Raw genomic sequence first — 72089 nt, 5'->3', positions numbered from 1 at the left:
ATATTTTATAATAACTATAAATATTGATACTAATATTGAATCAATGGCTTAGTGAGTAAGGAACCTGCATGCAATGCAGGAGACGCAGGTTTGATCCATGGCTCAGGAAGATCCCCTGGAGAAGGGAATGGCAGCCCACTCCAGTATTCTTGCCTGGAGCATCCCATGGACACGGCTATAGTCCAAAGGGTCGCAAAGAGTCAGACACAACTGAGCGACCAAGCACACACACATGTTGTAAATCTGAAACTTACATATTGTAAATCAACTCCAATAAAAAATAAAGAAAAGGAAAGATTCCCTGACTCTTTTCAATGCACCTTTTCAATGCCTCTCTTGCCCAAGGAAGGGCACTTGCAAAGCAGAGGGTAGGTAGTGAGGCCAGGCCTGACCTGCTGGGGCCCAGGGAGAGCAGATGACAAATGCCTCTTTGGCCTGTGCAGTGTATGGAGGCACCAGAGCTGACTAGCAAGCAACGCTTTGTAAGAATTTTCCCGTCTAGGGTTATTTTCGTGATTAGCTACACCTAAAGGCTATAACCTTGGTTGACTATCCATTTGGAGTCATTTCTCCCTAATAGAACTAAAGAGCCTCTTGATGAAAGTGAAAGAGGAGAGTGAAAAAATTGGCTTAAAACTCAACATTCAGAAAACTAAGATCACGGCATCTGGTCTCACCACTTCATGGCTAATTGATGGGGAAACAATGGAAACAGTGACAGACTTTATTTTGGGGGGCTCCAAAATCACTGCAGATTATGACTGCAGCCATGAAATTAAAAGATGTTTACTCTCTGGTGGCTCAGAGGTTAAAGCGTCTGCCTGCAATACAGGAGACTTGGGTTTGATCCCTGGGTCGGGAAGATCCCCTGGAGAAAGAAATGGCAACCCACTCCAGTATTCTTGCCTGGAGAATCCCATGGACGGAGGAGCCTGGTGGGCTACAGTCCACGGGGTCGTAAAGAGTTGGACACGACTGAAGGACTTCACTTTCACTTTACTCCTTTGAAGAAAAGCTATGACCAACCTAGACAGCATATTAAAAAGCAGACATTACTTTGCCAACAAAGGTCCACCTAGTCAAAGCTATGGTTTTTCCAGCAGTCATGTATGGATGTGAGAGTTGGAGTATAAAGAAAGCTGAACACTGAAGAATTGATGCTTTTGAACTGTGGTGTTGGAGAAGACTCTTGAGAGTCTCTTGGACTGCAAGGAGACACAACCAGTCCATTCTGAAGGAAATCAGGCCTGAATATTCATTGGAAGGACTGATGCTGAAGCTGAAACTCCAATACTTTGGCCACCTGATGCAAAGAACTGACTCAATGGAAAAGACCCTGATGCTGGGAAAGATTGAAGGTGAGAGGGAAAGGAAACGACAGAGGATGAGACGGTTGAATGGCATCACCGACTCGAAGGACATGAGTTTAAGTAAGCTCCTGAAGTTGGTGATGGACAGGAAAGCCTGGCGTCTTGCAGTCCATGGGGTTGCAAGACAGGGCTGAGCGACTGAACTGAACTCCCTAATAGGTCTTCAATGGAGTTCTCCCCCCAAAGCAAACATTCCGCTTTGGGAAGCAAAGCACTGATACTCCTTGGACTGTGAGCAGGACGCCTCTTCCCAAGGCCTGGTGTGAGGTAGCAGAGGAAAGAGACTTCTCTCCCCAGCTCACTTTGTGGTGGGAAGTTCTGTGGTTTTCACAAGGACAAGTGAGGGGCGGGGTGGAGAAAGCAAGGATGTTGTGGCTCTTGTGATTGGCCATCCACGGAAGTGGTGTGTCAACAAGCAGCCAATTCCACGCAAGCTTGGGAGTGCAGGCCCCGCCCCCTGACCTCACGTGGCCCTGCATGAGGTTGCTGCTTGCTTGCTCCTGGACCCAGGAGCACTGGGCGTTCTGCCCAGCTCAGCACTTCATTATACTATGGAGGCAGGAAGGAACTGGCCAGTAAGTACTTAGCTCCTGGTTGGGCCACGGCCAGACTAAACAGAGCTGAGATATGTGACTGAAGGTTGGTGCTGGCTTCACTGCACCCCCGGGCAGTGGAACTACAGAGCACCCCCAAATAATGGATACCAGAGTCACTTCATTTCCTTCCCCCTCCAAGCATCTGCTTTGGCTGCCAGAACCCAGATGTGCCACGAGGCATCCATGAATTCATCCTACCAGAATGCACTCAGCTTTCTCTGCTTGGTCCACTGTTAACCTCTCTCTTGTGGGAGAATAGGACTGGGGGCAGGGTGAGTGTGGGCAAATCATTCCCCTTCTCGGGGCCTCAGTTTCCTCATCTGTAAAACGTGTGGGCTGAACCCTTTCACTGAGGTCTCCATAGCCACTATTCTCAGCCAGGTCACCATCATAACCTCCTGATTTGTCTCTCTGCTTCCACTCCAGTCCCCCTTTTCATCCATTACTAACACAGCAGCCAGGGGACCCTCTTTAAAAATGCAAATTAAATCGTAACTCTTCCCAGGTTAAAAGCCTCCCATCCCACTTTAAATAAAATCTGAAGTCTTTACCACGACCCACAAAAAGCCCCATGTGATCTGGTCTAGTCTCTTCACCTGACCCCCACCCCCTGCCTCCTCACTCCCTCTGTTTCAGTCCCAGCATTCCAGCACGTTCCACAAGCATGTCAAGCTTGTAACTGCCTCAGGTCCTCACATGGCTGTACCCTCTCCCTGAGATGCCCTTCCCCAGCCTTTTGCCTATTTACCTTCTGGTTATGCTTATGGTCTTGATTCAAGGTCAGCTCCCTGGGAAAATCCTCCTTGTGCAGACAGCATGCTACTGCTAAGTCGCTTCAGTCATGTCTGACTCTGTGCGACCCCATAGACGGCAGCCCACCAGGCTCCCCCGTCCCTGCTTGCCCCTCCCAAATGTACGCTTTTACTGGACACTGTTTTTTGCCTTCATAGCTCTCTCACAACTCTAAGTCTTTCTACAATTATTTGACATCTGTCTTCCCCACAAAACTGTAAGCTCTGTGAGGGCAGGAGTCTTGTCTGTCCTGTTCCTCTTTTTATCTTTAGTACCTTCCCTGACTGGTAGCTCAGACAATAAAGAATCTGCCTACAATGCAGGAGACCCAGGTTCAATCCCTGGTTTGGAAAGAGCCCGTGGAGGAGGGCACGGCAACTGACTCCAGTATTCTTGCCTGGGAAATCCCATGGACAGAGGAGCCTGGTGGGCTACAGTCCATGGCATCACAAAGACTTGGGCATGACTGAGCGAATAAGAATGCACCTTGTGCAGTGCCTGGCACATTTGCTTCAGTGAACGAATGAGTAAATGAATGAAGCTCCTTGCTGGCCTGGGCAGCCCACAATGTCAGCCCCATAGCTCCTTAATCTGGTCACTGTGTTCCCATCCTCTCTGGGGCTCGAAAACAGCAGTGTTGATCTATTGACCTCCCTGGCAGGCAAACATGGTGTCCGAAAGGCAAATGTGAAGGATTTTGGTTTATGTCATTCAGTCCTCTTGCTCCTTTCTTTAGTGATTCATTCCCCCCTAGTATCCATCCAGCACCTACAGCATGCCTGACCTTTCCTCAAGGCTGCTGGTCTAAATGTATTGGGCTCCGAAAGAGCTCACGTGTAAACAACCAGCTCTCACACGCTGCAGCCTGTGCTGAGTGCCGGGAGGACAGAGGAAAGAGCAATTGAGAATTGATTGTCCTGTGGAAATTTAGTGGGGGAAGGTGGGGGGGCAGAAGATTGTGCAAGAGGGTGATCAAATTAGTGGTGGGGCAGGAGTGCTTTTCCTGATGGAAAGAAGGATGTCCATGTCGGAGGCAGCATTTTGGGGTTGACTCTGTCCATCGGGTGGCCACCAGGGACTGCCTGCTGGGGTAGCAGGGCCACCAGTGCCCCGAGTACAGTTACACATTGCTGGCTCTCACAACCATCCAGGGAATTTCTGAAATATGTGGAACCCACTCCTTCCTCCTACTCAGCCCTGTAGATTCTGATCGAGTGGGGTCAAGTGTGGAGTCTGGCTATCTGCCTGTTTAATAAACACCCTCCCCCATCCCCCGCCACATCATCTTGAGGCAGGGGATCTAAAGAGAGCACTTAGAGGGACACTGGCCCATTGCTCTGGCAGGCGACTCATGCCTGAGTGGGAACTTAAGTGGAAGCTTAGGATGACGGTACTTCCTGAGCACTTGGGATGCACTGCTGATGGATGTGGGAGGGGTTAGGGTTAAGTAACAGAGTCTGGGTGAGGGTGGCGGTTAAGGATGTAAGAGTCCTGAGCCCATGACAAGAGTCCTCAGGGCCTATGGGGCCTTCTGTTCCCACGTGTCCCCCACCCTCAGACCAAGGATCCCTTGTGTGCTCGGGTGGTTTCAGGACCAGAAGGGAAAGAGTAAGATGCGGGTTTCTTAGAGGTGAACCGGGAACAGTGGAATCTCCAGGCTGCTCCGTCTCCAAATGGGCAGTGAGTACACCAGGGTCCAAAGGTCTAGCCTATGGGTGAAATAGAGCGACAGAGCAGGAGATGACACGAATGCACTTCATTCATTCATCCAATCATTTCTTCATTCCACAGACCTGTGCTGAGGGCCAAGCACTGTACTAAGTGCTGTGAGGTTTGATGGTGCCACCACCTGGCCACCCATCAAAGTCAGGAACCAGAGTGTTGTCCTAGACCCTTCCATCTCTCTTCCTTATCCCCTCCAGGCAATCTGTTTACCAAGTCTCATTGATTCCACCTCCTAAATGTCTAGTGATTTCAGCCCTCCTCCCCCAACCCCTCCAGCACTGCCTGAGCACTGCAGCTCGCTCTTTCGCAGACCTTTGCAGAAGTTTCTTCACTGCTCTTGCCAAGCCCAGGCTTGCCTCACTCTGATCCATTTCCCACACTGTGACCAGACTGATGGTCTTATTCTGAAACAGCTTTATTGAGATATATGTTATATACCATACAATTCAGGGCTTACCAGGTGGCACTACTGGCAAAGGAATCACCTGCCAAAGCAGAAGACATGAGAGATGTGGGTTCGATCCCCGGATCGGGAAGATCCCCTGGAGGAGGACATGTCAACCCACTCCAGTATTCTTGTCTGGAGAATCCCATGGACAGAAGAACCTGGCTAGCTACAGTTCATGGGGTCAAAAAGAGTCAGACATGACTGAAGTGACTTACCACTCAACACACAACACCATACAATTCACCTGTTTTAAACATATAATTCAGTGATCTTTGCATATTCAGAGTTGTGTAATCATCACCACAAGCCAATTTTAGAACATTTCCGTCACCCTGAAAAGGTCCCTCGTGCCCATTAGCAGTCACTTCCTTTTCTCACCCCTAGCCTCAGACAAGCACTCATCTACTTTCTGTCTCCATGCATTTGCCTTTTCTGGGTATTTCAATATAAATGGAATCATGCAATATGTGGTCTTTTGTGTTGGACTTTTTGATTGCTTCTCTTAATATACACATGCTCAGTTAAAACCCTTGGATGAAATGATAATTAGCTGGTGGATGGGACGGGTTAACTAACCTTACTGTGATAATCATTTCACAATATAAATGTATATCAAATCATCAGATACACCTTAAGTTTACACCATGTTTTATGTCAATTACATCTCAATAAAGTTGGGGAAAAAAATCTTGAGCAGCTGTTCATCATTCACCCATCAGACACCTCATGTTACTGTTCCAGGTTATTTATACCTTACCCTATGGTTCCCTAACATATAGGAATGCAGTTTTTGGCCAATCCAATACACTCTTTCCTGCCTCCACACCTTTGTGCCTGCAATTTCCCTGCCTGGAATGTACTTTGTTGTTCAGTCACTAACTTGTCTCTGACTCTTTGTGACCCTAAGGACTGCAGGATGCCAGGCTTCTCTGTCCTTCACTGTCTTCCAGAATTTGCTCAAACTCATGTCCACTGACTGAGTGCTGGATGAGTCCAACCATCTCATCCTCTGTCATCCCGTGCTCCTCCTGCCTTCAATCTTTCCCAGCATCACAGTCCTTTCTAATGAGTCAGCTCTTGGCATCAAGTGGCCAAAGTATTGAAGCTTCAGTTTCAGCATCAGTCCTTCCAATGAATATTCAGGATTGATTCTGTTAAGGACTGACTGGTTTGATCTCCTTGCTATCCAAGGGACTCTCAAGAGTCTTCAACACCACCATTCAAAAGCATCAACTCTTCTTCACTCAGCCATTTTTACAGTCCAACTCACATCCGTACATGACTCCAGGAAAAACCATAGCTTTGACTATATGGGCTTTTGTCTGCAAAGTGATGTCTCTGCTTTTTAATCCACTGGCTAGGTTTGTCATAGCTTTTCTTTCAAGGAGCAAGCATCTTTTAATTCATGGTGGCAGTCACCATCCACAGTGATTTTGGAGCCCCCCCCCCAAAAAAAAAAATCTGCCACCATTTCCACTTTTTCCCTATCTATTTGCCAAGAAGTGTTGGGACTAGATGCCATGATCTTAGTTTTCTGAATGTTGAGTTTTAAGCCAGTGTTTTCACTCTCCTCTTTCACCCTCATCCAGAGGCCCTTTCCATTCCCCTAAAGAGGCATAATCTCTGGTAAAACGTCTCCAACATTCCATATCCCAAATTCTGCTTATCACTTCCTCTGTAAGCACTTTACACTTTGTATATGCTTTATTCATTGCACAACTCATGTTGCTCTGTAAGTAACCATACTGATCATACCTCTCTAGACACACCATGAGTTCCTTGAGCAGTAGCACGATGCCCCCTGTATGCCATCTCTGTATCCTCAGCAATAGAGATGCAGACATAGAGAATGGATTTATGCACATAGCTGGGAAAGGAGATGGTGAAACTAATTGAGAGAGTAGCATTGACATATATACACTGCCATGTGTCAAACAGATAGCTAGTGGGAAGTTGCTCCATAGCACGGGAGTATGGCCTGGTGCTCTGTGAAGACCTAGAGGGGTGGGATGGGGGGTTGGGGTGGGAAAGAGGCTCAAGAAGGAGGGGAGATAGATTAGATTAGATTAGATTAGATAATTATGGATGATTCACATTGTTGCATGGCAGAAACCAATACAACATTTTAAAGCAAGAATCCTCCAATTTAAAAGAAACAGTTGTCAAACCAAAGAGAACTGCATGAGATTGAGTCCACAGACCACCCTTGAGGAGCTCACCGTCTTGTGAGAGAGCAAATAAACCACTGATTCACCAGTGTACATTGATTGAGGCCCCATTCTGTGATGGTGGGAGGAAGGAAAGAATAAAAAGCACTAATGGTGAAAAAAAAAACAAACAAACAAACAAAAAACCACCTGCCAGTGCAGGAGACATAAGACGCTTGGGTTTGATCCCTGGGTGGGGAAGATCCCCTGGAGGAGGGCATGGCACCTCACTCCAGTATTCTTGCCTGGAGAATCCCATGAACAGAGGAGCCTGGCGGGCTGCAGTCCGTGGGGTTGCAAAGGGTCAGAGAGGACTGAAGCGACTGAGCACCCACACATGATGGCAGCCATGATGAGGATGCGGACAAGATGCACTCTCCACTGATCAGTGCATTGCAATGAAACCACGACATAACCAAGTGTTTAGCTGCAACAGTGCGATGTCCTAAGGGCATTCCAGAAGACAGGGCAGTGACCGATGTTAAGACTCTTGAACAGAGCATAATGGAGGAAGAACTCAAGTGTGGAGAGGGGTCTGGACAGGAGCAGGGAATGTAAAAAGCAGTCTTCCATGGCAGCAAGAGAATGACCCAAGCAACATCTTGGGATGGAGGGTAGGATGGTTTGGAAGAGGGAGAGCCCAGGGGTGAAGCAATCAGTTTGGATGCTGACTCCTTGGCAACTTCATCCAAGAGAGTGTGATGCCAAGGGCCTGAAATAGGGCTCTATCAGTAGGAATGGCAACACAGCTGAAGTAAGGTTTCCAGATTTAGCAAATGAAAATTCAGGACACAATACAAGGGACACACTAACTAAAAAATAATATGTTGTGTGTATTTGAAACTCACATTTAACTGAGCACCCCTGCATTTCACCTGACATGCCTACACTGGTGGAGAGCAAGATGGGGCCAAACTTGGAGAAAGTTGAATGCCACACCAAAATGTTCACCCTGTGCCCTGGTGGGTAATGAAGAGCCACTGGAGGGTTTTAACCACAGTTGAATAGATACCTTTTACGATGGTTCAGGTAGTGGCAAGGGTAATGGGCTCAGGCATGGTGGTGGTGGCTGGAGGCCTTAACAGTAATTCAGAAGACAGACGCTCAAGGGTCTGAGTCCTGGCAGAAATGGTGGGCACAGGAAGGGGTGGAGAACCCAGCTCAAATCAGATGATGGTCCATTAATGCTAAATTCACATGGCAGGAGTAAGGCATGGGGGCTGTGACTCAACACCTAGGGCCATCGTGGGAGCTGCCTCCAAGTTGGGGCACCCGTGAGTGATTTCACCTGCTACTTCCTGCCACCCAAGGTGGGGAATCCAGCGTCAGTGGTGACACTTAGGAGGAGGAGACTCAGCAGCTGCCAGAACAGAAGCCCCTCCCAGTCTCCCCACTCTCTTCCATTCTGCACTCTTCCCTTTCCCCTCGGGCTCCAGTGCCAGTCCAGAACACACAGTGTTCTCCCAAACAGATGCATGAATTCTGGGCTGGGTGATTCACTCTCCCTGGCCAGAAGGCCCTGCCTGCTGGGATAAGGACCAGGCCACCCCAAAGGGCCCCCTGGTGCAAACCCTTACAGAAAAGTACACACCGAGGAAAACAACAGGTGTCTAAACAGTGCTGGCTTTCTCTGAGGGACAATTTTTAGCATGGCTGGTGAAAGAGATGCCCCATCTTAGCCCTGCTGGCTAGGAACATCTAGAACACTCTCCCAGCTCAAACCTAGGGCTCCCTGGGGCTGCAAGAGCCAAGAAGGCCAAGCCTCCTGCATGTTGATTTGTTTCCCACCAGCCAAGACATCTGCACCACCCTCTGGTCCCGCCTGGTCCCATGATCCTTGGGGCTGCACGTGTATCTACACACGGCTGGGGTAGACACCTATTGCTGACAGAAGGAAAGGGCTCATCACAGGCTGCAAAGCTGGGCACAGAGAATGGGATGAGATTTTTTTCCCCACAAGCCCCACTGTCTTTCTTCAGGATCTCTGGGAGGCAGTGGTCCCTCAGGGCCTGGGCTGGAGTTGCCAGCACCTTTCTTGGTAATTCTGAGGCCATTATACCAGTGGTGAGGAGGCTATTGGTCCAAGGGTAATGGCTCTAAACTCAGATGGAGCTGAGGTCTAGGCTTCACTTTCCTTTTACTACTTATGGGCCTTGGACAAGTTATTTAACCTCTCTGAGCCAGAATTGCTACTAGCCATGGGTAAAACGGAGCCAATTAGGGTAGTTGGGGGACTTTCCAAGTGGCACTAGTGGTAAAGAACACACGTGCCAATGCAAGAGACATAAGAAACGCGAGTTCGATCCCTGGGTTGGGAAGATCCCCTGGAGGAGGGCATGGCAACCCACTCCAGTATTCTTACTTGGAGAATCCCATAGACAAGAGGAGCTTGGCAGGCTACAGTCCATAGAGTTGCAACGAGTTGGACATGACTGAAGTGACTTAGCATGCACATAGTTGGGAGGATTAAATGAGATTATATACGTAAAGCATTTAGCCCTGTACCTGGCACTTAGGAAGCATTCAATAAATGCTAAAGGGTATAACTGCCCACCTTTATGTTCATCTCCCCTTACCAGATTTTTCCCCAGGGTCACAGCTCAGAACCATCCCCTTCAGGCCACCACTGCGTGGTCACAGAGCCCTGCTTAAGAACCCTTGTCTCAGGGACTCAGTCCTTGCTCCACAGACAGTGGTCCTTCCAGGGCCTCTCATCCTAATTCACAGCACCTTGCCTCAATGGCTCAGCCTTTTGCCTTTTATCTCGTGTGCCATTGTTGGAGAAGAAGCCAGAGACAGAGGGCAAAGGGCAAGGGCAGAGAGCCAGCAGGCTACGCCAGGTAGGGCCAAGGAGATGCTGACAGTCTGTCCAATCAGCACTTTTTCGGTGTGGGGAGGCAGACCGCCAAGGGAGTAAGTTTTGTAAGAATGTCCAACCTTGCTCTTGCCCTAAGCAGGCATGCTGGGAGGTAGCAGCAGGTGTATGTGGCGGAGGGAGGATGGGGTGGGGGGAATGGCCCCTTCCCACCCCCCCCCAAGCTCTGATCTCTTGGGTGGAAGGAACAAGGAGCTCAAAGAACTCAAAGATCACCTCCTACCTAGCCATCCCCGTGGCCGCTCAACTACCCTCCTCCAGTGCAGGCACCCATGTGCCCAGATTCATACCACACACTGAAAAACGAAGGAGAAAAGCTAGTCTTGAAAACAGAGGGAGTCTTGGAGGGCCAGGCAGTGACCCACCACTGGAGGCATCTGTTTGCTCTCCCAACTGTACACCAGATCTCAAAGGCACCTCCTTGTTCCTGCACCTCCCAGGAGTTATCAAGAGCAAGTGTGAAAATGTCCCCGCTGCTAAATCAATTAGGATCGCCTTGGCAATCTAGCCTTTAACAACAGCTTTTACTGCACCTTCTAGATAGAAGCCAATTAGATCTTCTCCAATCTCTAGGAAAAAGAGACAAGCACTTGAGAAAAAGAAGACACAAATAGCTGCATTCAAGGCAACTACACAGAGAAAATAAGTAGTCAGTGGGGGAGAAAATATAGATGTTATCCTTAAAACATCTGGGAAATGGTGTCAGTCCTATAAAAGCAAGGCTGGTTGAGGGGGTGGGGGGCTTTCCATTGGCCTTGCCCAGATGTCTTCCTCCCACTCAGAACGAATTGTTCTGTCTTTCTGTGGTTATAACCTCTTTTCACTTGGAATGACTTGCCCGTGTCTGGACCTTGCTCAGGGCTGCCGCTCTAAGATGCTCTCACGCAATCACAATTGTGAGTTACCCAAGTCAACCTCAGCGGACGCTCTCCTCCCCCGCCCTCTCTCCTGCCCCACTGCTGCCCTAGTCCCACAGGAAGAGTCGCTGTGGTTGGTTCTTAAGCGGCATCCAAGGCATCCCTTGCCTCCCGCTCACCCTCCCCGGTGGGCACATGGCTTCCCATGCGGAGGCGGCCGGCGGGGAAGCTAGAGGGCGTGTGCGTGGGCCGGGCGGCGTGGGCCGCCCGACGAGGGCTGGGTGGGGAGGGGAGGCCCGGCGGCCGCGGAGCCCTACCTGGGTTCCTGGCGAGTCCCGGCTTACTTACCAGAGACACCTAGGAGGATCTGGGGCTCTTTCGATTTCCCAAAAGCCTCTGACAAACGTCCTCACCCAAAGCTGCCTGGGAAAACCAAACGACCTACGCGAACTCCCAGGCACTTGGGAGGAGTTGGGTAGGAGATGTTTGGGTTTAGAATCCCCAGAACCAGCGTGGGATGAGGGCGGTGGGCAGGGCCAGGGTGGCCAGTCACGGCCTTCTTTCAGGGGGCTTGGAGCGGAGCAGGGATTCAGATGTCTTGGGGAGCGCCAAGGAAGCAAAGGGGAAAGCAGCCACCGGCCAGGACAAGGGTTCTCAAAGTTGGCTGCCAAGAAGAATCAACTGAGGAGCTTAAAAAAAAATCCCGGTGCCCGGGCTTCACCCCAGACCAAAGTGATCTGAGTCCATGGGGGTGGGACCCGGATGTGAGTAGTTCTTAAAAACTCCCTAAGTGGTTCCAGTGCGCACCCGAGGTTGAGAGCCCGCGGTGTCTAGAGCCTCAGTGAGCTGGTCTCCAGCCTCACAGCCCTGGCCACGCCCGGGAGCTTGTTTGAACTTCGGGCTTCTCCAGCCCCACCTCTGGCCCTACTGAATCAGTTTCTGCATTTTTAAAGTAACCGCTTTATTAAGATATAATTCATGGCTGGTGCACTGAGACTACCCAGAGGGATGGTATGGGGAGGGAGGAGGGAGGGGGGTTCAGGATGGGGAACACGTGTATACCTGTGGCAGGTACACGTTGATGTATGGCAAAACCAATACAATATTGTAAAGCAATTAACCTCCAATTAAAATAAATAAATATATATATATATAAAAGATATAATTCACACACCACAAAATTCACGCTCTGAAAGAGGACAACTCAATCATTTTTACTATAAGTTTCACAAATTTGTGCTACTACCACCTCTTGTCTGATTTACTTTTCATCACCCCCCAAAGTAATCTGGTACCCATTAGTAATCACCCCGCCTCCCCCAATTCCCTCCTCCATGCAGCCATTGGTCGGTTGGTTCAGTCGCTCAGTCCTGTCCCACTCTTTGCGACCCCATGAATTGCAGCCTCCCTGTCCATCACCAACTCCTGGAGTTCACTCAGACTCATGTCCATCGGGTCAGTGATGCCATCCAGCCATCTCATCCTCGGTCGTCCCCTTCTCCTCCTGCCCCCAATCCCACCCAGCATCAGAGTCTTTTCCAATGAGTCAACTCTTCACATGAGGTGGCCAAAGTACTGGAGTTTCAGCTTTAGCATCATTCCTTCCAAAGAAATCCCAGGGCTGATCTCTTTCAGAATGGACTGGTTGGATCTCCTTGCAGTCCAAGGGACTCTCAAGAGTCTTCTCCAACACCACAGTTCAAAAGCATCAATTCTTCGGCGCTCAGCCTTCACAGTCCAACTCTCACATCCATACATGACCACAGGAAAAACCATAGCCTTGACTAGACGGACCTTAGTCGGCAAAGTAATGTGTTTGCTTTTGAATATACTATCTAGGTTGGTTATAAATTTTCTTCCAAGGAGCAAGCGTCTTTTAATTTCATGGCTGCAGTCACCATCTGCAGTGATTTTGGAGCCCAAAAAAATAAAGTCTGACACTGTTTCCACTGTTTCCCCATCTATTTCCCATGAAGTGATGGGACCCGATGCCATGATCTTTGTTTTCTGAATGTTGAGCTTTAAGCCAACTTTTTCACTGTCCTCTTTCACTTTCATCAAGAGGCTTTTTAGTTCCTCTTCACTTTCTGCCATAAGGATGGTGTCATCTGCATATCTGAGGTTATTGATATTTCTCTTGGCAATCTTGATTCCAGCTTTTGTTTCTTCCAGTCCAGCGTTTCTCATGATGTACTCTGCATATAAATTAAATAAGCATGGGCAGCCCCTATTATACTTTCTGTGGATTTGCCTCTTCTGGATATTAGCATGTGCATTTTAACAGAATACTCGTCTGCCAGTGCAGGAGATGTAAGAGACATGGGTTCGATCCCTGGGTGGGGAAGATCCCCTGGACGAGGGCATGACAACCCACCCCAATAATCTTGCCTAGAGAATCCCACGGACAGAGCAGCCTGGCAGGCTACAGTGCACAGGATCGCAGAGTCCGATGTGACTGAAGCAATTTAGCACCTACATCAGGTGATTACTCCGAGAATTACAGTTTGAGAAACACTGGTGTGAGGAGAGACCTTGCAGAAGCAGCACTTGCTGGCTCCCTTCCCATAATCACTGTCATGCAAACATGTGGGTCCAGGATTGCTAGATTTTCTGCTTTCTCAAGAGAGGCCAGAAATATGTACTTTCATGTGAGATCTTTCACATTTTAAAAGGTTGGCAAGTAATTCAGATTTTTGGAAAACACTGTTTGAGCCAAAGAAAACATGCCTGAGGGCTGGATTCAGCCTGTCAGTTTGCAACTTCTGATGATCACCAGGTTCTGACCCACTCCTACCAAAGTGCTTCCTACTCTGGTTGTCGCCCATTTCTCCTTGCTCCATGGATATGGGAGAACAACTACTTCACAACCTCCTCATAAAATCCTCTGTATCTTATTCTTCCCTCTCCAAACTGACAGCTATGCATTTATTGAGGACCTACTATGTGTTTTGTGCTTTATGTCTCTGGAATCACTTAAATCTTCACAAAAATTGTTATGGCAGATATGATGATTCCACTTTTAAAGACAAGGAAACTGGAGCTCAGGAAGTTAAGTACCTTTCCTGATGTTGCAAAGTAGCTCAGTGTCCAGCTCCTGAATGTTGGTGCCTGGGTTCTTTCCACCTTCTCGTGCTACCTTTCCTTTGCCAATTTTTGCTCAGAGGTCCCATTTCTCATCTTTTTTCTTCTTTTGAACCTTCTCCATTTCCCCCAGATTCTGGACATAGCTCTCATACAGAGCATGGTCACAGTGAGCCTAGGACTTAGGTTTGCTGGGGAGAGAGTCTCAATTCCAACCACTGAAACTTGTTTCCCCTAAGTATACTCATCCTTGCTTAATAGGCATTCTGATCTTTGGTTTGGAAAATGCAGCCGATGTAAGTGAGCCATGCTCTCTTCTGAGGCTGATTCATATCCAACTTGTGGTCAACTCCCTCCTTCACTTGGTGTTTTCGTGTTTATTTGTGTTGAGCCAAATTATGTTGTCAGGTTTTGTCACTAATGAGCCCCTTGCACTTGTCCCCACTGAATTTCATCTGGTTTCAAAGGACCTTCTTTCTCCAACTCATCTGACCAGAAGTCCTTCCGTCATTTTCTGTGGGTTTGGCCTCTTCCCAACCTGCTTTCATTTTCAAATTGCTTCAAGAAACTGTCTCCACCCTCCCCAAAGGTCTCATCTGGCTCTGTGCTTTCACTGCTCTGGGAACCCTGGTGAGGCCTCCTGGGCTTGGAGCAGACAGGTGGAGGGGAGGGCAGAATCTGTTCCCTGAAATGGGTTGGGGTGGAGGAGGGTCTGGTTGGGACTGGGAATGCTCCCTCTTGGTGGTCTTAGGCTGGAAGCTCTCCTAGGTCAGCTCCAGACCTAATTTGGCCCAGGAGGGTGCCAGGGGTCCACAGACCTCTCTCGGATGAGAGGGACTCAGGGTCCTGGGAGATCCTTTGGCAGGAGGTCCCTTAACTCAGTCCTGGCCCTCTTGGGACATCCCACTGTCCAAATGCTGTGGCATCCCAAGCTAGTTGCTAGGCACAGGGCTCTCAAACAATGTCGTGTGACAGTTTCCCAGCCCGCCCCAGGGGCCTCCCCAAGCCACAGGGTGTGGTTTGCAGTCTGGGTACATTCTGTACCCTCAACTCAGGGGACGGGTTTGTGGTTCTTGGTGCTGTGCAGCAGAGCCCCGCCCATGCCTTTCCTCTACAGCCACAAAAACAAGCTTAGACATCAGGAGGGGGGAATCGAAACAGTGGCTGTTACTGTACAGCTGGCCCTAGGAGACATGAGAAGGACACATCCCCTTCCCGTTCTCCTTCTCTGAAGGTGTCTGGGGCTTGGAAGGTCAGTATTACCACCAGCTCTCTGCTGCTGGCTCTTGGCTTCCCTCCTGAGACCCATCCAATAACAACCTAGGGGGATGCAAGGCAGGGCTCTCTGGGGACTAGCTCTCACTGTCTTCCCCAGAGACCATGAACCATAGCTTTCCTCTCTGTGCAGGCACAGAGAGGCACTGTTGTGAGCACTTGACAGATCTCATTTAATCTTTACAACACCTGAAGAGCAGTCCCTGTACTAGTATCAGTCACATCTTACAGACAAGGAAAGTGAGGCACACAGGAGTTAAACAGTGTGCCCAAGGTCATACACTACCAAGTGGCATAATCAGGATTTGAACCCTAGTCTGAATCCCTGATCTTGCCACTTGGATTAGACTGCCTCCTTTCCCCCCAGCATTCCTGAGGACTAGACAGGTAGCATATGTGTATGCTAAGTTGCTTCAGCTGTGTCCAACTCTGTGGGATCTTATGGACTGTAGCCCGCCAGGCTCCTCTGTCCATGGGATTCTCCAGGCAAGAATATTGGAGTGAGTTGCCATGCCCTCCTCTAGGGAACCTTCCCGACCAAGGGATCGAACCTGTGTCTCTTGTCTCCTGTATTGACAGGCAGGTTCTTTACCACTAGCACCACCTGGGAAGCCTGGACATGTAGCACCTCCCAGCAATCTTTTCACTGGAGAATAAACCGACTCAGGCCTTGGAGGGGAGGACTTACTCCCTGGAGAAGCTGGGAGAAACAGGCATGACCTTTGCCCAGTTATAGGGATTCCCCAGGACTCCCGGAGAGTCAGGCCACACCCAACACTGCTGGCTTGGCCCGCAGTGTCTTCTCTGCAGAGGGGTGTGTGTGTGTGTGTGTGTGTGTGTGTGTGTGTGTAGAGGGTGTATGTATCTGGGTGTGTGTATCTGGGTGTGTGTGTCTGTGTACAGGCACAGACTGTGCGTGGGGTGGGGTGGAGTAAGGCACTCCCAGAGCTCTCTGGCACCCTCTTGAGGCAATGCCACTCACTGCCGCTCTTCTCTGTGTGTGACCTGCTTCTGACGTCTCAGGCTCTGTCCTGGGACCTCAAAACCCATTTCTTGTTGGCTGCAAGCTCAGCGTACCAGGCCGCTGCTGGGCCTGTTTTGTTTTTATTTTATTTATTTTTTAACCATTTTAAGTGTACAATTCAGTGGCGTTAAGTATATTCGCATATTGTACAACCATCACCTCTATTCATCTCTAGATTTTTTCATCATCCCTAACTGAAACTCTGTACCCATTAAACAATAAATAACTCCTGAGTCCTCCCTCTCCACAGCCCCTAGCAACCACTATGCTACTTTCTATCTCTATGAATTTGACTATTCTAGGTACCTCATGTAAGTGGAATCATATAGTATTTGTCCTTTGGTGACTGGCTTAGCATAATGTCTCCTGTTTGACCACTTCCAATTTACCTTGATTAGTGGACCCAACATTCCAGGTTCCTATGCAATATTGTTCTTTACAGCACCTGACTTTACTTCCATCAGCATCTACAACTGGGCATTGTTTTCCCTTTGGCTCTGTCTCTTCATTCATTCTGGAGTTATTTCTCCACTCTTCTCCAGTAGCATATTGGGCACCTACCTACCTGGGGAGTTCCTCTTTCAGTGTCATATCATTTCCCTTTCCATACTGTTCATGGGGTTCTCAAGGCAAGAATGCTAAAGTGGTTTCCCATTCCCTTCAACGGCGAATTTAATTCAGATCATCTTTGTATCTACTACTGTGGGCAAGAATCCCTTAGAAGAAATGGAGTAGCCCTCATAGTCAACAAAAGAGTCCAACATGCAGTACTTGGATGTAATCTTAAAAACAATAGAATGATCTCTGTTCTTTCCCAAGGCAAACCATTCAATATCACAGTAGTCCAAGTCTATGCCCAAACCAGTAATGCTGAAGAAGCTGAATGGTTCCATGAAGACCTACAAGACCTGCTAGAACTAACAACCCAAAGAGATGTTCATCATAGGGGACTGGAATGCAAAAGTAGGAAGTCAAGAGATACCTGGAGTAACAGGCAAAGTTGGCCTTAGAGTACAAAATGAAGCAGGGTAAAGGTTAACAGAGTTTTGCCAAGAGAACGCACTGGTCATAGCAAACACCCTCTTCCAACAACTCAAGAGAAGACTCTACGCATGGACATCACCAGATGGTCAATACTGAAATCAGATTTATTATATTCTTTGAAGTCAAAGATGGAGAAGCTCTATACAGTCAGCAAATACAAGACCAGGAGCTGACTGTGGTTCAGATCATGAGCTCCTTATTGCCAAATTCAGACTTAAATTGAAGAAAGAAGGGAAAACCACTAGACCATTCAGATATGACCTAAATCAAATCCCTTATGATTATACAATGGAAGTAACAAATAGATTCAAGGGATTAGATCTGATAGGCAAAGTGCCTGATGAACTATGGACAGAGGTTCATGATATTGTACAAGAGGCAGGGATCAAGACGATCCCCAAGGAAAAGAAATGAAAAAAGGCAAAATGATTGTCTAAGGAGGCCTTACAATAGCTGAGAAAAGAAGAGAAGCTAAAGGAAAAGGAGAAAAGGAAAGATACACTCATTTGAATGCAATGTATAACTGAATCACCTTGCTGTGTACATGAAACATTGTAAGTCAACTATACTTCAATAAAATATATATATTAAGAAAAAAAGAATAGCAAGGAGAGATAAGAAAGCCTTCTTCAGCAATCAGTGCAAAGAAACAGAGGAAAACAACAGAATGGGAAAGATTAGAAGTCTCTTCAAGAAAACTAGAGATACCAAGGGAACATTTCAGGCAAACATGGGCTCAATAAAGGACAGAAATGGTATGGTCCTAACAGAAGCAGAAGATATTAAGAGGTGGCAAGAATCACGGAAGAGCTATACAAAAATTTCTTCATGACCGAGATAACCACAATGGTGTGATCACTCACCTAGAGCCAGACATCCTGGAATGTGAACTCAAGTGGGCCTTAGAAAGCCCACTACGAACAAAGCTAGTGAAGGTGATAGAATTCCAGTTGAGCTGTTTCAAATCCTAAAAGATGATGTTGTGAAAGTGCTGCACTCAATATGCCATCAAATTTGGAAAACAGCAGTGGCCACAGGACTAAAAAAGATCAGTTTCCAATCCCAAAGAAAGGCAATGCCAAAAATATTCAAAGTACTGCACAATTGCACTCATCTCACATGCTAGCAAAGGAATGCTCAAAATTCTCCAAGCCAGACTTCAACAGTTCATGAATCATGAACTTCTAGGTGTTCAAACTGGATTTAGAAAAGGCAGAGGCACCAGAGATCAAATTTCAAACATCCGTTGGATCATCAAAAAAGCAAGAGAGCTCCAGAAAAACATCTATTTCTGTTTTATTGACTATGCCAAAGCCTTTGACTGTGTGGATCACCACAAACTGTGGAAAATCCTGAAAGAGATGAGAATACCAGACCACCTGACCTGCCTCTTGAGAAACCTACATGCAGGTCAGGAAGCAACAGTTAGAACTGGACATGGAAAAACAGACTGGTTCCAAATAGGAAAAGGAGTATGTCAAGGCTGTCTATTGTCACCCTGCTTATTTAACTTATATGCAGAGTACATCATGTGAAATGCTGGGCTAGATGAAGCACAAGCTGGAATCAAGACTGCTGGTAGAAATATCAATAACCTCAGATATGCAGATGACACCACCCTTATGGCAGAAAGCAAAGAAGAACTAAAGAGCCTCTTGATAAAAGTGAAAGAGGAGAGTGAAAAAGGTGGCTTAAAACTCAACATTCAGAAAACTAAGATCATGGAATCTTCCCATCACTTCATGGAAAATAGATGGGGAAACAATGGAAACAGTGACAGACTTTTTTTGGGGGGGGGCTCCAAAATCACTGCAGATGGTGACTGCAGCAATGAAATTAAGACGCTTGCTCCTTGGAAGAAAAGCTATGACCAACCTAGACAGCATATTAAAAAGCAGAGACATTACTTTGCCAACAAAGGTCCGTCTAGTCAAGGCTATGGTTTTTCCAGTGGTCATGTATGGATGTGAGAGTTGGACTATAAAGAAAGCTGAGTGATAAGGAATTGATGTTTTGAACTGTGGTGTTGGAGAAGACTCTTGAGAGTCCGCTGGACAGCAAGGAGATCCAACCAGTCCTAAAGGAAATCAGTCCTGAATATTCATTGGAAGGACTGATGCTGAAGCTGAAACTCCAATACTTTGGCCACCTGATGCGAAGAACTGACTCACTGGAAAAGACCCTGATGCTGGGAAAGATTGAAAGTGGGAGGAGAAGGGGATGACAGAGGATGAGATGGTTGGATGGCATCACCAACTCGATGGACATGAGTTTGAGCAAGCTCTGGGAGTTGGCTGGCATGCTGCGGTCCAGACACGACTGAGGACTGAACTGACTAGCATAATGTCATCAATATTTACATGCCAGTTGTGGCATGTGTTGGCATTTCATTCTTTTTTATGGCTGAGTAATATTCCACTGTATGTAGAGACCACATTTGGTTTACCCAGTCGTCTGTTGATTTGGGTTTCCACCTTTGGACTATTGTGAAAAATGCTGTGAATATGGGTATTCAAAGATCTGTTGGAGTCTCTGCTTTCATTTTGGCAAATATGCCTAGAATGGATGTTGTGGTATTAGCCCCTTCCCCACAATAGGCTAGTGGCTTGGCCCTCCTCAGAGGAAACTTGACTCCGCTTTGTCTCAGTGCACCTATCAGCATCTCTAGGAAAAACTCCTCACTTCACCCTGTTCTGCCGCAACATGCATGCTTTGACCCCCTGGACCATAGACTGCTGTGCTTCTCTGTCCATGGGATTCTCCAGGCAAGAATACTGGAGTGGGTTTTCATGCCCTTCTTCAGGGGAACTTCCTGACTCAGGGATCGAACCTGGGTCTCCTGTGTCTCCTGCATTGGCAGGTGGATTCTTTACTACCAAGCCACCTGGGAAGCCCCATCCTGCCTTTAGGCTGTTGCCAAAGTTTCTCAGCACCAGCTCTGACTGGTGAGCCTCTCTGGGCTTCAGTTACTATTTCTGCCTTGTGTACTTACGATCATATCCTCTCCACTTGAAGACCACGTTGGTTTTGATTGCCTTCTTTGTCAAATCCACGAGGACCACGGCCGCAACTGCCATGGCCTTTGTACAACGAGTGGGAGAGAGTGTGGTGCTGTGGTAAACGGTGTGGGCTCTGTGGCCAGACTGCGGAGGAGCTTGAATCCTGGCTCAGTCCTAGTGTAAATTGGGGCAACCTACTTGGCCGTGTCACACCTCAGTGTCTCTATCTGTAAAACGGGGACAATAAGGATAGTAATCATCTCAAGAGCTTGAAAAGGGAAGTGTTAGTTACTCAGTTGTGTCTGACTCTTTGTGGCCCCATGGGCTGTAGCCCGCAGGCTCTTCTGTCCATGGGATTCTCCAGGCAAGAATACTGGAGTAGGTTGCCATTCCCTTCTCCTGGGGATCTTCCCGACCCAGGCATCAAACCCAGGTCTCCTGCATTGCAGACAGATTGAGCCCCCAGGGAAACCCATCTGGTACATGAAAGTGAAAGTTGCTCAGTTGTGTGACTCTTTATGACCCCAGGGACTATACACTCCATGGAATCCTCCAGGCCAGAATACTGGAGTGGGTAGCTGCTCCCTTCTCCAGGGGATCTTCCCAACCCAGGGATCGAACCCAGGTCTCCCACATCGCAGGCAGGCAGATTCTTTACCAGCTGAGCCACGAGGGAAGTCCAAGAATATGGGAGTGGTTGCCTATCTTCCCAACCCAGGGATCAAACCGGCGTTTCCTATATTGCAAGAGGTTTCTTTATCAACTGAGCTATCAGAGAAGCATATCTGGTGCATAGTGAACTCTTAATAATTGGGACCTGTTAAGCCACTTTTTCCCCCTTCAGTGCCTCCTTGGCTACCAAAACAAAACAACAACCACCCCATCAGGAGATAGCAGGTGCCACCTCAGTCTGATTTCCAGGGAGGGTTGTTGTCGCATTTTTAGACTCCCTCCTCCATCATCCTCCACTCCTTCCCTGTGATGATCTGTCGTAGGCTGCCACCCCTCCACTTGTGTGCAGTGTTTTTGTTAAGTTGTTGTAAACAATAAGGACTAGAGAGATTGTTCTCTTCACCCAGAGCCCAGCACATTGTAGCCATTGTGTGCTCGTTAACCTGGAGGTGACTCCTTGGGCTCCCACACGGGTTAGATATGGTTGAGGAAAGCTGCCAAGAGCAGCTGGCTTGAGGAAATTTCTCTTCCCCTCTCAGGAACCTGAAACACAGGGGAAACATTGTTTATGGCTTCCAGGATAGGAGAGAAGAAACTGGGCTCTGGGGAGTTCCTTCTTATCAGTAAAGATAGCTCTATCTACTTAGTCCTGTTGGTTAAAGCAATATATTAATAGGGTCTATTCATGGGGTCAAGACCATCACTTCTGTCTCCCCAGCCATTGATTGGGTACCTGTTACAAGCCAGGCGCCATGGTTCACACAGATAAGTAGAAGAAGTTGCCTGCTCTCCAGGGCACCCAGGCCAAGAAAATGGGAACACAGAGATTAAAGGTCACCACAGACCTCACCTATACAAGTCCTCCTAAGAGGAATAAGGCAAGGCTTCAAAAAGGCAGTGTGGACTTTTGTGACTGGATGCTTGTGACTGGTGCACTGGGACGACCCAGAGGTGCCGGGGGCCAGCGTGAGGAATCCCGCCCGTGACAAGGTCATGCGGAAGGAAGCCTGACAAAACACAAGGATGCGATCAGGCTTTAGGGGTTCCCCCTGGAATTTCTTGAGCATCCACCCCCCAAGACCAGAGTCTGCCTGCTTTTCCACTCTTCTAATATTCTCTGGAAAAAGTCAAATCAGGTCTTTAGTCTTCTGCATTTGAAAGGGATGTTTCAGTTAAACCCCTCTGATAGCTCTCTAGCTTGCCTAGAAGTTTCCCCCGGCACAGAGGGATGGTACAGGGAGGGAGGAGGGAGGGGGGTTCAGGATGGGGAACACGTGTATGCCTGTGGCGGATTCATGTTGATGTGTGGCAAAACCAATACAATATTGTAAAGTAATTAACCTCCAATTTAAATAAATTTATATTAAAATTTTTTTCATTTTTATTTTAGATCATCATTTTAACTCTTTCTTTCTACTAGTAAATGTATTTTATGTCTTTTTTATTTTTTAACCATGGGACTGCCAAGGAAATCCCTGCACTGACTCTTGAAAGAGAAGTTCGTTCGAGTGAGACAAGGCACGGGGCATGGGGCACTTCCCCTGGGGACATTACATGACACTTATGCACCAGGGGACTGAAGCTGCTGGGGTGCTGAGGGCTGTGCTGCGGCCTTGGCCAATGCATAAGGAATGTGGTAGGGTGCCAAGATGGGCAGGGGAGCAGAACCCAGAGCATGGGTTGTTGCTGTTTGTTTTGTTAATTTAGACTTTATTCTGCACATTTCCCCATGGCCTCCGTGGAGCTGCCCTGCTTTCCTTGGGACCTGAGAGAGGAGGAAGGGACATGGAGGGACACTGAGCAGATGGGGCTTTAGGATACTTGCCCCTCTCCAACTAGAACAGCTCCATTCTGACCTTTGTTTAAAAGTTTCATTTGTTTCCATAAAAACTTTTTAGAAAGTTCCTCTGTTAAAACCACCAACCACACAGAAGTTTCAAACCTGTTGCTGTGGACAGTGGGCAAATGTCAAATGATTTGGAATAGGGGACTTGATTTATATGCTTTCATATACATATACATATATATGATAAATCAAAGATTGTGATAAGTCAAATACATATATAAGTCAAATATATCAGCTTGCTTACTCTCCAATCCTTTAGTATCTGCCCACTGTCCATAGCACTGGAGGAGGACCTGGCAACCCACTCCAGTATTCTTGCCTGGAGAATCCCCATGGACAGAGAAGCTTGGTGGGCTATAGTCCATAGGGTCACAAAGAATCAGACATGACTGAGCGACTAAGCATAGCACAGCATTGTCCACAGCAGCAGTTTTTAAATATCAAAATTTATATATAGAGAGAAAGATATATCTGCTATATGTATGGAGAATGGATTCTAGGACAAGAATGTGTGTTCAGTTGCTCAGTCATGTCTGACTCTTTGCAGCCCCATGGGCTGTAGCCCACCAGGTTCCTCTGCCCATAGAATTTTCCAGGCAAGAATACTGGAGTGGGGTGCCATTTCCTGGTACCAAAAAGGTTAGGGACCACTGTACTAGAGCAAGATACAAATTAAGCACTCGTTTCCAAAAGAAATGTACATAATGACACCAGTAGTGGAAAATAAGAAAAACAGAAATCCGGGCTTTTCTGGTGGCTCAGTGGTAAAGAATCCGCCTGCCAAAGACGGGACATGGGTTTGATCCCTTGTCTGGGGAAGATCCCATGTGCCCTAGAGCAACTAAGCTCATGTGGCACAACTACTGAGCCTGTGCTCTAGATCCTGCAAACCACGACTACTGAGCCCACCTGCCCCAGAGGCCTTACTCTGCAATAAGAGAAGCCATGGCAATGAGAAGCCCACACACCGCACCCATTGAACTGCTGCTAGAGCCTGGGAACTACAGCTGCTGAGCCCACTTGCTCAACTATGTCCTAGAGCCTATGTCCTAAGCCCATCTCCTGTATGTTCCACAACAGAAGCCACCGCAATGAGAAGCCCTCACACTGCAACCAGAGAGTAGCCCCTGCCACACAATTAGAGAGAAGCCCATGCAGCAGTGAACACCCAGCACCACCAAAAAACAAAAATAGGAAAGCATTTTAAAAATTAAAAATTATATATATCAATACTACAGAATGTTTATGGATATACAGCATGTAGTAAAACTATCAAAGCATAACTAGATGGGACTTCTCTGGTGGTCCAGTGGTTAAGATTCTGTGCCACCAATGCAGGGGGCATGGATTCAATCCCTGGTCAAAGAACTAAGATCCTGAATGGCACGTGGCACAGTCAGAATACATAAAGTCTCCAACTACCGACATTAAGAAAAAAAACCAACATAACTAGGAAAAATCCTTTCCCACCAACCAGCAACTCCACAATAATAGTTGACAGTGGGGACGGCAGAAGAGGAACAGGCTAGGGAGAATGTTAACTGTTTCTGCAGTGTCATATTTCTTTCTTGTTTGCTGTTGAAAGGATCCTAGGTAAATATGGGAAAAAGGGAACATTTGTTAAATCTGGCAGGTGGCTATGCAAGTGTTTATTATAACAGTACTGCTTTCACTGGGTTGTTGTGAAGAATGGTTAATCCACCAAAAGTACTTTGAATAGAACTGGTACATTACTGCACTCAAGTATGAACGTTTCAAAGCAGCTATTATTGTTTCTTTATTTTTCTGTGTGTTTGAAGGATTTCAAGTTTTATTAAATATGTATTTCCACTCTGTGGAAAAAGTAACAATTAACTTCTGAGCACTTTGAGCTCCTAGGGGAATGATCACTGTGCTAATACCATTCATTATAATCCAGACCATTTACCTACCGTAGCACTGCAGTGTGAAATGGGCGATACTGCAGAGGCATCGAAACAAAAACACAACTAGCTAAGCGGTGGGCCCATCAGATCTTCCAGCTGCATTTCCCTTGAACTTACACTGTTCAACTTGAATTCAGACTATTATTGTCAAAAGGAGCGTCTCTGCCAGTTTGGAAGATTGGCAATTGCTGAAACTGCTCTTCTGTGGCCAAGGGGTAGAAGTGTCTCAGTAGAGAGGCCAGGATAGGCAGACCTGCAACAGATGAGAGGGGTGAGCACACTGTCCAGCGGGAATAGACCCAGTCGACTTGCTTAGATCTGTGGACTGGCTAACAGAGCCTGGGAAACACCTCAGGGCAGGAGGAGTATATAGAGGACCTAAAAAGAGTGATCCCGAGTATGAGACTATGAACTATGAAAGCTGGAAGGGCCCTTGCATGCATGCTAAGTTGCTTAAGTCTGGTTCTTTGTGACCCCATGGACTGTAGCCCACCAGGCTCCTCTGTCCATGGAATTCTCCAGGCAAGAATACTAGAGTGGGTTGCCATGCCCTCTGCCAGGGGATCTTCCCGACCCAGGGATCAAACCCACATCTCTTATATCTCCTGCATTGGCAAGTGGGATCCTTAACACTAGCACCTCCTGGGAAGCCCAGAAGGCCCATTAGAGATCATCTATGATCTAATTTTCTATCTATTTTTTCTATCATTATGAATTCAGAAAAGCAGGGTCCCGGAGGAGACAAGACATGTCCAGTATTGCCCAGCCACTCAGTGGCAAGTCTGGGAACAGAACTCCAGACTCCAAATTTTTCTGGTGGGTCTGCAGGATCTCTTCCAGAGGCCACCCTGCCTTCCTGGCCCTGCAAATCCTTTACCTGGAAAACAAGGTTAAGCCTGAGAAAGCAGCTCCCTTCAAAATGAATTCATCTCTTCTTGGAATCCTGCCTTGAAGCTTTGACCATGTTGGTCCAAAGATGCAAGCTGAGTCTGTGAAGGCTCTGTTCTTTTATCATGCACCAATGACAATATGAAATGCAGGCCAGGCTGTCAGGGGCGCAAGGTGGTACCTGGGGTGGATGGAGAAAGCCTCTGATGTGTGGCCAGGCACCAGAGTCTTCAGTCCTAGAATGATCAAACGAAGCATGGAAAAGCTGCCCACAAAGTATATTGAGGTTGGGATGATGGTGAGGGGTTGAGGGGACAATGACAAGCAAGAGAAGTCCCTCAAGGCCAAGACCAATGAAAACAAGTTGAGATAAAAGGTTGGAGGGGAGAGTAATTACCAAGCAGGCCAGAGGGGAGTGCCGGAAGCAGCTGAAAGGATATGATGGGGGTTGGAGTGTTAGTGGGGACTGGAGGGAGGGAGTAAATAAAGCCAGGAGGTTATTTAATTATTCCAACTTCGCCCTTTCTCAGAAGAGATTTGCAGTAGCTTACCAGGGCTCACAAGATAAGACAGCGTAGATTAAAGATAGAAAAACAAGAGTGGGCAGAACGTAGAGCCAAGAATAAGGGTAGGAATGCATACCATCAAAACCTCTGCTCCCACCAAGGGTGGGCCTGAAAGTCACCTCTAAGCTTTCTAGCAGCAAACAGGAAAGGGGAAAGAAATCTTGGATACAATTCACAATGTCCAGGAGATAAAAACAAACTAATTGCTCAGAATGGCAACTGTTTCCAGTACTCAGATCAGACAGGAATTCCTCCCGGGGGGTCCTCAGAGAGGATGCTGTGGGATACAATGAACAACATCCTTGACAACATCCTTACAACAGCGGTAGCAACAAGTTTCAAAGGACTGTTTTTCATAAGGACCCTCAGGATCGGTAGCCTGTATCCCACTGCAGTCAGGCAATTAAATGCTAAAAATAGCGTGTGAAGGTGCAGAACTGTGTGGCTAGTATGTTCACACTGGTGGGAAAAAAGAAGGTTATATATAGGCATACATATGCATAGGGCTACTCTGGAAGAATAAATTGGTAACAGAGATTGCCTCAAGGGAGAGGAAGTGGAGGACTGTGGCTGGGATAGGAGAGACTTTCTTTTCATAGTATACCATTTTGTACTGCTTGGATTTTTGTTAACCATGTCTTATCTTTTCAATAAAAGCATTCGTTACTAAAATTATAATGACATGCACAGTTCCGAGGGTCAGCTGGGTTTTTATCTCTGAGGCACAGACAGGCGGAGGATGTTGGGAAGTTCTCCTTGATGTTTATGGAAAGTTAATATTTATTGAGCAACTCCTGGGTGCTAAGAGCTTTCATTTCCATTTGCTTGTCTAATCCACACAATAATCCAGAGAGAGAAATCTACCTCATAGACAATCAACTCGGTTTCCTTGGAGAAGAGACCTGAGTTAAACTGCTTAGTTTTCTTCAAACTATTGATTTTTCTATGAGAGGTTTGAAAATTGGGAAGAAGAGAACCAGCTATGAGGAACGTAAAAAAGCAGTTGCACAGGACTTACTTTTATCACAGAAATCAGTCATTTTTTAAAAAACTTATTCATTTTAATCTGAAATGCAAACTTAGCTGGGCATCCAGTATTTTTTTAGCTTTGTACAAATGCAGATCTGATTGAGAGAAGACATTATATTAGTTTCAGATGTGCAGCATGATTCGCTATACATATATATTTTGAAATGATTACCACAATAAATCTACTTAACATCCATCCAGTATTTTTTTCATGTTTTTTAATCGATTATGTAACTTGAAGACTTTTTAGGTATATTTAAACCATATATAGTACATCAGATAGAATTATTTGCTATATATTCTGGAGATTGAGACCACTATTTTACTGTGGTGGTTTTTTTTTTTTTTTCTATTCTGGTTTTTTGTTGTTGTTGTTGTTGTTTGTTTTCCTTTTTCTAACTTCCTGTTGGTTGCTGCTAAGTCGCTTCAGTCGTGTCCGACTCTGTGCGACCCCATAGACGGTAGCCCACCAGGGTCCCCCGTCCCTGGGATTCTCCAGGCAAGAACACTGGAGTGGGTTGCCATTTCCTTCTCCAATGCATGAAAGTGAAAAGAGAATGTGAAGTTGCTCAGTCGTGTCCGACTCTTCGCGACCCCATGGACTGCAGCCCACCAGGCTCCTCCATCCGTGGGATTTTCCAGGCAGGAGTACTGGAGTGGGGTGCCATTGCCTTCTCCATCCTGTTGGTTACTTGTATCAGATTTTTATTTTAATTATCTATAGTGCTTTTGGGGTTTAGCTGTTTGTACAGTTTTTCTAGTGGCTTCTTGAGGCATTATATAATATATGTTATATATAATAATATAATAAACTTATGCCAGCCTAATGGTGTCAATTCTTTTCCAGTCTGAGTGAAGTATAAAACTCTTATCTCTCTTTACATGCCATTATTTGTAATATAGTGGTCTTTTTTCTTATTTTCTTACATTTTTTCTAGCTTTAATAAAGTATAATTTATAAATATATAATTATCTTAAATATTACTTCTATATATGTTGAGAACCACATCAGACATAGCTATGTTTTGTTTCAACCATCAAACATAATTTAGAAAGCTCAAGAAGAGAAAGCAAGCCCATTGCATTTACCCATGTCTTTGCTTAACCATGTTCTTTCATTTTTCCTCATGTTCTAAGACTTGATTCCTTCTTTTATTGATTCCTTTCTGCTTGCATGCGCACTTGCTTCAGTTGTTTCAGGCTCTGTGCAACCCTATGGACTGTAGCCCACCAGGCTACACCATGGGATTCTCCAGGCAAGAGTACTGTAGTGGATTGTCATGCCTTCTCCAGGGGTTCTTCCAAACCCAGGGATCAAATCCGCGTCTCTTATATCTCCTGCATCGGCAGGCAGGTTCTTTACCACTAGCACCACCTGGGAAGCCCTTCTTTCTGTTTAACCCCTATTAACTCAGAAAATCTTTTTCTTTTTTTAGGGAATTAACCTAAACAGCCAATTTTGTTGCACATTTCTGTTAATCAAAGTTTTACAGTGCTTCTAGAACCTTGGCATCGAAAAAGCAAGAGAGTTCCAGAAAAACATCTATTTCTGCTTTATTGACTATGCCAAAGCCTTTAACTGTGTGGATCACCTCAAACTGTGAAAAATTCTGAAAGAGATGGGAAGACCAGACCACCTGACCTGCCTCCTGAGAAATCTGTATGCAGGTCAAGAAGCAACAGTTAGAACTGGACATGGAACAACAGACTGGTTCCAAATAGGAAAAGGAGTACGTCAAGGCTGTCTATTGTCACCCTGTTTATTTAACTTATATGAAAAGTACATCATGAGAAACGCTGGACTGGAAGAAACACAAGCTGGAATCAAGATTGCCAAGAGAAATATCAATAACCTCAGATATGCAGATGACACCACCCTTATGGCAGAAAGTGAAGAGGAACTAAAGAGCCTCTTGATGAAAGTGAAAGAGGAGAGTGGAAAAGTTGGCTTAAAGCTCAGCATGCAGAAAACTAAGACCATGGCATCTGGTCCCATCACTTCATGGCAAATAGAAGGGGGAAGAGTGGAAACAGTGGTAGAGTTTATTTTTTTGGGCTCCAAAATCACTGCAGATAGTGACTGCAGCCATGAAATTAAAAGACGCTTACTCCTTGGAAGAAAAGTTATGACCAACCTAGGCAGCATATTAAAAAGTGGAGACATTACTTTGCCAACAAAGGTCTGTCTAGTCAAGGCTATGTTTTTTCCAGTAGTCCTGTATGGATGTGAGTGTTGGACTATAAAGAAAGCTGAGCACTGAAGAATTGATACTTTTGAACTGTGGTGTTGGAGAAGACTCTTGAGTGTCTTGGACTGCAAGGAGATCCAACCAGTCCATCCTAAAGGAAATCAGTCCTGAATATTCATTGGAAAGACTGATGCTGAGGCTGAAACTCCAATACTTTGGCCACCTGATGTGAAGAGCTGACTCATTGGAAAAGACTCTGATGCTGGGAAAGATTGAAGGCAGGAGGATAGGGGACGACAGAGGATGAGATGCTTGGATGGCATCACTGACTCAATGGACATGAGTTTGAGTAAGCTCCGGGAGTTGGTGATGGACAGGGATGCCTGGCGTGCTGCGGTTCATGGGGTCACAAAGAGTCAGGCACAACTGAGCGACTGAACTGAACTGAACTGAGAAACTTACAAACATCCCTTCCCATGTATGTCAGTGACATTGAGTTTGTGCTAATGAGGCCCTCTGCTGTCTGCAGAGAGAAGGGCAACACCATAAATCTAGAGGGTGTGGCAAATTTTCTACACTGAAACAAGGCAGAGCAGTTTATAAATTACATTCAATTAGCACAGTAGCTGATCCCCAAACCTGGGGACTTGTAATGCCCTAGCTTTTTTCAACTTCAAGATACTCTTTTCTTCTCTTCTCACAGAAATGTGTAGTGAGATAGTTTGAAAACGAAACTTATGTAAAACTACAGTTTGGATATTTAGTGACAAACTCTCTCCTTAACCCCCAAACTGGGAGACAACTTGTAGCTTCATGGAAGTAGGTCTGGGCATGGCAGTCAGTACCATTTGCCAGAGAAAGGAAAAGACTCACAGGGGCCATCCTGGAATATGGAGTGGTACTAGCCTGGAACCCTCCAGGGCCTTTATTCTGCCATATGAAGGAGGAAATACAATAGCGTCAGAGCTGAGGGGCCAGGTCCACCTTAATCTGTGGAGAGGAGGCTGGCTCTCCCATGAGCATTGCCTTCTGCTCCATCTAGACCTTTGCCCAGAAGAGTCTTGAGTCAGGGCATGAAGGGAGGCAGTGGGAGCTGAGTTTGCTTCCAAGCAGGAGAAGGAAATCTGTCAAAAGGGAACCTAATGCATATTCCCAGGAAGCATGGGAAGGACACCACAGCACAGCTACTATTCCCACTGAAACTTTTCCTTCTCTTCCCCCGACCCATGACAATAAAATTACCAGTACCAACTCCTTAGTGTTCCCCTGCAAGGCTTCCCTGGTGGCTCAGACAGTAAAGAATCAGCCTGCAATGCAGGAGACCTGGGTTCCATCCCTGGGTCGGAAAGATCCCCCGGAAAAGGGAATGGCAACCCACTCCAGTATTCTTGCCTGGAGAATTCCATGGACAGAGGGGCCTGGCAGCTACAGGCCATGGGGTCACAAGGAGGTGGACATGACTGAGTGACTAGGCAGGCAGGCAAGAAGGAGGAGAGCTCACACTTACTGTTAGGAACTGTATCAGGCACTTGACATAATTGATATCCTTTAAGAGTCACAATAGCCCTCACACTAACTATGCTAATACCTAAGCTGATTGAAGGTTGGTTGGTCTCTGTGTCAAGCATTGTTCTAAGCACTTTGCATGAGTTGTTTCATGTAATCCTCACAGCGCCTAGACATAAGGCCCTACTGTTATTACCCTTTTCTAGACCACACAGTCAACAAGTGGGAGAACTTGGATTTTAAGTCATGTTTGGGGGCTTCCCAGGTGGCACTAACAGTAAAGAACCTGCCTGCCAACACAAGAGACATAAAAGACGCAGGTTCAATCCCTGGGTAGGGAATATCCCCTGGAGGAGAGCATGGAAACCCACTCTAGTATTCTGACCTAGGAAATCCCATGGACAGAGGAGTCTGGTGGGCTACAGTCTATAGTGTCGCACAGAGTCAGACATGACTGAAGTGACTTAGCACAGCTTGACCCCAAAGCCCACGTTCTTAGTCACTACACTAAACTTTCGGTAAATAATGGAACTCAAATTTCAACCCAGGTCTGTGAAGAACTTGCAAACCTAAGGTGCCTAGGTGAGAAGTTCAGATGAATAGAAGTTGTGTGAAAAACTCTACCAGCCTGTGCATGAGGGGACAGGTGTGAGCACACACATACACATGCACTCATGCTCACACGCTGAAGAGAGCTACAAACCAGTCGAGGTGGATCACCAGCTGTTGCTGCGCTTCTGCTGGGCCACCATCTAAGAGCCACAGAGGCAGTAGCTACTCCAGTGTGGAGAGTGGGGTTGAAAAGGGCTGTGAGCAGACTTGTGGGGGTACTGGTAATGTTCTTCATCTTTTTTTTAATCTGGATGCTAGGTGGGTTCAGTGTGTGCAAATTCATTAAGCTGTAAACTTGTGAATCGCACACTTTCCAATATGTTCCTCATCAATACAAAGTTATGGTTTTTTCCAAAGGCAAAAGGAGGTTTAGGAAGATGAAAATTAAAGTGTTAGTCACTCAGTTGTATCCGACTCTTTGCGACCCTATGGACTGTAACCCGCCATGGTCCTCTGTACATGGAATTCTCCAGGCAAGAATACTGCAGTGGCCATTCCCTTCTCCAGGGGATTTTCCTGACCCAGGGATCAAACCTGTATCTCCTGCATTGCAGGCATATTCTTTACCATCTGAGCCACCAGGGAAGCCAGGGTAGACTTAATTTTGCCGATTCCTTCAGCCAAGTAAAACTGACAACTCTGGACAGTTTGTATGAAAAAACCACAAGAGACTTTGAAAGATGGAGAAGGCAGACAGGCTAGGGGTTTTTGGACTCAAGCAATGACACATGGTGGTGAGTCTCCTGAGTTTTCTTCTTGCCTCCTTTTTTCACCCTTGGAGCTCAAGAAACTGACAACCTGGAAAGGCTAATGGTTGCAGATTAAAAAGCCCCAGGAAAAGTCGTCTCTCTCTAGGAGAGGGACAGCTTAGCAAGATAGAACACTTTATTTTTATCTTTTTACTTTCATTTATTTATTTATTTGGTTGCACCAGGTCTTAGTTGCAGCATGCAGGCCTGTGGGATCTTTAGTTGGGGCATGTGAACCCTTAGTTGCAACATGCAGGATCTAGTTCCCTGACCAGGGATGGAACCTGGGCCCCCTGCATTGGCAGCAGAGTCTTAGCCACTGGACCACCAGGGAAGGCCCAAGACAGACCATTTTAGATAAGAAGCTCTCTAGTGTCGCTGAACACATCCACCAGCAAAAGCTGAGTAGGGAGCAGAGATTTTAACGTCAGGCTCCCAAGCTCCCACCTGAGTCCCTTGCCAGACAGGATGCCAGAGAAGGCAGAGGAGGGAGCTAGGTGGTAATCTGTTCCCTGCTTGGGCATCAGTGGAGACCACGTGGGGAGCCAGGACTTCCACACCCACAAGGTGGTAATTCGACTACTACACTTCCCTTCCTGGCTAGGTGCTGTCAGGCGCTCTAGTAGAGAGTTAGGACTTTCTCTGTCACCCAGCAGTAATAGAGCCATACCCTTTCCACCTGTGATGTCTATTGAGCAGCAGTAATGAGGAATTCCTATGCCTCCCAGCCAGGAGGTATCAGTGGAGACTGGAACACCCAACCCTGCCCACCAGTAACAGGGAGGTTCCCTACACAGTTGTCTGTGGAGGCTGAGTGGGGACCTGTGTTTTGACCCCCAGCTGGCAGTCCTGTGGTGGTGCCCCAATCCCCTCCCCTTTTTGCACTAGAGCCCTGTCAGAGGGAGCTAAGCTGAAACAGAAAGCTTAGAAAAGACCCCCTTAAATTCGATCAGACACTACAGCAAAGAGGATCTAAGGATGGCAAGTAAGCACAAAAAAAGATGCTCAACATCATTAGCCTAGAGAGCACAAATGACAACCAGGAGACATTACTATACACCACTCAGACTGGCTAAACACAAGCCGAAAATCCAAATGGTGACACAACCAAAGGCTGCGGAAAAACTGGGAATGTTAAAATGGTGCAGCCGCTGTGAAAACCAGTTTGGCAATTTCTAAAAAAAAAAAAAAAAGAAAAAGAAACATGCAACCACTATAAGACTCAGCAACTGTGTTTCTGGGCACTTATCCCAGTGAAATAAAAAACTTCTGTTCACACAAAAACCTGTACATAAATGTTCACAGCAGTTTTATTCTTAATAGCACCAAACTGGAAACCAGATGTCCTGAGATGGGTGAAAGGTTTGTATACCACGGAACAAACTATTGATAACATGTATTTTGTATTAATAGCCAGAGAATTAGGCTCCGTTTAAAAAGAAAAAAAGTCAGTCCCAAAAGGTTACATGCTGTGTGATTCTATTTACATTACACTCTTGAAATGACAAAATTATGGAAATGAAGGACAGATTAGTCGTTGCCAGGGACGAGGGAGGGTGCAGGGGTGGCAGGGAAGCGGCTGTGAGAGCTCCTGGCGGTGATGGCACTGTCTGTATCTTGCTTGTGTCAATATACTGATTCTGGTTGTACATTACACTCTAGTTCTGCAAGCTGTGACAAGCGGGAGAAAGTGGCTAAAGGGGGTATGGGATCTCTGAATTATTTTTCACAGCTGCATGTGAATCTGTAACTATCTAAAAATGAACATTTTAATTAAGAAGAAAACAAGGATCCCGTTCAGCATGGACACAAGGCTCTGAAGCCTTTGCCCTCCTTTGCAATGAGTCTCCGATTGCCATTCCTTAGCTGGGTTGCTGATATAGCCTTCTAAATCTGGCCTTGGACCCTGTTAAACTGTTACCATAGATTTTCTCTAGTTCACCTGCTGTTTCCGCTCTTGCTTCATTCATGCCTACCTCCCAAATACACCAAAATCAACATCCCTGTCATGGAGCAGCAGATTATGGGTGAAGGCTTTTTACACTCGTCTCCATTTAAAATATCCACCTTTCTTTCTTGTAGAGCCTTCTATGTTGGCTTCCATTTATTGTTCTCTTTTACATAACCTATAATCCAGGTTTCTACCTTGTGCATTTAAATCTCTTTTTACCTTTCCTCACTGTTCCCTAGCTTTCCTCCTGTTCCATATCCTCCCCCCACTTTTCCTTATCCTTTGGATTCAAAGATCCAAGATACTTAAGGCTGGCCTGGTTTGCAGCCCCACTGCCTCATGACTATCGGGAAAAGACATTTGGGCAAAAATATATTGATGACCACAACCTCTCCACAGGCAGCCCCACCCTCCACAGTACCAGCAGCCACCAGCTTCTGTTGCGTTTTGCTGCCCAAGAGTGCAAATTGGTTTTCTCCCTACCAACACTTCTCTCGCCCCAGCCACCTTCATCTCTCCCTTGGAGAACTGCATAGCTCCATAACTGACCTCTCTCCGCACTTAGCTCCACCCAATCCATTCTTCACCTACTGCCAGTCTATTTTATCTGTCTGGATCTGATCCTGTCAGGTCCCTCTTCAAACTTTCAGTGGTTCTTCTCTGCTCCTAGGATGAAGCTCATACTCCTTAGTATGTCTTACAAGTAGGAAAGCATGTGATAGCTTCCTCAGTTATCCAAACCAGGACAGCGTGTAAGGGGGTGCTGTTACTATGTACCCTGGGAAGGCAGGCATCCACTCATTCTTATACCATCCTTTATGATCTGGCCTTACCACCCTCATTACTCATCACAGCTCCCCATCTTACCTGTAAACACACACACACACACATACACACACACCAGCCCCATTCTTTTTTGGCTACCCTGGGTCTTCATTGCCATGCAAAGAATTAGTTGCCCCAGGGCATGGGGGATCTTAGTTCCCCAACCAGGGATCAAACCCACATCCCCTGCATTGGAAGACAGATTCTTAACCACTGGACCACCACGGAAGTCCTCCTCAGCTACATTCTTTTTTGCTATTTTTTTTTTTTTTTTTTTTGCCTGAAACTCTTCTCCCCAAACCCCTTTGGCCAACTTGTAAGCAACTGCTTTAAGTCAAAATGTTTTCCTTGAGGAACCTTCCCCTGACTTCCACCACTGGCTCAGGTGACCCTCTTGTGCTCCCATCGCACTTGGCTCTTCCCTCATCATAATCTCTATCACACCAAGTTGTAATGCCTTATTTCACCCTCTAGACAGGTGCTTTGGGTAAAGAACACTTTCCTTTCTGAGTTCTTAGCATCTAGCATGGCACTTGGAATGCGCTTACACTGTGTGCACTTTCCTCTCTGCTGAATGAGTGAGAATTGAGCACTGTGTTGTCACCCTGACTGCTGGCAACATAAAAGGGAAGAGGGGACCTGGAGAGCTCTAAGCTCTTAGCAGGTGCTTAGAGCCCTGAGCAGGTTTGGCTCCCCCTGGTGGCAGCTGAGTAGTAGTAACAGGCCCAGTTGGAAACGGCTGCAGGACAAGGATGGGAGGGGGAATCCTCCTCAAGCCAGGCTTCAGCAGCTCTCCCCATTGCTGCAGCCCCTCCTGCATAGTAAGTTCCCAACCCCTGTCATCAGAGGTCCTACCCCAAGAACTTGGATGAGAACTACAGTTCAGTGGAGTGGCTCCAGGCTGACTTACTGCTCTGGTATTGCCCGGGTGAAACGGACAAGGCTGACTGTTCTGTTTTTATATCCAAACCATGAATCAAAACCCCAATATGTGTGTGTGCTCATGGCAACTGTATGGGTGAAGTGACGAGACCTGGCTGCAACAGCAGGTGTGGTGGTAAACTTGGAGAATACAGATACAGAATTGAGCCAGTTAAAAAACCAAAGGATAGAGAGGAATGGGACAAAGGCTTCTTGTCATTCCGCAGGGCTTCAGAGATTTTTGTCTCAAAAGGAGCCTTCCCCTCCCTGTTTTTTTTTTTTTTTTTCCAACGTATCACTCTTTACCTTTTAAAATTTTTACTTTTTGGCCATGCTGTGAGAAACGTGGGAATCAGTTCCCTGACCAGAGATCAAACACGTGCCCCCTGCATTGGCTGTGTGGTCTTAACACTAGATTGGAAGTTCCCCTTCCCGTCCCTTCTGTTTTTCACAGGTGGCTGCCTAGCTACTGGAGAAATGTGCTGGGGAAAAGACTTTGGGGAAAGGGGAAGATGAACAGTCAGACTCTGATGGCTGGCTTTGGTCTCCCTCCAGGCATGGGGTGGGGACAGTGAGCTGTCACTGGGGGGCATACAATAGATCAGCAGCAAAGAGGAGCTAGCCACAGGGACTCAGCTGGAAGAGGAGCCAGCTTTCTGAAGCTCTGGGGCAGGTAAGGTTACCCAGGGTTGGGATGGAAAGTTTCCCTGCCCCTCTGGGTTTCCTTTCCTTTCATTCTGCAAGCTAAAAACCAAGGGAACATACTCAAAAACACAGGGCCTAAAGGCCTTCATGGCATAATCAATGTCCTTAGGAACATCAGAGGCTAAGGGCATCCAGGCAGGAAAATGGGGGAGGGGGGAATGGAAGGTGGTGGACAGGCCCTCGGTGCTGAGACAGGAAAGCAGCCTCTGGAAGGGAGAAGCAGTAGGGCCTGTTCAGCCCCTGCAAGGCCTTTGCAATCTTAGAGGCCAATGCAACTTCCCGAAAGCTTTAAGGAAAGAACCCTTGCTTCTTTCACCCTCTGTATCTCCCGCCCTTCATTTCAATCCTTCTCATCAACATACATTCCAGGGAGGGAGAGGAAGTATTTATACCCGTGACTGATTCATGTTGATGTATGGCAGATACCAACACAACATTGTAGAGCAATTATCTTCCAATAAAAAGGAAAAAACATACACTCAAGGGGATTCCTGGTGGCCCTGTGGTTAGAACTCAGCTCTTTCACTGCCGGGCCTGGGTTCAATCCTTGGTTGGGGAGCTAAGATCTTGCAAGCCACAAATTGCAGCCAAAAGAAAAAAGCATACAGTGGGCCCAACACCATCCAAATGAACCAAAAGAAAGTGAAAGTGAAGTTGCTCAGTGGTGTCTGACTCTTTGCAACCCCGTGGACTGTAGCCTACCAGGCTTCTCCGTCCATGGGATTCTCCAGGCAAGAATAATGGAGTGGGTTACCATTTCCTTCTCCAGGGGATCTTCCCGACCCAGGGATCGAACCTGGGTCTCCTGCATTGGAGGCAGATGCTGTAACCTCTGAGCCACCAGGAGAGCCCCAATGTGACCTCAAATCAGTCTCTTGGTTATCAGATTTATGGGAAACTGACTTTACAATGCAATTTCCTTGAGATTTGACAACTAACATCTGGCTTTACATTCAATTTTATCCCTGAAACAAGTTTTCCTAACACAGGTTTTTCTTAACAGCATAGAAGTCTGAGGCAGCTAACATCACTTGCCCCAGCAGAAATCAACCCAGAAGGGCAACCCAAGAACCAATGGCAAGGCCCGATGGATCCTAACTCTCATGTGTGCCTAGTACAAGGGATCTGAACATACTTGTTAGCATCTTAACTCCCCTGCGGTTGTCCTACCAAGACCTAGACTTTGGAAAAGGTGATTTTTTAGAAGAAATATTTGAACCAAGCAAGATTTTACAGAACATCAAGTCATCAAAAATCTGTCATAATTTGGAGAATTTGCTTTATTTTTAAACAAGGCGTGTAAGACTTGCAAGAAAAGCCCAAGAGAAAGCAAGCCTCAAGAATAAAGCTGTAGCTCCATTTCAATCATGACTGTCAGAAGAACCTGTTTCAGGCTTCCCTTGTGGTCCAGTGGTGAGGACTCCACGCTCCCAATGCAGGGGGCCTGGGTTTGATCCCTGGTCATGGAACTAGATCCCACATACTGCAACTAAGAGTTCACATGCTACAACTAAAGATCCTGCACACTGCAACAAAGATGGAAGATTCTGTGCGCCACAACTAAAACCCAGCATAGCCAAATCAGTAAATTTAAAAACCCTAGTTTTCTACAATGGCAGGTGGATTCTTTCCCATGGAGCCACCAGGGGAAGCCCCTTTGGGATCCTTAGAAGACCCCAGACACAGGGCCCTCCTATAAGGACCTCTTTTGGTCCCTGATGCACAGGTTGCAAAAGGCCTGTGCCTTTTTTCATGGTAATGAAAATGAATCCCTGGCAAAGGCAGGGCAAGGGAAAACCAGACACAGAGGAGACTGGGGCTCAGGGCTGCAAGAGCCAATCATCAGGGCTGAAGAAGCATCCACCTCGAGACCGGAGGTGCAGACTCAAGCCAGGGTAGGGGGCTGGCTCCAATTCCTGACTGCGGACATAAGGGCTATTCTTGCAAATAGGGTACTTACACTTCTAGTGGTCTCCAGTCCAAATGGTAGGCCCTCGGGGTGGCAATACAGAGCTTTCTATCCTGCCCCCACACCTCACAACGTGACTTCTTTCTGGAGGTCTCTTCCCCTTCCCCCACAACCAAGAGGGAGATGGTAGGAGGGCAAGTTAATAGGAGATCTTTTTAATTTCAACTTTTACATGATTCTAATAACCCTCAGGTTAAGGGCTACATACTATTGATGGGCAAGTTAATAAAACTCTTGAGCAGAAAATGCTTTTATTCCAAATCTGGAAAAGCCCCAACTTGAGATGAAATAAACCTCTGATAAAGACATTAGGTTTGAGAGTTGCCTAGTTCAGCCTTGGTCCAAGTAATCTCCTTTTCTCTGGTTCTAAGGGTAAGGGGAGGTGAGGGCATGTGAAATCAAACCTGGTGATGTCTTTTGCTCAGAAGTAATTACACGGCTATTAAGGCTAGTCTCTTCTCAACTGTGCTTTCCTTGCAACTCCATTCAGCTTTTATGCCTCCTCCCTGGCCCCTCCAGGCCTGTTCCTGCTACTGTTCCCCAGTTAAGAACTGCTTGCCATCCAGGACACTTGGGACTCTCACTGGAGGAAAAAAGAACAGCTCTGGCAGTACTTCAGGCACTATGCTGGGTGTCACAGGGAACTGAATCCTGACCTCCCCTCAGGCACAGGAATCAAAGAAGGGGGCTAAGGGCCTTTCCTGAGGGCCTCAAAAGCTCATCCTAGGAACCGGATTGCCCAAGAGGGCCCAGAGTAGGGGGTCCTGATGTCAAAAAAATTCTGACATAGCAAGCCCTGATTCAGTGACCCAATACTTCAGGAAATAGCAGAATAAGCAATTTATGGCATCAGTGTTCCACGTCAGCTGGCCCCAGATCAAAGACCTGAAATCAAAGAGGCCTAGAGGGTCAGAGGAACACATTTCACAGCTCAATTCGGTTCCCTTTTGAATCACTTTTTCCAAAAGATCACTGTAAATACCCTGATATTCAATATACAACAAAAACAAAAGCCGAACCAGGCTTCAAAGACAAGGCAGCACCCTTCGCAAAGCTCTAGAAGCATTTAGTTTCTCGAAAAGTCAGTGCGCTTATTTGATAATGCACACACACACACTCACACAAAAAGCCCTCATGTAACATTTTGGAATGCATTATAATTAGAAGAGCTGAACCAAATGCTAAATGTGTGTCAACTACAGATGGAGGGAAGTTTTAACCGCATTTGGCAAAACTGGCTCAAAAAATGAATGAATTATAAAAACTACTCCCTTCCTCTAAGAAAAGACCTAATTCCTATCATTAGGATTAAGAACCAGAGATCCAACAGGCATATACAGCCTATAACTTAGGTATAATGCAAAGAATTACACTATACCTAGTTCTCAATTAACCCCAGGCATCTTCAATTCTTATAACTGAAGAAAAGTGCAGCTGTGTCTATTATTGGCTTAACAATACAGTTAACAGCTTGGAAACAAAGAAGTAAGAACCATGATTGGGCGGCCAAGACACCTAAACCAAAGCTTCAGCAGGGAAACCAGTACAGATATAGACCCACAATCAAAGAGATAACTTTATTAGTTTCTTCTACAAGAGACAGTAATATCAACTTTTTAAAAACAGAAATCTCAGGTCATTTGAGAGGCCAAATAGATCCAAAGAAAGATGATAAACAGTTAAATTAATCAAAAGGCACTACACCACCACCTAAAACCTACTACCGCAGTGGTAGTGGGCTAAGGAAGATTAAGCTACAGCAGAATCATCTCATGTTAATGTTACAGATCACAGAGCAGGAATTGAGTTTGCTTTCCAGAAAACTATGGCACAACAATCACTTGGGACCAAGTGGATATTTGGCCAGGAAAGGAAGATCAGGCCAAATGGAAAGGAATAGGGACAAAAAAGAATCCAAGTGACAGAATCCAAGCAAAGGGTGATGGATCAGGCTTTTTCCTCCCAAGAATCATTTGCTCTATGGTGGGTTGCTTCCCCTCAGGCTCCTGCCCTAGGGCTTCTCTAGCCTTACAGGGGCTCAGCCACCAGATCTGGGTTCGGGTTTCCCTAGGCTCTTGCATAATTTAGTACAGACTTTAGAGAACTTATCACACACTGCAGGGTGGGGGCAGTTGCTGAAGCATTCACATGCAAAGTAGTCTGAGCTTCCCCAAACATATTTGGACACTCTACACAAAGCTTTCCAAAGTCCGACATCTTGTAGAAGCTGAACAGTTAAAGCTGCAAGGCTCACAAGATCAAAGAAGCCAGGATGAGACAATACAGGTAGAAAATCCCAGCAGCTACTGTCACTCTATATTTCTCTAACGTATTGGGTTGACCAATAAGTTCACTCAGGTTTTCCCATAAGGTGTTAAGGAACAACCCAAATGAACTTTTTGGCCAACACAATAGTAGTATCGCTCATATAACTGATGTGGGATGTAGAGAACTACACTGCAACAAGCTGGGTCTTCTGCTGGATTTTTCATCAAACACCAAAGAAAAAAACAAAGGGTGGGGCTCACTTTATTTTTGAAAAGCCTCAGGAGTTATTCTATTATAAAGGGACATGGCTGAACAGATAGGAGACGGACTCTCCATTGTGAGTTCTCCTGATGGCTTCTGCGAGGATCATGGAGATGTCAATCACCTAGGAAGGCAAGGGGAGCATCGGGTTAGTATACAGACAGAGATGATTGACTGGCCATTGCAGACACTGATGAGCAGCCCAATGAGGGGCCTTCCTCTTAAGACTGTGCACTGTGCTGTTGCCCCAAGTGAGCCCACAACCAGCTGCTCTTCATACTCACATTTTAAACATAACCAACCACTTAAGAAAGAGTCAAAATGACAGTGGAGGAAACACTCTTGACTCACCAAGATGGTGGTGGGCTGGCATTTAAAAACCAGTTTGAAGGTTTTTCATTATGTTTGCAGGGGCTGACAGACAAGAGTGAGACGCACAAATGGTAAAGCATGGACCTGATGTGCATCACAAACACTGGGAGAGTCTGTTAAAACACAAAATCCTGGGTTCCACCTTCCAGAGAGTCTGAGGTCAAGGTGTTTGAATTTTTAGACACACGATCCTTCCTTTTGGGTCACAGATCCTGATGGCTAACCCTTGAGAGCAATGGAGGAAATCTTCAGAACCCACTCAGAGACCTAATTCAACACATGTAATCACCTCCTAAATACTCAGAGGAGTCTTATTTTGCAAGAATCTCAGTCTCACCTGTATTTTGGAGCAATGCTTCATCTTATCCTCCTGAGGTATGGTATTGGTGACTACTACTGCTTCAAAGCATGCATTATTAATACGAGAAATGGCTGGGCCAGAAAAGATTCCATGAGTCAGGATAGCATAAACCCTTGTGGCTCCAGCTGAGAGAAGTCTAGAGGAAAAAGGAGAGTTGATTAGGAGTAATCTTACTTGTTACTATAAAATCCAAGTTAGTGAAGAGGAATGTTTTAGTCAGCTTGCACTGCCATAACAGAATACCACAGAGTGGATGACTTAAACTAAATTTTATTTGTTGCTTGTTTCTGGAAGTTGGGAAGTCTAAGATCAAGGGACCAGCAAGGTAGGTTTTGTTCTGAGACCTCTTCTCTTGCTTTGTTGGTGGCCGTCTCACTATGTGCTTATGTGATCTCTTTGTGTGCACAGATCGAGAGGAGGAATGGGGTTGGGAAGAGCTCTCTGGTGTCTCTGCTTATAAGGACACCAATATCATCACGAGGGCCCCACCCTCATGCCCTCACCTAAACCTAATTACCTCCCAAAGGTCCCATCTCCAAATACCATCACACTGGGGGTTAGGGTTGAATTTTTCAAGTGATACAGTTCAGTCAGTAACTTATCTGAATAGGTTTGGATTAGTGTAAAAGGACTGTGGCACAAACAGCTATGCTCAACAAAATCTGTCTCTTCTTCTTTCTAGTACACAGCTGGACACTTCCCAGCCTCCCTTGCATAGTTAGGTATGGCCAAGTGACTTAATTCTGGCTATCTAAATGTGGACAGATTCTTACAAAAAACTTCCCATGGATGATCCTCCATGCTCTTTTCCCTTTCTGGCTGGCCACAATGGAAATGTTCAAGACGCAGCACCATAAGACTGAAAGGGGCATACTTGCACTGGAGAATACCGTGAACAAGTAACTTTACTGTGTTAAGGGAGTTGATCTGTTATGAGTAATTAGCATTATCTTACTAATATGACAGATAAAAGGAGTTTTATAAATTCATACTCCAGGATCCAAGCCAGGAAATCACTCTGCATACAAGTTTTCTTTTTAAGCGCACACACACGCATGCGCGCGCACACACACACACATATACATATACACACACACACGCACTGGAGAAAAAAATTGCAGCCCACTTCAGTATTCTTGCCTGGAAAATCCCATGGATAGAAGAGCCTGGCAGGCTACAGCCCATGGGTTGCAAAAGAGTCAGACATGGCTTAGCAACTAAACAACAACATATATATATATATATATATATATATGTATGAGATTTTTAAAAATTATGAGAAACAATGCTGTCCATAGTGACTTGGATTATAAGCAATGGGGAGCCATTTACAGTTTGAAAGAAGGCATGAGGGGAATCTAGTTTTAGGAAGATAAGCCAGTGGGGCAGCAATGTGAAAGATGGACTGGGAGGTAACAGACTGGTAAATGGCAGCAGAGAAGAGAGGCAAAGTAATTCAGAACAGCGCAGGCAAATGATGAGAAAGAGTAAGAATGAAGGAAGTAGCAGCAAAAATGGACAGTCTAGAGGTAAGGCCAGGGTTTCCAGCTTAGGTAAAATATAGTCTACAAGTAATAAATGCTGGAGAGGGTGTGGAGAAAAGGGAACCCTCTTACACTGTTTGTGGGAATGCAAACTAGTACAGCCACTATGGAGAACAGTGTGGAGATTCCTTAAAAACTGGAAATAGAACTGCCTTATGACCCAGCAATCCCACTGCTGGGCATACACACCAAGGAAACCAGAATTGAAAGAGACACATGTACCCCAATGTTCACTGCAGCACTGTTTATAATAGCCAGGACATGGAAGCAACCTAGATGTCCATCAGCAGATGAATGGATAAGAAAGCTGTGGTACATATACACAATGGAGTATTACTCAGCCATTAAAAAGAATACATTTGAATCAGTTCTAATGAGGTGGATGAAACTGGAGCCTATTATACAGAGTGAGGTAAGCCAGAAAGAAAAACACCAATACAGTATACTAACACATATATATGGAATTTAGAAAGATGGTAACAATAACACTATATGCAAGACAGCAAAAGAGACACAGATGTGTAGAACAGTCTTTTGGACTCAGTGGGAGAGGGAGAGGGTGGGATGATTTGGGAGAATGGCATTGAAACATGTATACTATCATGTAAGAAACAAATCGCTAGTCTAGGTTTGATACAGGATGCTTGGGGCTGGTGCACTGGGATGACCCAGAGAGATGCTACGGGGAGGGTGGTGGGAGGGGGGTTCAGGGTTGGGAACTCATGTACACCTGTGGTGGATTCATGTCATTGTATGGCAAAACCAATACAGTAAAGTAAAAAAATAAAATTAAAAAAAAACATAAAAAATAAATAAATATGGGAATATATTTCTGTCTGCTCAGGGCTATGGATTTCTTACCTTAACCTGTTTTAAAGAACTATCAAAAGTAGATTACTCAGGGAATTCCCTGGCAGTTTGGTGGTTAGGACCCCATACGATTTCACTGCCAAGGGCACAGGCTCGATCCCTAGTCAGGAAACTGAGATCCCGCAAGCCGCAAAGTATGGTCACTCAGAGAGATGAGATAATTTTTCGGAAATACAGTGGTGATAGTTGCACAACACTGTGACTATACCCAATGTCACTGAGCTGCACACTTAAAAATGATTAAAATGGGGAATTTCCTGGTGATCCAGTGATTAGGACTCTGTTTTCACTGCTGTGGGCATGGGTTCAATCCCTGGTCAGACAACTAAAATCCCAAAAGCTGCACGACCCCCCCAAAAACAGTTAAAATGGCAAATTTCATGTTGTATACAGTCTAGCACAATAGCAAGGAAAAATAAAACTAAGAAACTCTAGAGGAAAAAAAGTAAGAATACCCGTCAATCTACATGCACTGCAATTCAAGCCTAGGGTGACAAAACAGTCAGTTAGAATTCCCTGAACTGAGTTGCAAAGAGAATCAGCAGGCTTAGGGCAGTCAGACAGTAGTTTTTCACGTCCAGCGCCCAGCCCCACCAGCAAGCACTCACTTGTCAGCTGCATGGCAGATTGTGCCACAAGTGTCAGCCATGTCATCCACGAGGATGGCCACACGGTCCTTCACGTCCCCTACGAGCACCATGCGGTCCACTTCATTGGCCTTCTTCCGTTCTTTGTGAATCAAGGCAAAGTCCACATTCAACCGGTCTGCGATGGAAGTCACTCTGCAACACAGGGTATTCACAGTTAAAACCTCACTTAAAACCAGTGTGTGTGTGTATCTTAAGACAAAGAAAGGAACTAAAGGATGGGCTTATTTTCTAGGTGAGAATACTCCATGAAACTCAACGGGTCCCAGGGTTGGAAGAAAGTAACTCCAATTAATTGGCATCACAAATTGGGTTTCATAGACGAATGCCTTCATACTCTAAGATGCCTCCCACATCTTAAGAGTAGTTTATGAATTATTAGTCAAACTTAGATTAAAATTCACTCTGGGTTACAGTAGGAGACAGACAACTAACTCTCAGCAATCCCAGGAAGCAGTATAATGAATGCTAGGGCATGTTCGTTTACTGGACTGGCAGCAGAAGGGGAGAAATATACAACTTGGTTAACCAATGCCGGGAGTGTCGACGGTCCCATTATGACATGTGAATGTGGTGAGAAGTGAACCTGAATTTGGTGGGAGAGAAGCAGTGCCCAGCCTGTTCTGTTGTGCCCTCATCACACTCTCCTCAGTGATCTACCAACTGTTGATGTCAACCGTACCTGGACACCAAGCTTGGGAGTTCCTTTAATGACTGCTAGAAAGAAAGTTACACCAATTAAGCAGGCAAACTGGGCATCTTGCTGTACAGACCAAAGGATTCCCAAATCAAAACAATTCCTTTTGTTTAAATTACAAGGTAATACAAACCAGACTAGAAGGTGGGATAGAAGACAAATCTGTCTGGTGACAAAGTACCACGTAATCTCTCAAGCAGCAATCCATTCAGCGCATGGTTGTGCTGCCTGTGACATCTGCGGCCACACTCCACCCTGCCATCTTGTTATGTGTGAAGAGGCCTGTGCTTTGGGCTTTGTTTCTTAATGGAGTGCTGATCCAACCGAGTATCATGTCCTATTTCCCTTGTGACTACACTCACATATTTTGAGTTTGTGCAGAATACGGGAGAAGCTGTGACCATATAATAGAGAGCAGACAAGACTTGGATCACAACCTAGGCAGCATCTGCACCTGATCTAAACGCCCCATATCCTGTGTGCTCTCCATCCCTACTGTGTGGGCGCATAACATCAAGAGTCACCCATCTGCTTGGAATGATTACTTAGATGAGGCAAATGCATGATCACTTCGTTCAAGCATCCTAAGCCATCCGTACTCAGTGGCCAACAAACTCAGTGCCTGACAAAGTATGAACGGCTCCAAAAAGTCACTCCCTGTGTCCTTGAGGGGAGAACTGCATGCAGGTCACAACTGCACAGGCATTTCTACCTAGCCCCCAAACCCTGCCAAGACAGATGTGATAGCCACTCACTTTGAAAAGATTCCATCACTAGAAGAAAATTACAGGACTTCCCTGGTTAAGAATCTGTCTGCCAATGCAGGGGACACGGATTGGATCCCTGGTCCAGGAAGATTCCACATGCCTCAGGGCAACTGAGCCCATGCACCACCACGACTGAACCTGCGCTCCACGAGAGAAGCCACCACAATGAGAAGTCCACACCGCACAACTAGCCCCCACTTGCCACAGCTACAGAAATTCCAAGAGCAGCAATGAAGACCCAGGACAGTAATAAACAAATAAATGATTTAAAAAAGAAAACAGTAAACACAATTATGGAGCAATAAACCATCTACTTGGAGAAGGAAATGGCACCCCACTCCAGTATTCTTGCCTGGAGAATCCCATGGACAGAGAAGCCTGGAGGGCTACAGTCCACAGGATCACAAAGAGCTGGACACGACTGAGCGACTTCACTTTCACTTTAAACCATCTACTGAAGGCAGTTTTTCTGTACCCAACTTTGGAAAGAAAATTGTGCTTGATTACTTATTTCAAATGAGACTGTTTTCTCAGTCTCTGTGGAAGAGGATCTTCACAAGCATGACAACCACTGTGAGGGGGATGTGTTTTAGGCTCTATCTCTAGTATTATAGATGGTAACTAGCAACAACAAGGGACTCGCAAAACCATGCATCTGGCTGGAGAACAGAACTCAAGCTCTCAGCTTATCAGTTCTGTTGAAGTTCCTGAAATAAAGAGGTCATTGAGAAATAGTCATTGAAAATTTGAATGACTTTTGCAAAGATGTGAATTGGCATTTCCTAATCATCTGTGTTTTGTAGCTCTTCATTCTATTTCCACAACAAGAAGAACATGCGTCACACTTCTGAATGCATTACTAACGAGTGAGCCACTAAGGAAATGAAAAGCTTAGTCTGTACCACGTGAGCTGAAGCACTGCAACTGGCAATCCCTGGCAATCAGTTTGTTTCGACTGTTCAGCGCTTGGCTTAAAGAAAATCACACTTTCTTTTCCGTCCTGCTTAGTATTCTAATTCAAAAGGTCAAAATGGTTTAACCAACAACATTAAGAGGTATGCACAAAAGGTTGTGCATGAGTACTAGGCTGCTTCAGTCTGTCCGACTGTTTGCGACCCTCTGGACTGTAGCCCGCCAGGCTCCTCTGTCCATGGGCTTCTCCAGGCAAGAATACTAGAGTAGGTGGCCATGCCCTCCTCTGGGGGATCTTCCTGACCCAGGGATTGAACCCGTGTCTCCTGCATCGAAGGCAGATCCTTTACTGCTAAGCCACAGGGGAAGTCCATGTAAAAGCTTACTTGTTCACTATCATCATGGGTTTTGATAGCAAGTGGCATTCATTAGAAAATCAAATTGCCTCCTCCTCCTAATGGGTCATAGCGCTGTCACTGACCCTGCAGTGCTGAGTCACTGATGGGTTTTGGTCAAGCCCATGATGCCAGACTATTTTGTGCCCCTCTGCTGCTATCTTATCTTTCAGGCAGTGACTCATGCCAGTAAAACCATATCCAGTCCATGTCCTAAGCTATCAGAACATCCAAATACTTAAAAACTGTTGCTTCTCAGTATCTTGTAATCGCCTATACTGAAAAAGAATTGGAAAAAGACTTCATATATATATGTAGTCTTTATAGTCTTTTTCAGACCACTTTGCTGTATACTTGAAACTTAACATTGTAAATCAACTATACTTCAAGAAAAGAAACACTCAGTTCAACAACAAAAGATCACTTCCTGACACAACTGTCTGAAAACTTTCCCTACTACGTTGGGAATAATATGAATTTCAACCATACCTCTTTGCTCCTCCAGCATCAGGTGAGACAATTGTGCAGTTCCTCCACTCAGAGATGTTCTCCCTTATCCACTTGAGGACCGCTGGCTCTGCATACAAATTGTCGACTGGGATATCAAAAAAGCCCTGCAGAAAGAACGAACCTGGGTCAGTTTGGCTTGTTTTCCTTCTCTTCCATTTACAAATAATGAACACAAAGAGAATAGTAACTTGCCCAAAGAATGCTTTACTGGAACATTCAAACTGATCCGAAAACATGCCCAGTATGGCAGACTGTAAAAGCAGACTCCTAGAGTGTGGGTTGTGCAAGAAAGCCCAGCCACAAAGTGAACCCCCACATAACCCACAACTGACCACAGCCATATGAACAAGCTCCTGAGGAAAACAGCCAAGTCCAGCCAAGATCAGAACTACCCAGCCAGTGTGCAGACCCAAGGGGTAATATATACTTACTACCTTCTGCCACTCAATGTTGGGATGGCTTGTTAAGAGAGCCAAAGCTAACGGTACACCAGTTAGAGATGCTATGGTATAAAAACCTAGTGGAAGGCATTTATAATAAATGGTCACAGTAACTAGTAGTCAGGAGATTTGTGTTCTAATACTAGTTGCTACTGATTTGTTGTACTTCACAACTAATCTGTCCCTCTTCTATAAAATGGGTATATAATCATCTGGCCTGTATCTCACTGAATTCTCAGAAGCCTCCAAAGATAATGATTTCAAAGTCTCTTTAAAAAGTATCAACTATAAGGTACTATTCTGCTCCCCAACTCTTTTAATGCTAGAAAGTAGGCTCCAATATCTATGGTTCTAAATTTAATGATAACAATAACAACTCCCATTTATTTCATATCTTTCATGAGCCAGGTGTTTCACTATGAATTTTATTTCTTGTTTGATACTCACGATAACAAAGCAGTGTGTATTCAGAGAAGTTAAATAACCTGCCCAAGGTTACAAAGTTTGTGTCAGAGCCAGTCTTCAAACTCAGATTGATGCCAAAGCCTACTACGTACTTCCCAGAATCCCAAACTGCCTCCCTGTACAACCAGCCCAAATGACTAAGACCATGAACTATGCTTCAGGTGAGGATGCTGAAAATGTCATCAATGTCTAGTTTGAGTTGTACTTGGGCAGTTTTTGCTTCCCCGTGGTTTTCAGCATTCAGTTCTCTCTTACCCCATGTCTAATCCCTAATAATCCCTAAGCTAATGTTAGCTCGCAATGATACCTGAATTTGAGAAGCATGAAGGTCCATGGTGATGATATGATCCGCGCCTGCTACAGAGAGCATATTTGCAACCAGCTTGGCTGAGATTGGAGCCCGGCTCTAAAAGGAGGGAAGGAAAGAGGAAAAAAAGCCAATCTGAAAAACAATTCATTTGCTCAAGAAGCATTTATTTATTGTATACCTATTGTGTTTAAGGCACTGTGCTACCAGAAAATTCATACAAAGTGATACAGCCACTGATTTTCAGTTCATCACAATCTGGCACAAATAGGAAGTGGAATATCATTTTTCCAAATCAGGATACATACGTCAGAAAAAACCTTCCCAACCTTTCACTTTCTTCATGTACATATTTTCAGCCTATTAAAGTCTTTCCAATGCTCAATTATTCAAATTAGAAAGACTGTATACAAATCTTTTTTGAAAGAATTGTATTAAAATCTCTTTTAAGACATACATACTCAAACCTGTGCAACATCTAACATGTCAACATTTTAAAGGCACATCAAAGGATGAAAAGTATCAGTTCAGTTCAGTTCAGTCGCTCAGTAGTGTCCGACTCTTTGCGACCTCATGAATTGCAGCACGCCAGGCCTCCCTGTCCATCACCAACTCCTGGAGTTCACTCAGACTCACATCCATCGAGTCAGTGATGCCATCCAGCCATCTCATCCTCTGTCGTCCCCTTCTCCTCCTGCCCCCAGTCCCTCCCAGCATCAGAGTCTTTTCCAATGAGTCAACTCTTCGCATGAGGTGGCCAAAGTACTGGAGTTTCAGCTTTAGCATCATTCCTTCCAAAGAAATCCCAGGGTTGATCTCCTTCAGAATGGACTGGTTGGATCTCCTTGCAGTCCAAGGGACTCTCAAGAGTCTTCTCCAACACCACAGTTCAAACGCATCAATTCTTCGGCACTCAGCTTTCTTCACGGTCCAACTCTCACATCCATACATGACCACAGGAAAAACGATAGCCTTGACTAGACGGACCTTAGTTGGCAAAGTAATGTCTCTGCTTTTGAATATGCTGTCTAGGTTGGTCATAACTTTTCTTCCAAAGAGTCTTTTAATTTCATGGCTGCAGTCACCATCTGCAGTGATTTTGGAGCCCAAAAAAATAAAGTCTAACACTGTTTCCACTGTTTCCCCATCTATTTCCCATGAAGTGATGGGACCAGATGCCATGATCTTCCTTTTCTGAATGTTGAGCTTTAAGCCAACTTTTTCACTCTCCTCTTTCACTTTCATCAAGAGGCTTTTTAGTTCCTCTTCATTTTCTGCCATAAGGGTGGTGTCATCTGCATATCTGAGGTTATTGATATTTCTCCCGGCAATCTTGATTCCAGCTTGTGTTTCTTCCAGCCCAGCGTTTCTCATGATGTTCTCTGCATATAAGTGAAATAAGCAGGGTGACAATATACAGCCTTGATGTACTCCTTTTCCTATTTGGAACCAGTCTGTTGTTCCATGTCCAGTTCTAACTGCTGCTTCCTGACCTGCATGTAGGTTTCTCAAGAGGCAGGTCAAGTGGTCTGGGATTCCCATCTCTTTCAGAATTTTCCACAGTTTATTGTGATCCACACAGTCAAGGGCTTTGGCATAATCAATAAAGCAGAAATAGATGTTTTTCTGAAACTCTCTTGCTTTTTCCATGATCCAGCGGATGTTGGCAATTTGATCTCTGGTTCCTCTGCCTTTTCTAAAACGAGCTTGAACATCAGGGAGTTCACGGTTCACGTATTGCTGAAGCCTGGCTTGGAGAATTTTGAGCATTACTTTACTAGCATGTGAGATGAGTGCAATTGTGTGGTAGTTTGAGCATTCTTTGGCATTGCCTTTCTTTGGGATTGGAATGAAAACTGACCTTTTCCAGTCCTGTGGCCACAGCTGAGTTTTCCAAATTTGCTGGCATATTGAGTGCAGCACTTTCACAGCATCATCTTCCAGGATCTGAAACAGCTCAACTGGAATTCCATCACCTCCACTAGCTTTGTTTGCAGCGATGTTTTCCAAGGCCCACTTGACTTCACATTCCAGGATGTCTGGCTCTAGATTAGTGCTAACACCATCATGGTTATCTGGGTCGTGAAGATCTTTTTTGTATGGTTCTTCCGTGTATTCTTGCCACCTCTTCTTAATGTCTTCTGCTTGTTAGGTCCATACCATTTCTGTCCTTTATTGAGCCCAACTTTGCATGAAATGTTCCCTTGGTATCTCTAATTTTCTTGAAGAGATCTCTAGTCTTTCCCATTCTGATCTTTTCCTCTATTTCTTTGCATTGATTACTGAAGAAGGCTTTCTTATCTCTTCTTGCTATTCTCTGGAACTCTGCATTCAGATGCTTATATCTTTCCTTTTCTCCTTTGCTTTTCATTTCTCTTCTTTTCACAGCTATTTGTAAGGCTTCCCCAGACAGCCATTTTGCTTTTTTGCATTTCTTTTCCATGCGGATGGTCTTGATCCCTGTCTCCTATACAGTGTCACGAACCTCATTCCATCAGGCACTCTATCTATCAGATCTAGGCCCTTAAATCTATTTCTCACTTCCACTGTATAATCATAAGGGATTTGATTTAGGTCATACCTGAATAGTCTAGTGGTTTTCCCCACTTTCTTCAATTTAAGTCTGAATTTGGTAATATGGAGTTCATGATCTGAGCCACAGTCAGCTCCTGGTCTTGTTTTGCTGACTGTATAGAGCTTCTCCATCTTTGGCTGCAAAGAATATAATCAATCTGATTTCAGTGTTGACCATCTGGTGATGTCCATGTGTAGAGTCTTCTCTTGTGTTGTTGGAAGAGGGTGTCTGCTATGACCAGTGCATTTCCTTGGCAAAACTCTATTAGTCTTTGCCCTGCTTCATTCCACATTCCAAGGCCAAATTTGCCTGTTACTCCAGGTGTTTCTTGACTTCCTACTTTTGCATTCCAGTCCCCTAGAATGAAAAGGACATCTTTTGGGGGTGCTAGTTCTAAAAGGTCTTGTAGGTCTTCATAAAAGCATTCAACTTCAGCTTCTTCAGCGTTACTGGTTGGGGCATAGACTTGGATAACTGTGATCCTGAATGGTTTGCCTTGGAGATGAACAGAGATCATTCTGTCATTTTTGAGATTGCATCCAAGTACTGCATTTCAGACCCTTTTGTTGACCATGATGGCTACTCCATTTCTTCTGAGGGATTCCTGCCCACAGTAGTAGGTATAATGGTCATCTGAGTTAAATTCACCCATTCCAGTCCATTTTAGTTCGTTGATTCCTAGAATGTCGACGTTCACCCTTGCCATCTCTTGTTTGACCACTTCCAATTTGCCTTGATTCATGGACCTGACATTCCAGGTTCCTATGCAATATTGCTCTTTACAGCATCGGACCTTGCTGCTATCACCAGTCACATCCACAGCTGGGTGTTGTTTTTGCTTTGGCTCCATCCCTTCATTCTTTCTGGAGTTATTTCTCCACTGATCTCCAGTAGCATATTGGGCACCTACCGACCTGGGGAGTTCCTCTTTCAGTATCCTATCATTTTGCCTTTTCCTACTGTTCATGGGGTTCTCAAGGCAAGAATACTGAAGTGGTTTGCCATTCCCTTCTCCAGTGGACCACATTCTGTCAGACCTCTCCACCATGACCCGCCCATCTCAGGTGGCCCCATGGGCATGGCTTGGTTTCATTGAGTTACACAAGGCTGTGGTCCTTGTATGATTAGATTGACTAGTTTTCTGTGAGTATGGTTTCAGTGTGTCTGCCCTCTGATGCCCTCTTGCAACACCTACCATCTTACGTGGGTTTCTCTTACTTTGGGAATGGAGTATCTCTTCACAGCTGCTCCAGCAAAGCGCAGCCGCTGCTCCTTATCTTGGATGAAGGGTATCTCCTTACCACCACCCTTCCTGACCTTCAACATTGGATGGCTTTTATTTTATTAATTACACCACTTCCCTTACTCATCCGGAGGCTAAACTTCTAGTAACCTCAACCCCCTTAAATAACAGGTAAACACACCTGACTGCAGCATAAAATAACAAGGCCCATGTCCTACACTCTACTCCTTAGCAGCACTGTATTCTATTGAAATAAAAGTATCTGGCCTTCTCCCAGGTATCGTACATATTAATAAAATTTGGGCATCAATTACATGGACCAGCAAAGTTTCACCTATATGTTTTATCTTCTAATACTCCAAAGAAGGTGAGGTGTGCATGTGTGTATTCATGTAACAGACTTCAAGTTCTATGAAGAGGTCACAACTATAATCAAGAGGGTCCCAGAGGATCTACCAGTTTAAAAAAATTCTCTACTCCATGGGAGCTGGTGCTTAGTCTTACTGCTGCTGCTGCTAAGTCACGTCAGTCGTGTCCGACTCTATGTGACCCCATAGACGGCACCCAACAGGCTCCTCTGTCTGTAGGATTTTCCAGGCAAGAACACTAGAGTGGGTTGCCATTTCCTTCTCCAATGCATGAAAGTGAAAAGTGAAAGCGAAGTCGCTCAGTCATATCCGACTCTTAGCGACCCCATGAACTGCAGCCTACCAGGCTCCTCCATCCATGGGATTCTCCAGGCAAGAGTATTGGAGTGGGGTGCCATTGCCTTTTCCTAGTCTTACTGATACAATGAAAACAATAGCACCGAGTTAGCCAAAAGTCACATATGTATGACTGGGATAAAACAGACAGACTGCAAATGTGTTGCTTTATACAAACCAATCACATCAATTGTTTTGAAAATCAGATAATGCCTAAGATAAAAAATAATATCCTCTAAATATACATTTGATAATTAAGGAAGTTTTTTTGACTTTGGGCAAGTGCTCCTGCTTCTCCTGATTTAAGAAAATAAGAATTAAAAAAAAGAGAGAGAGATTCCACTCCTACCTTATCCTTCTTATCCTGCCGGGCATAAGGGAAGCACGGGATGACTGCAGTAACCCGGCTGGCTGAAGCAATCTTGCAGGCATTAATCATAATCAAAAGTTCCATGAGATTGTCATTGATTTCACCACAGCCACTCTGAACAATGTAGACATCCTCTCCACGAACACTTTCTCCGATTTCCACACTATAGGAAAAGGAAGGAAAGACAACAAAAACAGATTTTAAAGCACTCTACTGTACATCTACAGTAAAGTCTAAAAAACACAGCTTCCCCACTAGTATGCTATGAATGGATTATAGGAGATTCCCCTGAAGGAGCCCCTGTACCAGAAACTGTGTATCGCCTATTTACCCCAGTGTACTATACCTATTTTTATAGGTGACATGACATGAAAAAAATTGGCTAAGGTACTTAGTAATTGGACCATAATTTCAGTAAGCAGGCTGTATCTCATTTTATATGTATGAATGCAAATTTGATACAGCATCTATGACTGTCATCAGTATATAATAAAGGAACCAGAAAGCTCATACAAGGAATGAATCACTACTGTTTTAGGATGATGCCTTCTACAGAAGACTGTACCATGTCTACCACACTGGCAGTTCACTGAACAAATGCTCATATCCCAGTCACTGTGCTAGGTGCCAGCAACACGATGGAGAACAGATGTGGTCCTTGCCTTTATTCTATGCTTACTGTGCTCTGGTCCAATTAGTCTTATTTTAAAGAATTCCATAGGAAATTACTCTAATTATGGAATAAGGCTATATTTTACTATAAAATGCAAGTTTTAATATTTGTACTTGGATCCTTACCAAGAATAACTTATTAAAAATAATAACCTCAATGATACCTCAAAGCAAAACCATTTCCCCAATTAATATTGTAGGTGACATGGGGGAGAGGGGAGTGTGTGGGTATATGTGCATGCATGCTTGTGTAGGCAAGCAGATCAGAACAGTTAATAACCTGTACTGATGAAGAGGAAAACTTCAACAGGACATAATTCCATTGTCAGAAGCTGATATCAGACATAATTATTATTTAAAACTCATTTGTTCCCAATCCAAGTAACAGTTGTAAGGATCCTCCTCTTTAAAAGAATGGGGTTACTTTATATTGTAAAGCAAGAAAAATAAAAGCAAATGGTAAAAATCAAACCAGAAACCAGTTAGAACAGGGATGTTTGGAATATCTGGAGATAAACCTTCAGGCACTGAAAAATGGGCAAAATGAACCCAAAATAAGCAGAAGGAAGAAATCAGACATAAAGAGCAGGAACCAATGAAACAGTAAAACAATAAAGAAAAACCACTGAAACAAAAAGCTCTTGGTGGGGGGGAAATCAATAAAATTGATAAACCTCTAGAAAGGCTGACCTAAAACAACTTTACCAGAGAAGCTTACCAAACATTTAAAGAATTAACACGAATTTTGGGGACTTCCCTGGTGGTCCAGTGGCTAAGACTCCAAGCTGCCAATGCAGGGGGCCCAAGTTAGATCCCTGGTCAGGGAACTAGAACCCACGTGCCCCAACTAAGGCCTGACACAGCCAAATAAATAAAAACAGATTTTTGCATAATCTTTTCAAGAAAATAGATGAGAATACTTTTCAACTCATTTTATGACGCCAGTATTACCCAGATACCAAAGCCAGACAAAGGCAATATAAAAAAAGAAAACTACAGAGGAAGAGGAAGATAAAAATGGGTGTGGGTGCAGCAGGGCAACAGGAAGGATCCTTGCGATGGCAGAATGTTTTTTTTTTTCCTTGACTCTATCAATGTCAATATCTTGGTGGCTGCATTATATAACAGCAACAGCCAAGAAAACTACAGTTTGGAAAACTAGAGTTGGGAACCTTGGGAAAACTGCATAATGGGTACACAGGATCTCTGTTATTTCTTACGATTCCATGCTAACCTATGATGACTTCAAAATTCTATTTTAACAAAACATGTATTATTATACCTTGTGCATACTTGAGTAAATTACTGCAGCCCTCAGTGAAAGCTGAGGTCATAAAAGTACTGGGTTGGCCAAAAAGTTCGTTCTGGTTTTTGGTAACATTCTATGGAAAGAACTTTTTGGCCAATCCAATATATCTAAAAACAGGCACTTCTGTAATAAGTCAAAAGAAACTAGTCTGATTGTATTAATATTTTCTGAGAAATGAGTTCTAGTTTGAGGTTAACTTGAGAAGTAGCTCATCTGGAAAAATATTTTCTCCCTAGTTTACTAGGTGACTTCCCTGCTGGCTCAGAGGTTAAAGCATCTGCCTGCAATGCAGGAGACCTGGGTTCAATCCCTGGGTCAGGAAGATCCCCTGGAGAAGGCAATGGCACACCACTCCAGTACTCTTGCCTGGAGAATCCCATGGAGGGAGGAGCCTGGTAGGCTACAGTCCATGGGGTCACAAAGAGTCGGACACGACTGAGCGACTTCACTTTCACTTTCACTTTACTATGCATCAGTCAAACCATCTTCCTTTACATTCCTTGATTCACCCTTTCCCGCCTTCGCACACATATTCCCACTATCTGGAATGCTCTTCCTACTACTAACTCATTAATTTCCTAGGTCTCCAATCAAAATATCATTTCTGACCATCTTAATACAAGTGACTTTCCTAAGAACCTATAAGATTAAAAATGACTTTAAAAATATCAACCAATTTTACTGTGAACCTTATTTGCATACTAATTCAAGCAACTGTTAAAAGAAAACACATTACTGTTAATTTGCTTTAGGTGAGAAAATGGTATTGTGGTCAATGAAATGTATGTGGGTGATATGACAGAATATCAAGGTTTGCTTCAAAATAATCCAATTATGGGAAGTGTGGGGAGGGGGAATATTAGATGAAACAAGAATGGCCATGAAGTAATAACTGCTAAACCAGGTGATCAATTCTTCGGTGCTCAGCTTTCTTTATAGTCCAACTCTCACAACCATACATGACTCCTGGAAAAGCCATAGCTTTGACTAGATGGACTTTTCTTGGCAAAGCAATGTCTCCACTTTTTAAGATGCTGTCTAGGTTGGTCATAGCTTTTCTTCCAAGGAGCAAGTGTCTTTTAATTTCATGGCTGCAGTCACTATTTGCAGTGATTTTGGAGTCCAAGAAAGTAAAGTCTCTCACTGTTTCCATTGTTTCCCCATCTATTTTCCATGAAGTGATGGGACCAGATGCCATGATCTTAGTTTTCTGAATGTTGAGTTTTAAGCCAGCTTTTTCATTCTCCTCTTTCACTTTCATCAAGAGGCTCTTTAGTTCTTCACTTTCTGCCATAAGGGTGGTGTCATCTGCATATCTGAGGTTATTGATTTTTCTCCCAGCAATCTTGATTCCAGCTTGTGCTTCTCCCAGGCCAGCGTTTCTCATGATGTACTCTGCATAGAAGTTAAATAAGCAGGGTGACAATATACAGCCTTGACATACCCCTTTCCTATTTGGAACGAGTCTGTTGTTCCACGTCCAGTTCTACCTGTTGCTTCTTGACCTGCATATAGGTTTCTCAGGAGGCAGGTCAGGTGGTCTGGTATTCTCATCTCTTTAAGAATCTTCCAGTTTGTTGTGGTGTTGGAGAAGACTCTTGAGAGTCCCTTGGACTGCAAGGAGATCCAACCAGTCCATCTTAAAGGAAATCAGTTCTGAATATTCATTGGAAGGACTGATGCTGAAGCTGAAACTCCAATACTTTGGCCACCTGATGCGAAGAACTGACTCACTGGAAAAGACTATGATGCTGGGAAAGATTGAGGGCAGGAGGAGAAAGGGACGAGAAGATGAGATGGTTTGATGGCATCACTGACTTGATGGACATGAGTCTGAGTAAGCTCTGGGAGTTGGTGATGGACAGGGAAGCCTGGCGTGCTGCAGTCCATGGGGTCACAGAGTCGGACATGACTGAGCAAATGAACTGAACTGAACTGGGTGATGGGTGGAAGGCAGGAAGATCATTTACTCTCTCTACTTCTGCATGTGTGTTTGAAATGTTCTATAACTGAGTTAAATAAATAAAGTGACTCTCCCCAGGTATTCTCTCATTATCCTGGTTATTCTTTTCAGAACACATCACAATTTCTCATCACCTTATATTTTATGCACTTGTTTATCTGTTACCCTCTCTAGAATGCAAGCCAGCTCCATGAAGGCAGGAACCGGATCTGTTGTGCCCAACCAGCCAGTGCCAATAACACAAAGAATGAATGAATGAGTGAATGAATGAATACCACTCAGGATTAGGATGCCCCTTGAATCTGCTCACTTTAAGGCAGAATATGAACCTTCTGCAGGCCTGCTGTTGTGAATTCAGAAGACTGTTGATTGTACCTCACAAACTAACTCACCTCACACTAGAGATAAGTGGGTCCAACATGTTTCTTCCAAAGGTTTTGACAGATCTGCTCATCCCTTTAACAGACACTCAGCTGACAGATATTTAATGGGGGTGGAACTACAACCTGATGAGTTCACCAGGATTTGATGGCTACAAAGAATTTTATGGTGGGATCCTAAAATAGTGATGCCAAGCAACATAATGAGCCAAACATCAATTTTGTAGACCCTAAGACATACTTGAACAGACATCTATTAACTATCAAGATCAGCCTTAAGAAACAACGAAAGTGGGCTTCCCTGGTGGTTCAGTGGTAAAGAATCTGCCTGCCAATGCAAGAGACTTGAGTTCGATCTGGGAAGACCCCACATGGGGTGGGTCAACTAAGCCCATGCACCACAACTATTGAGCCTGTGCTCTAGAGCCCGCAAGCCACAACTACTGAGCCCACATGGTGTTTGTACTGGAGCTACAAACCCTAGAGCCCATGCTCCACCACCACAATGGGAAGCCTGTGCACCACAACTCGAGCAAAGCCCACGCAGCAACAAAGAGCCAGCACAGCCAAAGAGAAGATATTTTTTAAAAGATTAAAAAAAAAAAAAAAAAGGAAAAGCAACTAAAGGGACTTCCCTGGTGGTCCACACTCCCAATGCAGGGAGCCCATGTTCGATCCCTGGTCAGAGAACTAGATCCTCCACAGCACAACTAAAGATCCCACCTGCCACAAGAAAATTGAGCATCCTGCGTGCCACAACTAAGACCTGGAGCAATCAAATAAATACTTATAGAAAAGAAAGAAACGACTAAATCTGTCGGTAACGTCAACTACGCTAGTGCCAAAATTGCTTTCGGGAGACGTTGTTCTAAATTCAAATAAGCAGGCAGGAGGGGACCAGGGAAAGCTTCCTGGAAGAACAACTTGCATGTTGTCCAAAAGTAGGCCCAAGAGCACTACTGTCCAATGTGGGAGTCACTGGCCTCGTGTGGTTATTGAGCACTTGGATGTGGCTACTGCAACTGAGGAAGGGAACTGAGATGCGAAGTAATATTAATACCATACCTTTCTGTGAAGACAGTAAAATTCTTTTAAATGAATTGATTTTTATATTGATTACATGTTAACTTAAAATGGGGGGGAGGTGGGAAGGGAGTTCGGGATTGGGAACATGTGTACGCCCATGGCAGATTCATGTTTATGTGTGGCAAAATCAATACAATATTGTAAAGTATAGAACAGACTTTTGGACTCTGAGGGAGAGGGAGAGGGTGGGATGATTTGGGAGAAAGGCATTGAAACATGTATACTATCATGTAAGAAACGAAGTGCCAGTCTATGTTCAATACAGGATACAGGATGCTTGGGGCTGGTGCATGGGGATGATCCAGAGAGATGATATGGGGTGGGAGATGGGAGGGGGATTCAGGATTGGGAGCTTGTATACACCTGTGGTGGATTCATGTCAATGTATGGCAAAACCAATACAGTATTGTAAAGTAAAATAAAGTAAAAATAAATAAATAAAAATAAATAAATAAAAATTCCAAACAAAAAAATTAAATAAATAAAATAATAATAAATAAATAAACAAAAATTAAAAAAAAAAAAAACCACTCAAATGGATAGAATTCAGTAACACCTGTGGAGCTAAGCCTGCTCTGCCAGTTCCTCACTGAGGTGGGCCCAAACAAGAGGCTGAGGGAGTTTCAAGGTGCTTCCAAATCTCCTTTACTAACACTGCCTGCCCTTTGAGAGGTTCCAGGCTAACAGTCCCTTCTATGTTTTATGGTGCACAACTCTATGGTCCTGACAAAGTAGTATTTCAAATATCCGAGCAACTTCAAAACTCAAGAAAATTTTAGTCCTGCCCACTGTCATCCCTACTACATCATCTCCTTGTCCAAGACCAAGCTCTCCACTTCTCTCGGGGAGAATGAAAGTCAGGCACATTGATTGCCCATAAAAGCCAATTGGATCTTCCATATTTGGTATAGGAAGCCTATGGCCCTTGTTTGAGTCAAGAACACTATGAGAATCATCTGTGCTCCATTCACTCACCAGTCAGACTGCAGGATTAGGAGCCAGGAAAGAGCAGTTTGACAATTGATCTAAGACAGTATAAGGGACAGGCTAATTATCTACTACTCTAAAGCTGTCTTTTTATCAAATAAGGCCAGAAAGCAACATACCTAACACCATGGTGGCTTATCTCTTTTTCACAAATGCCTCCACTATCAAAGTCAATATAAAAAATTGCTTACATTGTTCATTATATTACTGGGTATCATTATTTAAGGATCTCACCCAAAAAATTTGCAGAATTGTGTGTCTGGAAGTAGTATCTAAAGATTTTTATGAAAATAAAAATTACATAATTTATTGCACAAGTCTTTATCCCTTTGGCTGCCAGGAAGCCAAGGGATACAGTTAAAGTAACACTAAATAAACTTCAGTAATCACTTTATGCCAAATTCTTCACATAGTTACTACAGTCCTTTGTTCTAATAGGCTTCTGCTGTACCTATCTAACTTTTGTATGTGTGACTATCATGAAACACTAAACCTTTCTTGAAAGCAGGCAAGGTATTAATTACAAAATTAAATTTTCACTGCCAACTTGTACCACTTTTGTATTATATCACCTAAGGATAATCAACCAACAGTGCGGCCATTTCCCAAAGCCAAACTTAGGACTAGCACTTACCTTTCAAGCATAGAAGGATGTTATGACCAGACATGCATTTAATAACTAGAAAAAGTTATTTAACTATATGAAAAATAAAAGTAGCACATGTAAATTAGGACACTGTCCTTGTTTTACTGTATGCAATTCCAATCTCACTAATCAAGACCAATCTTTTCCTCCAGTTAGTACTATGATGTATTTTCATAAAGTCTTTTTCAAAAGCCCAGGAACTACACTTAGATTATACAGTTTGGTCAATAAACAGTTCAATGAATCCTCAAAAAACCTTAATATTATTCTTATGGTTTCCTCTAAGTCTCAGAGATAATAAGTTAGGCAGTGGTGTATGGCAGAAGAATTGATGGTGTGCCTGAATCCTGTTTGCTTTTAAACCAGGTAGGAAGACCTGGTTTAGCAACTGAAAGGTAACACTTCTTGTTCTTTCCCTCTAGCTAATGGCTGCTGCTGCTGCTGCTGCTAAGTCACTTTAGTCATGTCCGACTCCATGCAACCCCATAGACGGCAGCCCAACAGGCTCCTCCATCCCCGGGATTCTCCAGGCAAGAATACTGTAGTGGGTTGCCATTTCCTTCTCCTAGCTAATGGCATGTCCTCCAAATTGGCTTTGGGCAAGTGAGTCTCTCAGCTGTTCTGGGGAGGCCAGATGACTAGCTCCATCCATTTCGTTTGAACACAAAACAGAAAATAAAGTGAATTTTAAAATGCCTTTTAATTGGTGGTATTTTTAAGAAAATCTCAAGAATTTAGATGGGTGCTGGCACATACAAAACACAGGGAATTAACTATAGGAAAATCCTAGGGAACCAAGGTTAGTCACCCCCCTTTCAGCCTATCTAGAGTAACCAAAGAAAACAAAGTTATTTAACAATATTGAAGAGAGTTGAGTCCAAACATTCAGTACATATCTTTTTGCCTTTTCATACTGTTCATGGGGTTCTCAAGGCAAGAATACTGAACTGGTTTGCCATTCCCTTCTCCAGTGGAGCATGTTTTGTCATTGGAAAAGCCCCTGATACTGGGAAAGATTGAAGGCAGGTGGAGAAGGGGACGACAGAGGATGAGATGGTTGGATGGCATCACCAACTCAATGGACATGAGTCTGAGCAAGCTCTGGGAGTTGGTGGTGATGGACAGGGAAGCCTGGCGTGCAGCAGTCCATGGGGTCGCAAAGAGCTGGACATGACTGAGTGACTGAACTGATTTAGTACATATAATAAAACAAGAAAAAGACCCAGGGGACTTCCCTGGTGGTTCAATGGTTAAGAATCTGCCTTCCAATGCAGGGAGTGCGGGTTAGATCCCTGATTGGGGAACTAAGATCACATGTGCAGCAAGGCAACTAAGCCCACGCACCACAACAAAGAGCCTGCATGCTGTAACCAAGACCCGACACAGCCGAAATATTTCTGAAAAAGAAAGAAACAGAATCACACACAACCAACCAGTGGTTACCAATGAAGAAGGGAAAGGGGGGAAGATAAAGGTAGGAGATTAAGAGTACAAACTACTGTATATAAAATAAAGCTAAAAGGATATATAGTACAACACAGGGAATATAGCCAACATTTTATAATAACTATAAATGGACTATAACATTAACAATTATTTATCATTTTGTTGTACACCTGAAACCTTATATGAATACTGCATGTCAACTACACCTCAGGTAAAAAACTTAATACATTCAGAAGTTCCAAAAGCCAGATAAATATTGTATCAGCAAAAAAATTAAAGGACTTGCCCCAGAGGTGGGGAAGTTACCCTCTGAATCGTAGTTCCTTCATCCATAAAATGGGGATTGTAAGAGTCATCTCTTACAGCAGTGTGGAGGGGATTAAATGTGAAATGTGTATAAAGTACTCAGCGTAGGAACTAGCACATTTTAAGCACTCACTGTTTATTATTATTAATATCACCATGACTAATAGCAGAGACTTGTTCAACTTTTTTGGAGATCAATTTGGCAATAAGTATTAACAGGCCTGAAAGTAGTGTATACCCTTTAACCTAGTAATTCTTCTAGAGATCCAGGAGTTTTCGTATAAAAGCATTAGGTCAAAAATGATAAATATTGAATAGGGACTTGGTGATCTAAAATTATAGTAAAATCATGACAAGACTGTACAGCTATTTAAAACAGTGGAGACTTAAATATTAAGAGGAGAAGTATTCAAAATATAGTGCTGAGTGAAGAAAGCTATAAACAATATGCCATACTTTTCTGAAAAAGTATATAAACACACAAACACCTGGAAGGTCATAAACTGAAATGTGAACAGTTTATCTTGGGTGGTAGAATTATTTGGGACATCTTTTATCCTATATTCCCCACATTTTTTGCAATACCATCACCATCCCTTACCAACACTGAGAATCTGTTAAGACAATGTTCTAAGAATTTTACTCCCATCTCATTTAATTGTCACAAAAGACTCCAAAAAACGTGTATGCTCAATCATGTCCGACTCTTTGAGACCCCCATGGACTGCAGCCTACCAGGCTTCTTTGTCCATGGGATTTTCCACGCAAGAATACTGGAGTGGGTTGCTATCTCCCCCTCCAAGGGTTCTTCCCGACCCAGGGATGGAATCCGAGTCTCCTGCATTGGCAGCTGGATTCTTTACCACTGAGCCACTTGGGAAGCCCAAATTTATTATTTTATAGTTTTATAGAGCCATTCCCTTCTCCAGGGATCTTCCTGACCCAGGGATCAAACCTAGGTCTTCCACATGGCAGGCATGTTCTTTACTGTCTGAGCCACCACAATACTCTGGGTAGATAATATTTTACTGGTGAGATTACTGAGACAAAGAAAGGCTTAGGATTCAAATCCAGCTTCTCTGATTCCAGAGCCTGAACCCTCAACCTCTCTCATAACTATCCGTGTGCCATACACCCACATATATGTATGTATGTTTCTCCTTAAAAACTGGACAGCAGGAACTCCCTGGTGGCACAGTGGTTAAGAATCTGCCTGCCAATGCAGGGGACATGGGTTTGATCCCTCCTGGGAAGATTCCACACACCACTAGGCAACTAAGCCCATGTGCCACAACTACTGAGCCCATGTTCTAGAGCCCGGGAGCTGCAACTACTGAAGCCCTTCTCTGACAACAAGACAAGCCACCGTAATGAGAAATCTGTTCACAGCAATGAAGAGCAGTGCGCCCCCCTACTCCCCTGCCAACTACTACTCGCTGCAAATAGAAAAAGCCCACTCACAGCAAGGAAGACCCAGTGCAACCAAAAATTAACGAATTTTAAAAAACTGGACAGCAAAGGATGATCCTGACTTCAGGAGAAAACTACTCGAGAGAGCATCAACCCCTGAGACTGTGCCAAATTGCAGCAAAACAGTCTCATCTGAGGATGGGCTCTGCAGTTCCCCATCTAATGACCCCCCAGCACCCACTGTGGGTAGGTGCTATCCTGTCCATGACCTTTAGATCCCAGAGTCAGGGCAGCAATGACCACTTCTGCAGTGCAGAAAAGCCAAAGGTTGGGGGAGGGAGGTGAGGGGAAGCTCCATAGGCAACATATTCGATTATGTTCAATGAAGATTTCAGGACATCTAAGGAGCCAAAAAGCTAATTAAGCCAGAAACAAAGCAACCGAACCAGTCAGCAATTTTCCATTGGGCTTAATCTTATTCAATGCTTCCAAGCATGTTACTGTCTGGTTATTTAAAAATGAAATCAGCCTTTTAGCTCAGCGAAGTAGATTGGGGCTCCAGATAATTTTAGAGAAATCAATCAGTAGACCACTAAACTGTTCTCCTCTCCTCTCCCAATTTAGCCTCAGGTTCTGATGTGGTGCACTAGGCAGAGGGTGCACAGGGAAAATAAAGTCTTTGTATTTTTCCTGGAAGCATAGAAAAAAGATTTAATAGTCACAGTTCTCTAGGGAACAACAAAAAATAAAAAAACCACCTCCAAATGAAAATCATTCTGGTCCCCTAGCTATACTGCCACTTGCAAAGTCTGGTCCTGTTTTATTACAGCCCGTGAGTCATAATGGTGTGGTTAAGCTAAAGACAGCAGCTTGGCTAGCCTTCTGACTAAGGTTTTGTCTGGTTACAGACCGCATCAGGGCTTGCACCATCATCTGCATCACAACCAATGGCACAATGATCAAGCATCCAGAAGGAAGCTGTCCACTACAGATGAATGCTTTTACCAGCAGGGTCTACAAAGGACAGGGGAAGTTACACTTTGGGAAGAGAAAAGGAAAACAAAAGCACTTAGGAAAAAATGTTCAAGGCAATCTTCACTAAATTAACTGACTCATTAGGTTTGGTGTAAATTTTCCCCTTAATAGAGGACTGACTGTGGGTACTGCTCTGATTTGATCAACAGGATAACAACAAAATACAGAAAAACACTTAGCAGAACCAGAAGATTCTAGATTTAGATGGAAGTGGTACTGAAAGGATTTGGTGACCAAGTTATCTCTAAGATGGCCCCAAGGTTCAGGAGCATGGTGGAAGTTGGGGGGGAGGGAGCAAATTTAGTCAGCAAAGCAATGACAAAAAATTCACTGCAATGAACTATGCATTTCCAGCCTTCCACTCCATTATCTTTCTTCTATTATCTTAACATTCAGGGATTAAAATGTTTCTTAAATCCCCCACACAACATTAGAAGTGCAAGTTCACGATAGACTTTGGTTCTGAAAAATATGCTTTTGCACTGTCTTACAAACAGCTACGCTTGGGAAGATCAAGGATTCCAGAATTAAGGTTCCCTATTATTTTCTGGATGGCTCAAACCAAGATGCTGGCAATCGGGATGCAGTTAACGCATCATTTTATTCAAGCGACTAGATTTAACTTCGAGTTTAAAGATGTGAAAATTCAACACTCGCCAATCTAAGGAAGTCCTCGGTATTAATTTTGGCGCCCTCAGCACATAATGTCAAGTTCCCTCGACAGGAAATCGGACCAACACGGTTTCAAATTGAAAAGCTGCTTCTCAGACACTAGGAGGAACACCACGAGGGCTCAGTACGCAGTAGGACCTCCCAGGCGAGCCGGTCTAAGAGCGGAAGAGAACCCAGTCTGGATGGCTCAACAGCTAAGCGGCAAAGCCACGTGTCCCCACCGCGAAGCCCAGACGTTCTTCCCCTCTAGCCACTCTAGGAAGCCACCATCCCCGCCCTTGGCTTCAAACCCAGTAGCTTCGCCTCCTGCTCCATCTTGACTCCACCCACCACACAGTGAGAATGAACGTGACCCTCCCGCGAGAGGTAAAATAACGGAAACAGCCCGTGAGGCACGCTCGTCACAGAGCTGCCCCTTCCCCCCAAACCCGGCCCTTTGGAACTCACGCTGTGACCTCATCCCCCTACCCTCGGCTGCCCTGGCCTCTCCGGCAGGTGAGGCCGGTCGGCGTCCCAACTTCATCCTCACCAGGTCTCCTGGTTGCTGAATTTCTTAGTCACCACCTTGCCCAGTTCCAGGCCCAGGCGGTCGGCAATCTTCTGGGATAGATCCTGGTGGGAGCTGCCGCTGAAGATTTTGATGTTCGGCATCTTGGCCAACTACCCTAGGCTCTCTTTGCTTAACGATCACTGCTGCTGCCGCCGAGACCCGAACCGAGTGGGCCCAGAGACTCAGTACTAAGCACTCGCGTTTCTACTCCGCCATCTTACATTCCCGCCCGGTGCGCGGCTCTAAATCGCCAGCGCAGGGTAGGTGTAGTCAGCGGGGAAGCCCTCTCCGATTGGCTGAGCGCTGGTGGGTCCTCGCTGTAGTTCCGCCTATCCCCGACTGTCTCGAGGATTGACTGAAGGCCCTGAAAGGGGCGAGGCTAACGAATCGCCCCGCCCTCTGTAGCGAGGCAGTTGAGGAGGGCAGAACGCCTAGAAGCCCGGGTTCCGATGGGGGTGGAGGGATGCTGGTGACGCGTAGGGCCAGATCTTTCCTGCAAGCGGGAAATCAGCCACGCTTTTTTTTTTTTTCCTTCAGCACCTGAAAGTAAACCTGGCTCTGGTTTACAGTTTCTTTCTCTTTTCTGTTTTACAGTTTCTTTTAAAAATATCTATTTCTCAGGATGGCAGCCACAGTTCATACAAACATGAGTTTGCATGTTTCTGAACATGATTTTTATCTTTTTGTAAGGATGGGGCTGAACTTAAAGCATGATTGCATCACAGACAGACGCCATAGCACAGGCTCATCCAAAGGGCAAACCGGTAATTTCACTATCCCCTTTGCCTAACAGACAAGTCCCAAGGGGAAAGTGACTGAGGGCAAGCTACCTGAGTCATCCAGAGACACTGCAAGAGAAGTCACATTTTGTTTTTAACACTAGGACCAAGTACGTTCAAACAGGTGCTGGAGTATGGATTTTCCACAATATCTGGGTGATAAAGGGTCTGATTTATCTGACCCTTGGAAAGGAAAGAAAGTACAGTATACTTATAGGACTTCAGATAAATAGCCCCAAAGGAGTCAGAAAACCTAGTTTTTGGTCCTATCTGCCTGATGTTATCCTCAGCATCATATTCTATCTGTTGCTAATGTGTTCTTTTACACCACTATTTTATTACTTTTATGATGATACCAGCTAATTAGACCAAAAAGAGCCTTTATTCTCACACCACATTTTCATTAAGCATATCCCAACCATGAGTTAGAAGACAAAAATCATGTAATTTTAGAATCATACAATTTTAGTTAGAAGTGCCATAATGCTCATAACTACAAGCTGTAAAAATAGAAGGGACTTCAGAAATCATCTACTCTACTAGCTTTATTTTACATATGGTTGAAACGGAGACCAGAGATGGAAAGAAATTTGTCCAAGTGGCAAAGGCAAAAAATATTTCAAGCAGCACCCTAGCTTTCTCTTCCTGCCATTTTCAGCAGTGCCCACAGAGACCGCTTCTTCTGACCTTTTGTTATAATTTTATGAGTTCAGAAATTCAGTATAAGCCCAGGTGTCTAGGAATACTTGAAGAAGGAAGTAGACTACAGGCAGAATATTAGTGTTCCATCGCAATTCATTCATCAAATATTTACTGAGTGCTTCATTGCATACAAGGCAGTATACTAGGCATTCAGGGGACTGTAAAATATTTGCCTCCTGGGAATTTGTTCATTCAGTATTTATTGAAATTTTTATTGAATTCTTCTAATGTACCAGGCCCTGTTCTGGGCACCAAGAATGCAGTCGTAAACAATCAGAAACCCCTGCTCTCATAGAGTTTACATTCTCAAACAATAAACATGTAAGTGAAGAAATTGTGTAATATATCAAGTGGTGATAAACCATATGGAGGAAAATCAGGGGAAATGTGCCATGGTGGTTGTGGAGGGAAGGGAGAGTCTAATTTTAAGTAGGGGAGTCAGAGAAGGCCTATCTGGGAAGGTGGCATTGGAGCAAAGACCTCACGGAGATAAAGGAATGAGCCCTGTTGATATCTGGGACAAGCAAAGGGCACAGCAAAAACTCTAGGAAAGGAGTGCACCTAACTTGTTCACAGACTAGTAAGGTGATTGTTGTGTCTGATACAGAGTGAATATTGGGACCCCGGGGGTGGAGCACACTTGTAAGAGAAAATAAGATCAGTGAGATAAGAGTGATTGGTGGGAAGATGTCAACCATGTAGGACCGTGAAGATCATTTAAAGGATTTTTGCTATTACTGAGTAAGGGTTTTTACCAAAAAATGACATGAGCTGACTTATCTGTTAAAAGGAATAGAGTGTAAGCAACAAGCCTTTGACTGTGTGGATCACAATCAACTGTGGAAAATTCTGAAAGAGATGGGAATAACAGACCACCTGACCTGCCTCTTGAGAAACCTGTATGCAGGTCAGGAAGCAACAGTTAGAACTGGACATGGAACAACAGACTGGTTCCAAATAGGAAAAGGAGTACGTCAAGGCTGTATATTGTCACCCTGCTTATTTAACTTATATGCAGAGTACATCATGAGAAACGCTGGACTGGAAGAAACACAAGCTGGAATCAAGATTGCTGGGAGAAATATCAATAACCTCAGATATGCAGATGACACCACCCTTATGGCAGAAAGTGAAGAGGAACTAAAAAGCCTCTTGATGAAAGTGAAAGAGGAGAGCGAAAAAGTTGGCTTAAAGCTCAACATTCAGAAAATGAAGATCATGGCATCTGGTCCCATCACTTCATGGGAAATAGATGGGAAAACAGTAGAAACAGTGTCAGACTTTATTTTTGGGGGGCTCCAAAATCACTGCAGATGGTGACTGAAGCCATGAAATTAAAAAACACTTACTCCTTGGAAGAAAAGTTATGACCAACCTAGATAGTATATTCAAAAGCAGAGACATTACTTTGTCAACAAGAGTCCATTTAGTCAAGGTGAAGTCGCTCAGTCGTGTCCGACTCTTTACAACCCTGTGGACTGTAGCCTACCAGGCTCCTCTGTCCATGGGATTCTCCAGGCAAGAATACTGGAGTGGGTTGCCATTTCCTTCTCCAGGGGATCTTCCCAAGCCAGGGATTGAACCCAGGTCTCCCGCATTGGAGGCAGACGCTATAACCTCTGAGCCACCAGGGAAGCCATCTAGTCAAGGATATGGTTTTTCCAGTGATCATGTATGTGAAAGTTGGACTGTGAAGAAAGCTGAGTGCCGAAGAATTGATGCTTTTGAACTGTGGTATTGGAGAACACTCTTGAGCGTCCCTTGGACTGCAAGGAGATCCAACTAGTCCATTCTAAAGGAGATCAGTCCTGGGTGTTCTTTGGAAGGACTGATGCTAAAGCTGAAACTCCAATACTTTGGCCACATCATGTGAAGAGTTGACTCATTGGAAAAGACTCTGATGCTGGGAGGGATTGGAGGCAGGAGAAGAACGGACGACAGAGGATGAGATGGCTGGATGGCATCACCGACTCAATGGACATGAGTTTGGGTGAACTCTGGGAGTTGGTGATGGACAGGGAGGCCTGGCGTGCTGTGATTCATGGGGTCACAAAGAGTCGGACACGACTGAGCGACTGAACTGAACTGAACTGAGCAAGATAAGAAGCAGAGAGACCAATTAGGAGAAGACTTCCTAGTAAAGAAGATGAGACATTTATACAAATATTTATAAGACACAGTACAATTTAATACACTACCTTACAGAACTCTGTGTTTGGGTAAAGGGCAAGCTGCTGTAACATAGACCCTAAAACACAGTGGCTCAAAGAACACAGACTATTTCTCTCTTGTATAACATGCTCCCAGGCCAACGAGACCATTCTGCTCCATGCTATGTCATGAGCACATCCATGTTCCAGTCCGTGGGAAGAAGGAAAGAGAAGAGGTTCAGAGAAGGGATTTCTTTTTAATCAAGTCACATGGAATTTCCTAGATGGTGCTAGTGGTAAAGAACTCGAGTGCCAAAGCAGTAGACGTAAGAGACACAAGTTTGATCCCTGGGTTGGGAAGATCCCCTGGAGGAGGGCATGGCAACTCACTCCATATTCTTGTCTGGAGAATCCCATGGACACAGGAGTCTGGCGAGCTACAGGTTGCAAAGAGTCAGACTTGACTGAAGGGCTATGGAAATTGCTCATTTCATTTTCCATCACATCCCTTTGGAATGAGCTTAGTCACATGGCAAGAGCTTGGTTGCAAGTCACACCTACCTGCAAGAAAGACTAGGAAAAATGTCTTGTACTCAGGATGCAGAGAAAAAAGGGATTTTGGAGGTACAACTAGACATCCAACCCAAACAAAGTGATAATGCAGACTCTGGTAAAAAAGGTCTCCTCTACCTGGGATATCCTGAGTTTTTCTGGCAGTGAAAGCACATGACCTAGGGCTCCAAGGATGGGCAGGGTTTTGGCAGTGATGAAATAAAATTCATATTTTGTGTCAAGACAAAATTCTTCTCTGCCCATCTGGGCCTCCTCCTTCTCTTTTAGTGTGTATTATTATTATTAACCAGACCTCTCTAGAAGATAAACTTCCTTCTCATTCTTGTGATGGGTCATGATGTCCCACTACTCACTTTGTATGCACAGATCAGGATTATGTAAGCTGTCAATCAAACTGTGATTGGATGTATAACTCTATGTCTCAGGTCAGGGAGGCCTGGTGTGCTGCAGTCCATGGGATCACAAAAAGTCAGCTATGACTGGGCGACCAAAGTGAAGTTGCTCAGTGGTGTCCAACTCTTTGTGACCCCATAAACTGTAGCCTGTCAGCCTCCTCCATCCATGGGATTTTCCAGGCAAGAATACTGGAGTGGGTTGCCATTTCTTTCTCCAGGGAATCTTCCTGACCCAGGGATTAAACCTGGGTCTTCCACATTGCAGGCAGTCTCTTTACCATCTGAGCCACCAGGGAATCCCTGACTAGACAACTGAACAACAACAAATGTCTCAAAAACTTATGTAACAGTGCTTTGACCTCTGATGGGCAGAACAGTCCTTAGTGCTGTCTGAAAGACTGTCTCGCAGATTACAATCCTCAGGTTGGCTTGAATAAAATTTTTCATTCTTTCTTAGGTAGACTGTTGATTATTTTTTTTTGCTGACAGCAGACAATGATTGGAAGGAGGTGGTTCTCCCCTGACAGGAAGAAAAGGTGAGGAAGTAGAGGTGTTGAGGTAAGGTAAGTAAGTAGTCTGCCTTGACTGGCATATCACGTACCATATTGATTTTATTCTGCAGGTGATGGGAAGCCATTTACTATTCTGGAATAAGGGAATGACATGATCATAAT

At 44.8% G+C, this 72089-nt stretch overlaps 1 protein-coding gene across 2 annotated transcripts; it reads right to left on the bottom strand.

Annotated features, from left to right (window-relative positions):
* Nucleotides 1–40204: 40204 nt before the first annotated feature.
* On the bottom strand, nucleotides 40205–67069 carry PRPS1 (phosphoribosyl pyrophosphate synthetase 1). Of its 2 annotated transcripts, XM_052662878.1 has the most exons (7): nucleotides 66796–67068; nucleotides 54334–54517; nucleotides 49463–49561; nucleotides 48230–48354; nucleotides 44931–45104; nucleotides 41885–42044; nucleotides 40205–41299 (listed from the first exon to the last, which is right to left on the bottom strand). In XM_052662878.1, exons 1-7 carry the CDS (start codon nucleotides 66915–66917, stop codon nucleotides 41207–41209), a joined length of 957 nt encoding a protein of 318 aa, XP_052518838.1. In that variant the 5' UTR covers nucleotides 66918–67068; the 3' UTR covers nucleotides 40205–41206. The 2 variants fall into 2 exon arrangements, with proteins under 2 accessions (XP_052518838.1, XP_052518839.1); XM_052662879.1 differs by lacking the exon at nucleotides 49463–49561 and having other exon boundaries at nucleotides 66796–67069.
* Between the last annotated feature and the right edge of the window lie 5020 nt (nucleotides 67070–72089).

The sequence above is a fragment of the Budorcas taxicolor genome, chromosome X (assembly GCF_023091745.1).
Source record: "Budorcas taxicolor isolate Tak-1 chromosome X, Takin1.1, whole genome shotgun sequence".
Lineage (NCBI taxonomy): Eukaryota > Metazoa > Chordata > Mammalia > Artiodactyla > Bovidae > Budorcas > Budorcas taxicolor.
Note: the sequence above shows the minus strand (reverse complement) of the source record. Positions and strands in the feature narration are given on the sequence as shown.

Coding starts and splice junctions, on each gene's coding strand:
- PRPS1 (XM_052662878.1), bottom strand. CDS start 66,917: ATGCCGAACATCAAAATCTTCAGCGGCAGCTCCCACCAGGATCTATCC. Junction 54,518..66,795: donor TTCAGCAACCAGGAGACCTG/GTGAGGATGAAG, acceptor CTTTTCCTATAG/TGTGGAAATCGGAGAAAGTG. Junction 48,355..49,462: donor TTCATGCTTCTCAAATTCAG/GTATCATTGCGA, acceptor TTCTTTCTGCAG/GGCTTTTTTGATATCCCAGT.